The 72,089-nt window shown below is 35.9% G+C and overlaps 2 pseudogenes; one reads left to right on the forward strand and one right to left on the reverse strand.

Moving 5' to 3' along the window:
- Positions 1–23,990: 23,990 nt before the first annotated feature.
- LOC149575819 (pyruvate decarboxylase 1-like) lies at positions 23,991–46,165 on the reverse strand (annotated as a pseudogene).
- A 5,186-nt stretch (positions 46,166–51,351) lies between these two features.
- On the forward strand, positions 51,352–57,094 carry LOC149575820 (protein CTR9 homolog; annotated as a pseudogene).
- Positions 57,095–72,089: the final 14,995 nt, after the last annotated feature.

Below are 72,089 nucleotides of genomic sequence, written 5' to 3' on the forward strand. Positions count from 1 at the left end.
AAAATAAGTACAAAAGACACAAGAACTTATCCTGGAAAAACACTTCAACCTAAAGGGAAAAATCCAACCACACCAGAAAAAGATCTCTTTTATTGATATAAAAATTGTTCAAGTATAATGTTTTATTTTACACACACACACACACACACACACACACACACACACACATACACACACACACACACACACACACACACACACACACACACACACACACATACACACACACACACACACACACACACACACACACACACACACACACACACACACAATTGAGGGACTCTTGATACGACAACCAAAGGCCTTGGTGAACCAAGGGTTGATCAATAGTAGATGGTCTTCTAGAATTCTCTAAAAAGGTATCAACGTAACATTGCGACTGTGTTTCACTTTGATTATGTCCATAAATATTAGTCAATGGTGTGGCATCATACATATCGTGCAAGTATTCCTCAGCAACAGGGCAATGGCAGTCCATGGAAATTAAAATTCTAATGTCACGGCACTGACAAGAATTAAATTCGTTCTTTATCTCTTATTGTGTTTTAGCTTTTTTTTCAACTGGAAAAAAAACCTAGGAAATTGGTTACTGACCAATAAGAAAATAGAAATTTGATTGTTAAAATTGAATTTAAAAATATACATCTAAAAACTTTAGCTTTTAACATTTTGTTTCTGTAGGGGGTCTAATGAAAGCATTACTAATAAAAAATTGGTGGTTAGAATGCTCACTATGGACTTTAAAATGCACATAGAAACATTAAGAGAAGATAAGGATTAAGAAAGAATTCCTTTTAACACTCTAGTCATTTAGGGTTCGTTTGGTTGCAGGAATATAAAAATGGGAATAGGAATACTTATTCTCGAATAGAAAATGGGTTTACGTATTCCTATTCTTGTTTGGTTCACCCATAATTTGATGCAGAATTCATGGACTCAAAAATTTATATTTTCTAAAATTTAAAAAAAAAATGGAATAGGAATACATATTCCTATTCCACCTATTTAGGTGGAATAGAAAATCCCCAACTTGGACCAAAATTGGAATAGGTATTTCAATTTTATTCCTATTCCAATTCTGATTTGGTGCATCTAAATAGAGAATTCAAAAATTTAAGAATATACATATGCCTATTCCACTTGTATTCCCATTGCCAAACGGGCCCTTAGGTTATTTATTAAATTGATCCATAAGAATCTCAAATTGAAATTAGCATGATAACATCATATTTTATTTTTTATAGTGTCATTATAAGGAGCAACTTCAAAACCATTGGTCTCTTGAAAGAGTGCTTTAAAAACTAAAATATCAATATGATTACTTACATCTCATATATATACGTGTTTAATAGGGATTAGTAGATAAATCTGATATACAATGATACAACTTTTATTCTCATGTCATATAGTCAACAATATACAACTTACATATGACACAAATTATCCAAATAAAGATATAAAATCATTGTAATTAACCTCCACCAACCCACATGACTATCACAAGCCAAAGAGTAAGAACATGGCTCAAGCACTTTTTGGCTTACTTGCAAAGCTTATACTACTCTAAAATTCTTCCTACTCAAAGAATTTGTAATGAAAACAATAGATAAGATAGAAAACCAATCAACTTTAAATATATTTGCATACATTTGTACGATGAATCTGCAACACTCTAGTATAAAAATACAACAAATAAACATATCAATATAATTTTCTAAGCCACATTAATCTATTATGAGAATATAGCTTTGACCAAAGCTTATGAATATTTCAATTGATTTTAAAAAGAGGATTAACCTTCACGCTTGTCGTATTCGACATCTATTATTATGATACTATTTGCATTCATTTTCTATCAATTTAAAGAGTACCAGTGGAAAAGAGTACCACTGGAAGAACATTCTTTCTTGCCTCTTGACTAGTTGTTTGGGTTAGCAAGAAATAAGATTTGTAAAACTTTCTACAACTAAAATAGAATATATTTTAGCATCCTTATGTTGTATACAAGTATTATGAATAAATGAGGCGTTAAAGAATATTAGGATCAATTTTTTTCCTATCAATTCCAATAATGTGTAATAATACAAGTGTTATTTGTATTTCATGAAACTTTGTGATTAGTCAATAGGCTTTTAATGTGGGATTGCCCTTGTACATTTTGATCGAAAAATTGGTCTCACGTCGTGAAACTACTTTTAAAACCACAAAACACCTTTAAAAAACTTGTAAAATCATTTTGTAGTGGTCGAAAATCTATTTACATTAAGAAAACAATGTTCAACACTATATATTTTTTATTTTATTTGGAAAAAAATTTCTTATCTATTTTTTAATGAGTAAAATAATTATTACTAATTATTTTTTATTAATCAATTTGAATTATTTTTAAAAAATAATAACATTATATAATATAATTGCAAAATAGGTAAAATTAATTGTATAAAACCTAAAAATTATACTTTTTTGAATAAAAAAGATATGCTTTTTTTTGGATAAATTTTAGTCTAACAATTGTGATATTGCTATCAGGATTTAACTGTGTGATTTTTGAGTCAAACTCATTGACCAATGTTTCATGAGTAGTGATTCAACATGAATCCATCTCTCATGAGAATAAATGGAACGCTTAGCACTCATTGAGTTTGACTCAAAAATCACACAGTTAAATCCTGATAGCAATATCACAATTTGACTTGCTGTGGAAATTATCTCCTACTTATAGTATAACAAGTTTATTTCTTCTTTAATTTAATTGGTAATAAATAAATTTAATTAATATAATTATTTTGGGGACCCTACTCTTTTAAAGGGTTGTCCCATAGTTTAGATTAGGGCCCCTATATATTCTATGGGCCCCACCCTAACATATAATAGGGGAGTGCCCATGAGGAAGAAAGTGAATAAATAAATTTAATTAAAATAATTATTACAATTTTTTTATTAATTTAAAAATAATTCTTGATAACAAAGCTTCATTAATATATATTAAAAAATAATTACAAAAGAGTAGGGATCAGTAAGTTTGGTTTGTTGAAGAATGACTGAGCTTCACATGATGGGGGAACACGTAAATTCGATTGCTATTAATCAAGATCTGATGGAGAAATTTGCCTTAGTCTTCCCATAATTCAAAGTTTTCTTCAATTGATCCCTCACTCCCACATTAGATAGCATATCTGGTATCAAGTTGGCTTCTCTTCAAACATGAGAGACCTTGAAGTCCTCAAACTTTGATAAGATGAGTCAAATTTGCTCAATGTGTTTGTTTAGGTGTCAAACATCCAACCTTCCTTTGGCAATCCCATTGACAATGATTAGAGAGTCACCTGCTAGGTGCAACTTTCTAGCATTCAATTTGACTCTCATCAACGTAGCTTCAATGACCTCTAGGCACTCAGCTTGATTATTTGTCCCATCCTTAATCCTTCTTGAGACCATGCCAATCCTAGAGGGGCCAAGGTTGCCTTTAGATGCCTCGTTAAAGTTTATTTTGATCCAACCCCTATTTGGGGGGGGACCAAGGAGGGGTCAAAAGTGAGGAACCAAAATGAACTCTAAGAAGCCCATTAACAAGCCTTAAAACCGTAATATTTTTTAGTGAATAAAATAAAATATATATAAATGTACAATAATAACATTTTAATTTTTTTATTAATACTATCTTCAAAATTTTACATAGTAAATTTATGATTACTTTTAATATTTAAAATTAAATAAATACTTTCTCTAAATTTTTATTCTTATAAAAAAATAACTATCATCTATTTAATTAATTTAAACAAACTTAGTATACTAAAGTAAAGATTTTTTTATCAAAAACTAAATAAATATTTTCTCAATATTTTGTCATCACAGTGTATTTAATTTATTTTAAAAATTTAACATAATAAATTTATTAATAGAAAAAGTATGTTGTAGTTTTTAACTTTATCTTTTTTATTGATTAGTTTGAAAATTAAAATAAACAATAATATTGTAAGAATAGATAAAATTAATTGTATAAAATTTAAAACTTACGTTTTTTGAAAAAAAAAGATATTTATTAATCAAATAAAGTATTAAAATTACAAAATATTATATTTGCAAAAAAAATCTCATTCTTATTAAAAAAAAAATCCTTGACTGAATAAAATAGAAAAAATCAATAATATATTCACATTTTAAAAAATAAATTACAATAATATTTGAAGAACTTTATATACTAAATTCAAGATTACCTTTTACATGAACAATTAAATAAATGGTTTATGAATATGTTATTTTCATAAAAAATAACTATGATCTATTTAATTAATTTAAATAAATTTAATATTTAATATTTTTATATTAAAAATTGAATAAATATTTTCTCAATATACATTTTTCCCTATTTGTTAATAAATAACATAATTTAAATAAAGTAACGTTTTTATTAAATAAAAATATCAAAATAAAAATAAACAATAATAAGATATTTAAATCTCTAGAATATTAAATATAATAGATTTGCATTATTTGAAAAAATAAATTTTAATTCTAATTTTACTAATAAAACTAAAAATATTTTCTTTTCTCCTTTTTTAATAATTAGAATAAATAATATAAGACTCGTAAATCTTTAAAATAATAAATAGAACGAGTAATCTTCTATTTTTAAAATTATTTTAAAATTGAAAAACTATTTATAAATCTTGTCATGTGTTGAACTTCTGCCTATATATATAGGTTTCAAATAATTACAAATTTGAGAAGAGATGTATTGAAAGGTATTTGACATATTTGTATGAATGAAGTTCAAATTAGATTTTTAATTGTTAGTATTTTGGTAGTTGTCTATTTTATAGTGTTAAATATCAATTGTTCATTTAGTATACTGATTACAACTAAAATAGAACAACTGTTGCAAGCACTAATATTCAAGATTGGTGAGTTTTTGTTTCAAGGCCCTTTGAATAGACCCAGGGTATTTTGTCAAAGACAACTTGTCACCTGTAATATCTACCTGTGTTTTAGATTGTAATAATTTTTTGGTTTATTGTGTGATATGATTTTAGGTTTAACTTAGTCCTCTGAAGAATCTTGCAATTATTTTGAATTCAATTTTAGTTAGCAATTATTACATGAATGGTTGATTTCTTTTGGGTGTACTAACCTTTACTTTCCTTGCTTTTTAGACCTTTTGATCATGATTTGACTTTGTATGCAGATTGTTTCATTAGCATCTTTATGACTGATATCAAAATTAGATTGTAAGAGACACTTGATTTATTTGAACTAACTTCGATGAGAATTATTTTTTCGCAAATGAGAGCCTTTAAGCAGTGTTACTTTGATTTTTCTCTTCTTATTGCATATGTAGTTTTGCAATTATGCGGAGAGATCTTGACAGTTGGTCATCAAAATATTCTCCATACCTCCTTTGGGATGAAGGGAAGTTCTAAGTCTGAGATTGGATAGAAACATGTAGGAAGGGTTCACTTGTGATTCTAAAAATATTGAACCATCAAGCGAGCAACTACAAAACTGAAAGGACGCTTGGGGTTATGCTCTAAATCAATTAATTTTTAACTGAATAGTTTGTCACTTCCAATCATCAGGTTTCTTATAAACAAAGTAAAGACTGTTGAAGCTTTAAAAGGAGAACCACTCTTGCCTCATTACAACCATGACAAATGGCAAGGGAGACAAGAAGGGTTCTTCTTAGAGGCATTCTTCAATGTCACAACGAAGGAGAATGGACTTGATGCTCCCTATAAATTTGAGAAGCAAGATAGTGCATGGTGGTTTTCCTTGGAATTTTCACCAATACAACAATTTGAGATACCTTTCCTTTTTTTGTTTCTTGAGTTATTGGGTCCATCTATCATGACAAGAATTTGTGGTAGAGTGACCTATCTTTTGGGCAACTTTGTTTTTCATGCCATGACTATAGGAGCCAAGAAAGTTCTTTGATTAAGGCAAATGATGGACACAGTAGGAATTACCTGGACAATCGGTTCAATTTCACACAATTGGGCCTATAGGTAGTTAAGTTAAAACATGTACAAAATTACTTATCGACTATTCTCTTGCACCTCCTATGGTGCAAGTGCTAGTGTACTACAAAACATAGTATATTGACATTAGATATCACATTCTCATAGAGAAGTTTGAGGTAAGAGATGTTTGATTGGAGTATGTACCTATAAAGGATAAAAAAGTGAAAATATTTGCCAAACCCTATAGTTCTGATGTCCCTACCCCCTACTACGACCCTTTGTGCAAAGATACATTTGAGTATCTTTAGGAAACGTTAGGCATTTTAACCTTTTGTGGTACTCACTAATGAGAATCAGTATGTGCATCTATCCAATAATTTTTTTAGTTCAAATATTTCTAGATCAGTACTGGGGAGCTTCCTCGCAAGGGGAGCTGAGTCTAACAGTAAGGGGGAGTAGTTTGTTTCTACTAGTCTTGGCCCTTCATCATTGTTGTCAAAGGGGGAGAGTTTCGAAATTTTTGTTGGAGAGCTTCAAATGCTATCTAATCCATGTTTTCTATCCAAAAACATGCTTTTTGTAACAAAAAAAAAGGTATTTCAACCACAATAAGATAATTACTAACATTGGACTCATAGAAGTTTAGGCATGTTTGTAAGTATTTATGTATGTACTTATATATGGGTGAAAATAAACAAATAAAAACACATGCATACAAATATGTGCTACCATCTCAAATGAACATCCTAAGATAGTGAAGTCATGTCTGTAAACAAGTATGGTTTTGTGTTGTAGGCACATAAGTTCTCAAAAAGAGCTTGAAAAGATCATTCTTATCAGTCAATTCCATTTAACATACAGGTAATAAAATTAGATTTACAAAAATGCAAGAATTTCATAAATTTTGTGGAAAATAAATACAAATAACAAAGCATCAACTCTATATTTTTCTAAATGATGAGCACATTTACTAGTGTGTGTGTGCGCGCGCGCGCCCATGTGTGTGTGTGATTTTAGATGAACAACCTAAATTAATGATTTCATGCTCATAAACAAATCTGATTTCATGCTACATGCATATAAGATCTAAGAAAGAGATTGAAAAGATCATTCTCAACCCAATTACAAAGATGCCTGAGTTCATATTTTTCATGGAAAATAAATGCAAACAATAGACTTTGAGCACATTTATTGAATGTTAATATTTTTTCAAGAAACAATGATAAACAACAATAAATAAAAGAAGAACAAAATAAGTATAAAAGACACAAGAACTTATCTTAGAAAAACCCTTCAACCTAAAGGGAAAAATCCAGCCACACTAGAAAAAGATCTATTTTATTGATATAAAAATTGTTCAAGTACAATGTTTTACTTTAGGGTAAGTGCATAAAGTTGTGGTGCCAAAAGGGGGTATAAGTGGACACCTTTTTCTTGAAATCTACAAATTTTGAACTTCAACAAGAATTTGAAGATAGTTACGCTCAAAATTTTAAGATATGAAAAAAAAAAGTCATAGTCCTTTAAATCTAGTTTCTAAACTACTAATTTTTTTTCAAAATGGTTTAGTTTTAGGTCCTCAAAAAAGGGGGCCACAAAAAGTGGTACTGTTTATTCCAAAAAAATATAACACAGTACAAAGTGTGGCACCCCTAAAATTTTAACTTTTTTTTTGAAATTCTTTAATCGCTCTAGTCAAAAGTTACTTAACACTATGTAGTTTATCCCAAATTTTTCGGGTAATTTAATAATGTGTATTTTTTTTTTAAATAATTTTTTTAACAAGACACATTCCAAAAATGTGAAATATCTGTGTGCTTCCCCTAGAAATAATTAAAAACTAATCTAAAATCAAATTTTTTTTTTTTCAAAGTGTGTAGAATGGAGTCTAGTTTCTAAAAAACTAAGTTGTTGCAAAATTCGATGAATGAGCTAAAATCTATAGCCCAATTAGTACATGGTGGTTTTTGACAAAAAATGAACATACATTCAAAAGAAATTATAGATGAAAGGTTTGAAATAGTTCAAATTAAAAATAAATTATATGGTTAGATAGCTAACACAGAGACCTATAATGCTATGTAACTTGATCTTATCGATACCCAACCACGAGGAATCTTAAAGGGGAGCACACAAGAAAAACTAATCATTTTTGGTATGTTTTCTAGAAAACACGTCTCAGACCTATTCATAAACTCCAAACTTTTGGGTTGGATCTCCAAGGAAAAACCAAGCCTTAGGCTTGGGTTTAAATAAGCTTTCAATAGTGCGTGCACCCTATAGCGCACACATGCTATAGTGCGCACGCGCTATCTAAAACATAATTTTTCAGTAGCGCATGCATGCTATAGTGCACATCCACTATTAAGACCTAAATTACATAAGAGAACTAGGTGGGGAGGGGGATAAGGGAATGGCCATGTGTGTGTGAGAGAGAGATAGAGAGAAAGTAGGGGATGGGAGAGGGGAGAGAGAAAGTGAGAAAGAGTAGGGGTGGCAAAGAGAGTATAGGATGGGAGAGAGAGTAGGGGTGGAAAAGAGAGAGTGTGGGATGGGGGAAAGAGATTGAAAGTAGGGGATGGGAGAGAGAGGAAGTGTGAGAGAGAGTACAGGTTGGGAGAGAAGGATTAAGAGTAGTAGATGGGGGAGAGAGAGAGTAGGCGATGGGAGACAGAGTGGGAGAGGAAGAGTGAGAGAGAGGAGGATGTGAGTGCATGTGTGTGAAAGAGAGAGAGTATGGAATGGGAGAGGGGGAAGACAAAGTAGCTTGAGAGAGAGAGTAGGGGATGGAAGAGAGAGTAGGTGATGGGAGAGGGAGTGGGAGAGGGAGAGAAAGGGGGGATAGAAATGTGTGTAAGAGAGAAAGAGAGAGAGAGTGGGGGATAGGAGAGAGAGTGAAAATGTAAGAGAGAGTAGAGAGGGGAGAGAGAGAGAGAGAGAGAGAGAGAGAGAGAGAGAGAGAGAGAGAGAGAGAGAGAGTAGGCAGTGGGAGAGGGAGTGAGAGAAAAAGTAGGGGATGGAAGAGGAGAGAGGGGGGATGGGTGTGTGTGTTTGTGAAAGAGAGAGAGAGTATAGAATGAGAGAAGGGAGAGAGAGATAGAGAGAGTAGGCAATGGCAGAGGGATGGGAGAGGGAGGGAGAGAGTGAGAGAGAGAGAGATAGTAGGCGGTGGGAGAGGGAGTGGGAGGGAGAGAGAGGTGGAATGGAAGTGTGTAAGAGAGATAGAGTAGGGGACGGGAGAGAGTAGGTAGTGGGATAGGGACTCCGAGAGAGAGAGAGGGGGGGAATGGGAATGTGTACTTATTTATAAGAGAGATACAGTAAGGGATGGGAGAGAGTGTGACAGTTTGAGAGAAAGTAGGAGGTGGTAGAGAGAGCTCATATGGGATGGGGGCGAGAGAGAGAGAGAGAGAGAGAGAGTAGGGGATGGAAGAGAGTGTGAGAGAGAGTAGGGGATGGAAGAGAGAGAGTGAGAGTAGGGGATTGAAGAGATAAAGTAGAGAGGGAGAGAGAGTACTTGAGAGAGAGAGATAGTAGGCGGTGCAAGAGGGAGTGGGAGAGGGAGAGAGAGGGGGGATGGGAGTGTGTGACAAATCTAGAGAGTAGGGAATGGGAGAGGAGAGAGGGAGGGAGGATGTGAGTGTGCATGTAAGAGAGATAGAGTAGGGGATGGGAGAGAGTGTGAGAGAGAGTAGGTGGTGGCAAAGAGAGCTCGTACAGGATGGGAGAGAGAGAGAGAGTGAGATTACGGGATGGGAGAGCATGAGAGAGAGTAGGGTATGGGAGAGAGAGAGTGATAGTAAGGGATGGGAGAGAGAGAGAGAGAGAGTAGAGAGGATGAAAGAGAACTTGAGAGAGAGAGATAGTAGGTGGTAGGAGAGGGAGTGGGAGAGGGAGAGGGAGAGAGATAGGGGGGATGGGAGTGTGTGTGAAAAATGTAGAGATTAGGGGATGGGAGAGAAGAAGAGTGGGGGGATAAGAGTGTGTGTATCTCTGAAAGAGAGAGAGTAGGGGATGTGAGAGAGTGTGAGAGTAGGGGGTGGTAGAGAGAGAGTACGACGATGGGGGACATAAATTAGGTGGCGGGAGAGGGAAAGAGAGAGGGGGGATGGGAGTGTGTGTGTGTGTGAGAGAGAGACAGAGTAGGGGATGGGAGAGAGTGTGAGTGTGAGAGAGTAGGGGATGGGAGAGGAGAGAGAGAGCAGGGGATGGGGTAGAGAAAGTAGGTGGTGGGAGAGGGAGAGAGAGAGGGGGGATGGGAGTGTGTGTGTGAGAGAGACATAGTAGGGGATGGAAGAGAGTGTGAGTATGAGAGAGTAGGGGATGAGAGAGGAGAGAGAGAGCAGGGGATGGGGGAGAGAAAGTAGGCGGTGGGAGAGGGGGAGAGAGAGGGGGAATGGGAGTGTGTATGTAAGAGAGATAGAGTAGGGAATGGGAGAGAGTGTGAGAGTGAGTAGGTGGTGGTAGAGAGAGCTCGTACAAGATGGGAGAGAGAGAGATAGTAGGCAGTAGGAGAGGGAGAGGGAGAGGGAGAGAGATAGGGGGAATGGGAATGTGTGTAAGAGAGACAAAGTAGGGGATGGGAGAGGAGAGAGAGAGTAGGTGGTAGGAGAGGGAGAGGGAGAGAGATAGGGGTGATAAGAGTGTGTGTGAGAGATCTAAAGAGTCGGGGATGGGAGAGGAGAGAGGGTGAGAGAGTAGGTGGTGGGAGAGGGAGAGTGAGAGAGACTAAAGGATGGGAGAGGGGAGAGAGAGTAGGGAGGATGGGGAGTGATGTGATTTCACATAGTGCATACACACTATAGTGTGTATGCGCTATAGTGCGTACACACTATCTCAAATCACCTAAAAACGGTAAAAAACCAACTTTGGGGCCCATTTCATCCATTTCTTGCTTTTGATCTGTTATGCACTTTGTTATTCTGACAGAAATCACGGGTTTCAACATAGCAAACACCATTTCAACACTTTTGGAAGTTAGCAAACACCAAATTCAATCATTGGATACGTGATTTGAAGACTTTTTGAATATTCCTTGTATAGAAAAGGTTAGTGCAATCCATTTTAAATATTGTTTGTCAATATATAGATACAAATTTGATTATAATTTGACATGTTATTTAATATATAATGAATTCATTGAAAATTGTATGTTTGAATGAAATGTTATTTCGAAATGGTTAAAAATTTGACAAGTCGTTTGATATATATTGTGCATTCATTCAAATAATTATAATTTTTATATGTAATTGAATAATTTGTAATTTACACATTTTAAGTAATTTGGATGTTTGAATAATTTGACATGTAGAAATCATCATCATGCCAAGGAAGAAACTAAAGATTAAAACAAATGAAGATAGGGAGAGAGATTTGGCAATTAGAAGAGATAAACTGAAATTACTACGTGAACAAAGAAAATTACAAAGCAATAATGAAGAATTGACTTTCGAAGAGGATCAAGAACCACTAGTACAAAAAAACAAAGAGGAAGAATTAGAAAGACAAAGAGAACGAATGAGATTGTTACACTCAAGAAGATAATTGAATTGTGAAGCTACACCATCCTCCAATGTTGGAGTCATATCATCTGCTACACCATCTTCCAATGTTGAAGGCATATCATCCTCTCATGTAGAAGAGACACTGATTTGTAGATCCGACGATATACCCACTCCATCATGCCATGTTGAAAGCACAACATCAACACATCAAGTAGGTGATATTCCATCTTTTACATCTTATTACCAAGGCACATCATCTTCGGTTCAAGGTACGCAATACACTCAACCTTATATTGATGTTCAAAATGTTGAGAGAATTGAAAAGATTAGAACACCTTCTAGAATTCATTTTAGAAGACCAAAATATTTGATTGATATTGATACTAACATTTTGAAATCAATGCTTGACAAGATTAGCAAGCGTACTTGTCAAAGAAAAGTTAATAGTATGTGGAGATTATTTTTTGAAGAATTAAATATTACAGGTCAATGCCAATTATTTTTTGAAATGATGAGAAATTTAAAATTTAGGCCTATCATGAAGATTTTTGGGCTAAGAACAATGGATGATTCAAATGAAAGAAATATTGTAAAGAATTTAATGAGTGCTTATGACAAAGTGGGTTCTAAATCACACACCAAAGATAGTAATATCACAAGACAAGTACTCACATCGATAATAGTAAGTAGCCAAATGAAGAAAGCTTGACTCATGAGAAAGACAAGCAAAATATTAAAAATTGGTAGAGGTACTCTAAGGAGAGCCATGCTAAGGCGTGAGAGATTAGAAGATCCAAAAAAAAATGAGTTATGGACATTTAGTGGTAGATTACCACGAAAGGATAAAGAAATCAGTGAAGCCTTGAAATCATTGATTGAAGATTTATGGAAAAATAATACACGTGTTTCTCCTAATCAAAGAGATGTTGTAAGAAGGAGGATTGGTAGCCGAAATTGCGAGCCACATGCGAAACATTTTTTGGACTCAACTCAGACACAATTTTTTGCAAAATTTATTGGTATGTATCCTCAAATTCGAATAAGTCAAAGAATTTTTGAGATGGGTAAAATTTTTTATGTGAAGATAAATCACACACACACAACTTGTTGTTGAAGGATACATATTGAATTTTCTAACCATTTTGATGTTTTTAGGCATATATGCGTAGTTTTACATTCTTAGTTTGTTTTTTAAGATTGTGACATAAAAGAGCCACCAATATCTTCAAGGGAATTCATATCCAACATTTTATGTGAAATAGGGGACAACCAAAAATTTTACAAGACATCATGTTTGGATGGTATGTGCTTATTTTGTGGTTCTTTGCAACTTTTATCAACTTGTCAACATATGGATAGTATGCATGCAATTGGAAATGAAATAGTAGATTATAAAAAATTCAAGACAGTGACACATGCTCTAAAAGATGGGAAACATGGTAAAAGATGTGATCTAGTCATTGAAAAGATTCCAGTGTATGAGTTCATGAAGATTTTTCGTGAAAAGATTATTTACAAGTATGCAAGGCATACCCGTAGAGCTCGATGGTTGGATTTGCAATTCAAGTTGTGCAAGGATATGTTTCCATTGGATACCATTGTTTTGGTTGTAGATTTTGCAGAGAACTACACACTACAACCACAAAATGAGGTGCAAACAAAGTATTATACATCTCAACAGGTTTCCATATTTGTTCACATAACATTCATGCATTCACCTACAAGTACAGAGGATGATAGGAAGATTTTGAGGGAGTACCATTTTTACATCAGCGATGATCGATCACATTCTACAGAGTTCATACATGGTTGTTTTCAACTATTTTATGGAGATTTGGCTAACAGGGGCATATCATATCATTAGCACATTATTTGGTCAAACAATTGTGCATCTCAATTCAAGAATGCACGAATGTTCTATTGGTTGAGCAGGATGCACAGGTTGTGTAGAATTCAATATATGTAAAATTTCACAGAGGCTGGTCATGGCAAGGGAGAGCACAATGGTGCAGGCACATGCATTAAAAGAGCCTTGGCTCGTGAAGAACTAAAGTGCAAAGATGGAGCAAAATTGATAGATGCAAAATCCATCGTCCAATGGTGTAACGCTACAATGGGTCCAGGTAAGGAAGGTGAGTCTACAGTTCGTAAATTTTTTTGGTTGATAGATAATACTAACATTGCACTATATCAAGATTGTTGCACACTAACAAGATCTAGTGAGTTACACTCTTTTAAAAGCTCTAATGCAGGTTCATGGAGTATCCACACACGAAAAATGGCATGCTATTGTCCATCATGTGCAAAAAAAAATTGGGATGACTGTGAGTCAACTGAATGGGTGGACAGATGGGATATACAGGTGTTGGATCCAATTGACACCTATCGTCCCCCACAAGCACTAGAAATGGTAGAGATGGATTCGTCTATTGACTTTGACCACTTGTCAAATCTAGTGCAACCTGGTAATATATATATTTATATATCTTTGTAATTTCAATGTGTAACTTTATAACTTTTACCCAAGTATTTTCTAAATTAATGACTACATTTTGTACATTTGTCACTGTAGGCCATGTTTTTTCTATTATTGCACCTGAAGACAATGAAGAAGGGACAGATTATTATTTGTGTCATTGTGTTGAAGCCAAACAAAAATTGGATCACTCGGTTATAGATGGTGAAGGTTTAGAGTACCATGTGGGTGCGGTGGTTGTAATAGGCACATGGCTTAGACGATATCCTATGAAGAATTCTAACTTTTGGTTATTCAAGGATTGGAAAATAGAGAGGAAGATTCTTCATTATTCAAACCTTTTTGTCGCATCAAATGTCCACTTGATAAAATATGGTGAAAAACCACATAATAAGATTCTTTGGAAAGTTCGCAAGTCAGACCATGAGGCAATTCTTGAGACATTAAAATGTCGAGCAGATCCAGTTGGCTCATTCGATTGAATAGGGAGAGAGGGAGAGAGATAAAAAGTGATCAATTGGATCCAAATACAATGTTAAAACCTCTTCCCCAAGACTATCACATGACTAAGGTGGACTGTATTGTTATGATGTGTAAGTGATGAGTTTTAGTTTTTATTTGTTTAGAATCTAGATACATTATTTGAATTTATATTAGATTCTTTAATAGGACCCATTTTTTTAATCTTATCTTAGATTTTTTACTATGCTAATTCTTCATTTGTAGGTCACCAAAGAAGAGGGCTAATAAATTTGATGCACAAGTGATAAAGGGTGAGATGCCAAAATCATCTGCAAAATGGTATTATCAATTTACATCCTCAATAATTATTAGTGTTCTTTGTTCAAGTACCATTGTATGCTGATCATCTTATGCCTGGAATTGCAGAGGATCACAATCATCAAAAAGTAAGAAGGAAAATAGGTCTCTATATGATGATAATGGGGCAGTGACAGATATAGTTCTCTCTAAGGATTCCAATTTGTTGGACTTTGACTCATTATTATCATAAAGTTGAAATGTTGGAAAGGGTTAATAGTTGATTATGAATATTCATCCCATGTGTGTTAATCTTAGTGGATTAATCTTATCTTAGATTTTTTACTGTGCTAATTCTTCATTTGCAGGTCACCAAAGAAGAGGGCTAATAAAGTTGACGCACAAGTGATAAAGGGTAAGATGCCAAAATCATCTGCAAAATGGTATTATCAATTCACATCTTCAATATTTATTAGTGTGCTTTGTTCAAGTACCATTTTATGCTAATCATCTTATGCCTGGAATTGCAGAGGATCACCATCATCAAAAAGTAAGAAGGAAAATAGGTTGTTCAAGTGACATATTCAATGAGGTTGTTTTGTACAATGTAATGATTGAGTTGAAGTGATTTATGAATTAATGGTTCTTTGTACACTATAGTTTTTAGCATAGACTTCCTAGAATAATTTTTTTACTATGCATTGAATGACAAATAGAAATTTCAATCTGCATATAATATGATCCTCTAGTTTTGTTATAGCATGTGCATACATTATCCCTCAATATCAAACATGGAAGGCTATTATCTACTATATTTAGAATTGCTCTAGCAGTTCATACACATGTTAATAATAACTTATTTCCAAACCCAATTGAATTCAACCCGCAATATGGTTAAATTATGTCAATACTAAGGTTTGTAGCATTAATTGGTCACATTCCTAATATTGACACACAACTGAATTGGGACCAACAATTCCTCACAGGTTTACACCAGCAAACATATTTTAATGGAGATGTATATTAGAAGATTCAACACAATGGTGATGCATCTGGGTCATAGCTTTCATGAAGAGTTTGACATAGTTTAAAATAGTTATAAGTACATACTTCTGGGAAGTCACATTCTAATGACTTGAAATAGATTTACAATGCTCAGAACTTCCATTTGTTTAAAGTAGAGCACAATCATATAGAACTAGATTCCAATCAATTCCTATAGATGCTATTCAATTCAGGATAGTCACCTCATAGTCATCTATCTTTTAATAAAATCATCACTACTTACATGTGATGCTCTATACGGCCTATTGTGTGGTGACCATTCCAAATATAAATTGTTCACCATTTTATATGAAACTAAACTATCATTGGAAACTAGATGAATTCTTGTCATTCACAACTTATCTTGACTCTTATATTGTGCTCTAAAAATTAATAGCTTTGGTTTCATTTTTTTTGTTTTCCCCTTATAAAAATCAACATTTATCCTTTAGTCTCTAAAATTAGTTAAACATAAGGATCTGAACCAAGCTATGTGCTCTAACTTCTTGACCCTCTTCTTAATCTTCCTTTCACCTTGATCATTTAATTGACACTTAATTGATGTGTTCCCTACCCTTCCTATAAACATCCATGTTCCTCTACCTAAACAAAATCTTCCTCCAACTCTATAGCCTCCTCTTTGATAAGAAAAAAAGGTTCATTACCCTTGTCATTTCTTCCTTGTCCTATTCCTATATTATTGGTTTTTCTTCCCCTTCCTCTGTTTGCATTTCCTCTACCACCTTCTTGTCTCTCTTTCTTCCTATTGACCATATCTTATGCACTTATAGCCAATTGGAAACTATCTCTAAGCATCTTAGGAAAAATCAAGGTAATCCCATTTTGCAAGTTTTATATGAGCCCATTAATCTATACCTTGCAACATTTTCATCTTTATGCTCTAATCCACCTCTTATGCTCAACTTGTAAAATTCCTCTATGTAGGTCATCAAACCCATCTCCTTTTCTTTCAAGTTATTCCTTATCCTCTATTTTTGGATTGTATTATTTTATGGAAGAGGCACATCCTTCACCATTTGGTCATGTTTGTTCCACCCTTACAAAACCTCTTTTCCATTACACTACTCCACCATGTCAATGTTGTACCTCTTAGCTATGTTTTGTATAGCTTTACCTTATTTTACTTCACTTATATCTCCATAATTATAATAGTTCTCTTGGGAATCTATCAAACCCAAAACCTCTTCACTATCTATCTTGCCATGATAGATATGGAAATCAATTATTGTCTTTCTTCTACCACATTGAAATATCTTCAACAATCTTATCATCCATCTTTCTTCAAGATCTAAGTCCCCTCCATCCTCTCCATGAGGATTCTCAAGTGCTTAAGCATCACTTTCTTGTTCTTCATGCACATCCCTCGTAGGAATCCTTTCCAAAGCTTCCAAGATTTCCAAGATGGTTGCATTTTACTTGCTTACTTGTCTCAATTCTCTTTACCTTATTGCATCTTAGTCTCTTTGTTTCCTCAACTCTCTATCCATTATTTTAGTAGGTTATATCAGCTCTTGTATCTCCTTCTATATTATTTTTTTGGAGGCATCTTCTCAATATAACAATCTACAACACAAGTAACTAATTTTGCACCCCTCAATAGAACTACTAGATTTTATACCAATGATTTGAGGAGTCAAACTAGATCCCCAAGAAGTAATAAAAATTCAGCAAATGACTTGTTTCAAGAATAGATTCAAACCATTAAACTAAATACCTACCCTTCTCCACAAGGGTCCCTCCAAATGTTCAAATTGCGTTACCAAATTTATTGGTTTGTCCCAAGTCTTTCTAAGGTCTTCAAATATCTCAATTAGGTTGTTCCAATAGTCTAAATGCATATCTTTAATAGGTTTATTCAAAAACCCCTTACTTGGACATTATCTAGGCTTGATCTTAGTATCGCTATGAATCAGGTAATTCCTTATTTTCACCAATTTCTCCCAAACCCCATACAAGTAAATTATAGTTACAAATACTACTATTGGAGTATGAAAACATATAGCAATCTCATTTGTAGTTCCTTTGGACCAACTATTTGATCCAACACTATGGATTCAACAAAATAGGCCTAATTACCCTTCACTTACAAAGAAACTCTCAATATTTCTAACCCAAGGCCCTCTACGGGCTATGGTAATATTCTATCATGATCTAAAACAACATATTTTAATGCCTATCTACCTAGCCATGGGCATTTGATAGGCTAACTACCAAACCCCCAGTCTTATGCCCTCAAAACTAGGGCTTTCTCAAAGTGCCTTCTCCAACCACTTCCAAATTCAAACAAAGGTTAATTAACCTTACATGACATATTATAAAGGAAAATATCACCTACAAACCAACAATTTCCATTTTGAAGAAAGAAAGCATTTCCCCTTTATCTCTAGTCATCTTAGTTTCTTGCACCAAAATCACATCCTATTTATGCTACCAAACCACATTCCGCAAAATATCCTTCTTATGAGGAGCATTCAATCCTCTAATATTCTATGATATGATATTCCTTTATAACTTTTGTTACAACTCTCCTAGATGGTGAATTGTCTCCCATTTACTATATCAACTTTACTTGCCAATTCTCTTATTTCTTTATTATTCTTCCTACCCAAACAATAATTCTTACCTTCCACATTAGCTTTGTACTTTTTCTTTGTAACCATGTTAAAAAGGGGCTAGTAGTTGAGAACTTCTTCTTCCTACTATTGACTTCTACCCATTGGCTTTGAGCTTTGTTGGTGCAGGAGCACCTAGGAAATATGCCAAGTTTCCTAAATCATTTTTGGCTTGTAGTGGTCTTGGTCAGACCACATGAATAAGGGCTATGTGATAAAGCCCCAAGTGTGTGAGTTGTGTTTGTAAATAGGTTTTTGTTGTGTTTGAGTTCCCAAGTTGCTTCTATGTTGGCAAAATTGCTTAAATTGCTTGTTAGAGCCTAGAATGGTCAAACATTGACCAAGACCCCAGGAGGATGGGAAAGATGGAAAAAATGTTAAAAGTTGTAATTACATGGAAATAGGTTCATTTAACCATGTTTGAGGTCATGGAGCCATTAAATGCACAATAGTGCAAAAGTTGCACTTGGCAACTTTGCAAGTTTACAAAGTTGCTTGACAACATTAACAAAAAGTGCTAAATCTTTATAAGGGCTTCAAGAATCAGTTGGAAACCTATGAGATTTGTTTATTCACGTGGGTAAGAGGTATTTAAGACCAATCCAAGTCAGTTTGAGGGTTGGCACATGCTTTTATACAAATTTTGGCATTGGAATGAAGAGCAAACTAAGTATTTTGATGACAGTTTTCTGATTTCACCCTTCATCCACACCTTTAATGGATTGATATAGTTGTTTTTTTCATGTGGTTTGATAGTTTATGGAATGTAGATGCTTTGGTAAAGATTAGGATTTTTTTTGATCAGTTTCTTTACTAGTTTGAAAAATCTTTTTAAAGTTGCCAGTTCGCTGGTCTGTACAAAGCAATCAACAAAGAAACCTCTATAACTTGAATTAAAATGGTGGAACCATGATGGCCTTTTGGAATCAAGTAATAGACTGTATAAACAATGTAAATATGTATTTTGGTTTTGTTTTGCAAAGTTTTTTTTTTTTTTTCCAAGAGGCCCTAGGCGAGTTTGCATACTCGGCTAGGCAATGAAATCAACAAATAAGTGTTTGAAAGGAGCATAGAATATAGCCAAGAATGCACTCTTGGAAGCCAGTTGTGAAGAATGGTGCAATGAGAGCACTAGGGAGACCCCATGGTGAAATAGAGTTTTGAGTTGATTGGTGAGGATTAGTGTAATAAGGGAATAGAGAGAAGATTCCCTTGGAATAGGGTATAGGAGAAATACCCTAAGAGGCTAGGAGAAAGCCTAGAGTGAGTTCTAGTAGTTGAGGCTAGAACCTTGTTCAAGATCATTTGTCCTCCAACTCCAAACTATTTCCAATACCAAACTGAAACTGATTTTCTAGAACAATCAAAACTGACAACACCAGAAGGCTAGATTACCATGCACCATGCACCTAGTACATACCAACTATTATAAAGACTCAAAACTGGCTATTTCAGTCTACCAACTAGGCCTAGTTTAAGGCCATTTACAAAGCAACTCACAATCCCTTGACTTTTGGAACTCCGGTGACCCAAAACAGTCTTAAGAGATGACTCAAATGCAAGGATTCTTTTATTTTTTTGGTCTCATGATCAACTTTACAATGGTTTTTACAAAACCCTCCTTTCTAGCCCCTTTACCCTAGGGCTTTCTAGAAATCTTACTTTGCAACGTTTCTAGAATCCCAAAATGGTTCAAACACCTTCACTTTGGTTATATTAGATGACTTCCAATGTAAAATGAAACTCCTGTTTAGAGAAAACACTAAATCCACCTTTGGAGCAATCAATTTCGACTACCCAAACTTGTCTCCCACACGTGGGAATGAGGTTTTAACCTCATTTAGACTTTCAAAACCAAATGAAACCTCCCTTTGGACCCTTTACATGACTTGATTAAGCCCATTTTGGCAATTTTACAAAATATTGCACTTTTAGTGCCTTTTACATCTTTTAGAGGCTTCAATAGCCTTATTACATTATTTAATACCTTTATAGGTCTTTTCTATCCACCCCTAACCTAGGATCAATCCTGATGCAGAGGATAGGGTGATGGACCCAAGTAACAACCCAAAATGAGAAAATTTGTAACAATGTGCCAAGTGACCCTTCTAGGTCCTGATGGGAAAATCCTACAAACAGTCAACTCTAAGATGTTTTTAGGATTTAATAGGTTTTTTCTACTCTATCTAGCATGTTCCCATCAACACCTTTCAGTTTCCATACCCTCCAAGCCAAAATGCATAATTCACCCAAATGTTGTCAATGCAAAAATTGCAAAGTTGCATTAGGAACTTTTACAACAATTTAGCAACTTTTAGGAAATAACCATAAAACTATCTATATTCCTATATTCCTTTGAGGTTTTACTGTTGCCGAACCTTTTCTAAGTCATAGAATTGGAATCAAGTGAAAAATGTAAAAATTGCACTTTTTGTGCAAAGTTGCATTGTTGAAAGTTGTAAAAGTTGCTCAAATTTACAACTTAGTGGAAAAAAGGTCATGGGATCGAACTGTCTGCTCTATTAGCTCTGGGTGGCCGGGTAAATCCTATCCTCAACCTTTTCATGTCCCCTTCAATGCTCAAACATTCTCGGGCACGCCGAACCGGAATGTCCCCAAGGGTCACTAAATCTCACAGGGTTGTGATCTTTGATGGGGCATATCTCGAAGTTCGTGTGAGGTATGGATGCAATTCTAGTTCCCACAGGACCATGTTGCAGAGACCTACAATAACCTCTCTCACTTTTTGGAGATCACATTTCATTTTCATTTTACAATGCCATCTCGGGTGATGCTAAAACTTGTAGTGTTGGCTAGTACAAAGTTGCCAACTGCCAAATCTCTCTCACCTTTCATCGTGGGATCGAACTATCTACTCTATTAGCTCCAAGTAGCCGAGTAAACCCTATCCTCAACTTCGTCATGTCCCTTTTAGTGCTCGAACATTCTCGAGCACGCTGAACCAAAATGTCCCCAAGGGTCACTAAATCCCACAGGGCTGCGATCTTTGACGGGGCATATCTCGGAGCTTGTGTGAGGTATGGATGTGATTCTAGTTCCTACAGGACTATGTTGTAGAGACCTACAATAACCTCTCTCTCTTTTTGGAGATCACATTCTGTTTTTATTTTACAATGCCATCTCGGGTGATGCTGAAACTTGCAGTGTTGGCTAGTACAAAGTTGCCAACTGTCAAATCTCTCTCACCTTTCGTCATGGGATCGAATTGTCTGATCTGTTAGCTCTAGGTGGCCAAGTAGAAACTATCCTCAACCTTGTCATGTCCCCTTCAACACTCGAACATTCTCGAGCACACCGAATCGGAATGTCCCCAAGGGTCACTAAATCACTAGTAAATTTAGGCTTGAATTTCAACGCAAAAAGGTCAAAATTTCAACAAGAGTAGGTCGATAAGGTGACCAAGCTTGCTGTCGATATTTTTTGGTTAATTTTTTGCCACATACATTTCACGTCAAAATTTTGACTACATAAAGGTTGACTTACCGACACGAATTTTGTCACTTTCCCTGGTCCAAGTTGAAGTGATATTACCTCATTTGCCAGTGGTGCTCGTTAAAATTTTGATGTAAACCTTCATATTGGTGCATCAAAATTGCGATGAATCCAATTCACATTTCTCCTCCGGTGGCATACACGCGATGCCAAAGTGGACCAATTTTGCATCGAAATTTCAACCAAAATATTGCATTTTCGTCGAAATTGTGACGAAAGTGCTTTACATTTTTCCGCCGATGCCATACTCGCGACACCAAAGTGAACCAGTTTTGCATCAAAATTTTGACCAAAATATTGCATTTGTGTCAAAATTGAGACGAAGACATGTAGAAATTTCGATGAGCTATCCCATTTATTGTAAAAGCTTTGCTCTCATAGGAGCCTTCTAAACTGCACAAAACTTGATTCTAAAGCATAATTGCTCGGTGCATGAGAGTCAGGGTATCATGCACATTTCTAACTCCACATCATTGTTTTGTTTGTCACATGATTTATTTCATACAAAACAATGGAAAGGAGGAAGAAATGTGCACGATATCCTGAGTCTCCACCGAGCAATTATGCTTTACAACTCAAATTTTGTGTAGTTTAAAAGGCTCCTATGAGAGCAAAGCCTTTGCAATAATTGGCACAGCACCTCTAAATTTTGGTTCATGCAGGGAAGAATAAAATTAGGAAAGAATTATTTATCAGGAATGAAAGCCAATAATTTCATCTATTTTTCAAACAGATAAACGTGACAAAAAAACTTACAGTCTCAATCACATCATCATAAGAGCACATATATAACTATAACTATGTCTAAAACCAACATAATTTACAAATATCCACAATTCAAATATTATCCTTTGATGTTTTCTTTAATACAAAGTTTTAAGTCAACTATGTTATCGCCTTGGATGTAATACCAAACTATCATTAGGCTAAAGACTACAACAAGATTTACGATTTACAAATGCAAGGAGAACTACCCAACCAAAGTAGAAAATGACATGAAAAGTTAACAATCTATCAACTAACAATCTAGATGAAATATTTCTAGCAATTGAACTGTACATTATAGAAACAAAAAATTGCCTTAAAATTGACGCCTCACTAGTTGTTCATTTGCATCCATAATGGCTTCACAAAAGTTGAAAGCTTACGATTTGTCAACAACACAAAAGGCACTTGTAGTTCAGCTGCATCAATAAAACTAAAGTAATTCAATTGCACGGTGAGGGCAAGAGACTGTCAATATCAATTGTGGAGTTGCAGATAGGTAAGCGATAAACATAAAAAAGTAGTACAAGATTTTAATAGCAATTGTGTTTATTTTATTGTTTTACTGGATGAAAAATTTAGTGCTAATGTGTGTCATTTGTCTTGTTAGGTGTGTTGATATTTGATTCAGTTTAGTTTGGATCACTTTTCAGTTTATTATTCTTGCATATAGTTATTGCATTTTGTTGCAACTAGAAAGAAAGATTTAGTAAAATAATTGAACCTTTCATAAAATGATGAATTACATGGATCCTTTAGAAACTCAATAATTGCAATTAAATAGCTGAAACTTGGACATCATGTATCATTCAGGGATTGCAAATGGATTTATAAATTATTCTAAAATATTGTGTTTGTAGAAAAACACAAGAAAAGATGTGCAGTCAATAACTTAATAAAACTAATTTAAGTGCAAGTACTATGCAACCATTGAGAAATCCAAGCATGCTTAAGGGTTGAGGGTAGTAGGGAGGAATTATGTACGTAGTTAATAGTAGTACAACATAGACTGGTTATGAGGGGCACTATGTTATACAAAGTTCTACGTTATGGGCACTTTGTGGAATAAGCAATGACAAAGAATTAGGGCATCATTTAAGTATTCTAGGTGGTACTGCAAAATTGCTAAAAATTTTGCCACATGGTCTGGAGAGAGAAAGAAATTCCACATCCTTCAATCTAACCTTAGTTCTCTTTTGAAACTCTGAGTGGATTTGTGTGTTAAAGCTTTGCTAGCATTGATTGTAATAGCAAGAATGGATATTCAAAGACTATTCCAATGAAGGGAGAGATACAAATGGTTTTGGGGAGTATCAATGAAGATAGAATACAAGCCTTACGATCCTCTCAAGGTGATGGGATTGGACCTTAAACTCATCCTGTACAATGCTTGAGCATATCCCAGTGTAGCTCCAACAGACCAACCAATTGATCCATATTGCATCTGAAACTCATACCTACAAAATCAACATTAGAATGAATCATTCAACATTGACACAAGCCTTAAGAAAAATAATGTCACAAATTACCGAATCTTCAAACTAAACCTGATAACCAATTCCAAATAGGGGCATAAATAATTCCAATAAATTGTAGGAACTATTTCAGCGCAAATTTGTGACTTATAGGTAACAAGCTAGTTAGTTAGACAAATCATGTATTATAATTTTATGAACTTTGTTGTTCAAAATTTTGTTGTTCAATAGTTTCTTGGTTAGATCAACATTTTAAATCATACAATATGATCCATCATCAAAATAAATGAGTCAGAAATTTAATTATATAAACTTTTGCAAGTGATTTTGCATTACCTGCATTTCTCTGGGAGTTTAAGCTTCTGGAAGTTGAACCAAGAGTCACCAGTTTCTTCAATGACAACTATCTCATTTGATAGCATGGCCTACAAATAAGAAGTTTTCATGTCCCCTTTTTAGCGGCAAAAACTTTACAGGGGATTTGCCTATCATCGACTCTCATAGGCAAATGATTATGGGAAGAGGGTCATTTTTGTCTTCTGAAAATTACAATTTTGCTCTCGAAGAATAATAATTGAGTAAGTGGGGCCTACTCGTCCTAATATTAAATTAAGGTTGTACTCTAACTTTATAAAGTTATTTATTTAATTTTATAAAGTTTTACATCATAAAAGATGATTCCGGAAAACTTCCAGAAACTTCTCAGCGAAGTGAATAAATAGAGGACATAGGGCTCCCATTTGGAACAAGCGATTTATGAACTTGATTTCTATTCCGTTTGGAGCAATTTGTTGCCATTTGGTCTGCAAATTCTCAGACTATCTTTGGGAACGATAACTCCCATAGATAAGCGATTTTGAGGGTGTGAAATATCATCCGAATTATTGCGAATTTGGAAGTGATATCACAGTCACTTCATCTGGACAAAGTTCTGCGGTCTAAGATCAATTCCTGATCATTAAGATATCATATAGAAGGTGTCAGCTATTGCAGGTTTGGAGGAATTAACGGGAGCACAACTCGGATCAATCACCCCTTCAGATAGGGCCGAAAATCATCATCCAGATTTACCCGTCCTCAAACAGTTCCAATTTCGAGCATAGGAAAAAGGGTGTTTGTTATCAGCCGAGATAAGGAAGCATCGGATTGCTATGGGTCTGGCTTACCGACTCAGTTTGCACGAGATTGGGCAACCTCCGGTGTAAGAATCATAATAACTCAGGGAGGCGGATCGCGTGGAAGAATAACAGATCTAAAACCCGCCTTACCTTCCAACAACACCATTGTATGGAGACGATATTAAATCGTGGGCCACAGCGGACGGACTCAGAGTGAACCTTCGGACCCAAGGAATGATATTCCAGCACGATCGGCAGTTTATTTAGCGCCATTACATTGGAAGTAAATAATCGCAAGTCTTGGTCAATTCGTGGGACAAAGTATAGCTCGTCGCAGGAGACAATTTATCTCTGAAAATTCGCAACCTGGCTAAAACGACTGTGAAAATCGAGCATTAACATTTGGAACGGAGGCATAGTAGATTATCATGATTGGAGGTAGCGTTTTTAATAAACAAATTTGATAAACTCTTGAAACAGCGAACTCAGGTTTAAAAATATTGTTTAGTTATCTATACTTTCTATATTCTGTTGTTCAGTTTATGAATCATGAATTTTGTTGCAAAATGATCCTTCGTTGAGTATTGCTGGTAAATTTATTTATGCATTTCGCTGGAGATTACCCAATCTAAAGATTTCATGATCAGTATTTGGAAAAATTGTCCCAATACAATATTGTTTTTGTGTAACCCATATAGTAGGAGTTATTTTAGTGGTATCAGAGTTTGTCAACGAAGTGTTTGAAGTAATGTCTAACCCTTAAAATTTGAGTTTTTTTGGTGTTAAAAGAGGCAATAACCTGTCGGGTTATTTCAGTGCTAAGAATCATAATAACTCAGGGAGGCGGATCACGTGGAAGAATAACAGATCTAAAACCCACCTTACCTTCCAACAACGCCATTGTATGGAGACGATATTAAATCGTGGGCCACAGCGGACGGACTCAGAGCGAACCTTCGGACCCAAGGAATGATATTCCAGCGCGATCGGCAGTTTATTTAGCGCCATTACATTGGAAGTAAATAATCGCAAGTCTTGGTCAATTCGTGGGACAAAGTATAGCTCTTTGCAAGAGACAATTTATCTCTGAAAATTTGCAACCTGGCTAAAACGACTGCAGAAATCGAGCATTAACATTTGGAACGGAGGCATAGTAGATTATCATGATTGGAGGTAGCGTTTTTAATAAACAAATTTGATAAACTCTTGAAACAGCGAACTCAGGTTTAAAAATATTGTTTAGTTATCTATACTTTCTATATTCTGTTGTTCAGTTTATGAATCATGAATTTTGTTGCAAAATGATCCTTTGTTGAGTATTGCTGGTAAATTTATTTATGCATTTCGCTGGAGATTACCCAATCTGAAGATTTCATGATCAGTATTTGGAAAAATTGTCCCAATCCAATATTGTTTTTGTGTAACCCATATAGTAGGAGTTATTTTAGTGGTATCAGAGTTTGTCAACGAAGTGTTTGACGTAATGTCTAACCCTTAAAATTTGAGTTTTTTTGGTGTTAAAAGAGGCAATAACCTGTCGGGTTATTTCAGTGGTATCAGAGTAGTAGTCCTGCCATCCTGATTGGGTAGGAGTATTTTTTATGCAACCATATTCTCAGTATTATATTCGCAAGAGAACCATATTTAAGGGCGGAGATATGGGTGAAAGACAAACACAGAGTCCACCAAGATTTCCCAGAGTCGATGATGATGAAACCAGAGAGTTTTACAGAATCATGACTACCGGACAACAAGAAATAGCTCAGACACTACAGGCTTTGACTACCATAATGGAAAGAGTTGTTCAGCCCAGGATTTAGGATCAAGGAAGAGGCACATCTGATCACGATGATAGAAGTGTGGCAGGATCACAAGGTGCTCCTAGGCGCAGATCATGGACAACAAATAGGCCTACTCGTCCCACCTTCCTAAGGGAAGAGGCTCAGGAGATGGGAGAAGACGATGTACTAGAAGATTTCCAGGATGATCTCAGGACTGCTACTGCAGAATGGCAGGCATTACCCCCGCATGTGCGTGAACTATTGAACTTTGATCGCTATTTAAACCAAAGAAGAGAACATATGAGGAGCAGCCGCCAAAATAGGAAGCCTAGAGGAGGTTATGATAGTGAGTTACAGCGAGCTGTTAGCAAACTCACTTTACCATTTTTTGATGGTAGTGGTCAGATGACAGCACAAGCTTGGATTCATAAGTTGGACACCTTTCTAGCGTTAAGGCCTATGTCAGAAATAGATGCCATCAGGTATGCCACCTTGCATCTGGAAGGCACAGCTCATGATTGGTGGTCACATGGAATGGTTACTTTGCAGCACAATCAGGTAACATTGTACCAGGACTTTGTGGATAGATTGGTTGAACGTTTTGATAAGAAGGATCCAGAAATTTATTTTCGCAACCTTGCTCAGTTAAGACAGTTTGGCAATTTAGAGGTTTATATTACTGAATTTCAAAGGTTGTCAGTCATGGTACCAAATGTGTCGGAAAGGAGGTTAGTTATCTTATTTACAGAAGGATTGTCTGAACCTCTCAAGGGATGGATTAAGGCATTTGACCCGCCAACATTGCAGGAAGCCATGAGGAAAGCATGGAGTATGGAGCTTACAACACCCTCTAGCAGGTTCACTTCCAGGAGTACTACCTCTTTCAGAGACAATAAGAAGTTTGATAAGAATAAAGGGAAGAGCATTGAAACCAAAGGAAAATCTACTACACCCCTGAATGCAGAAGCATTAAACGACTTGCGCAGGAAGAAGTTATGCTTCTATTGCAAAGGTCCATATAAGAAGGATCATGATTGTCCTTTGAGACCCAAAGGAAAAGCCAATAGGGTTATGTGGGCATATTATGAAGGATCAGATTTCGACAATGCAACAAAAGAGGATGATCACAGTAGTTCAGAGTCTAAGGAAGAAACAGGGAATTCAGAGCAAAAAGAGGAACCTGAATTGCATCTACAGCAAGGGCGTTTGTCTAGCATTCAGCAGGAAGGATCTTTTAGATTACGTGGTGTTCTAGCAGGACAGAAGGTAATCACATTGGTTGATACAGGAGCTACACATAATTTCATCGATGCACGATTGGTCGAGCGCCGTGGTATTAAAATAGAAGAATTTGAAGGTCTTTGAGTACAGGTTGCTGATGGTTACACTCTTAAGTGTAACAGGATGGTTAGAGACATGCCTTTACGCCTAAATAATTATGAGTTCAAGGAAGATTACCATGTGGTCAATATGGGCGACTTGGATATCATTTTGGGAATTACATGGTTATGTTTATTAGGTGAGGTCACTTTTCGACTCCAGGACATGGAGATCAAGTTTGAAGTGAATGGCAAACAACATGTGTTGAGAGCTATGCAGAATAGTGACATCCGAACAATTTCTCTCAGACGATTAGAAAGATTAGTCAGACATGAGGAAATTGAATGGGCAACCATGTGTACTCTCATGCCTATACAAGAGGAACAACAAAAAACAAAATATCATCCTGACATACGAACATTGAGAGAAAAATATAGTAAGGTATTTAGTGATATCCCACCTGGTACACCACCTGATAGAGGGATTGAGCACATCATCGAACTAGAAGGTGCTAAACCAATCATGATCACTCCATATAGGCATCCAAAAAGGCTCAAAGATGAAATAGAAAAAACTATCAAGGAGCTTCTGGCGATGGGACACATTAGACCTAGTAAGTCTCCTTTTGCTTCTTCTGTAGTCTTGGTTAAAAAGAAAGATGGTTCGTTGCGGATGTGTATAGATTACAGGATGCTGAATAAAAAAACCATTAAGAATAGATATCCTATTCCACGGATTGATGAGCTAATAGATGAACTGCATGGGGCATGCTACTTTAGTAAGATTGATTTGAGATCAGGTTACCACCAGATTAGAGTCAGAGAACAGAACATTGAGAAGACTGCATTCAGGTGTCACTGTGGGCATTTTGAGTTTGTAGTAATGCCATTCGGATTGACCAATGCACCAGCTACTTTCCAGTCCACCATGAATAAGGTCTTCCATCATCAGCTGAGAAAATTCGTGTTGGTATTCTTTGATGATATCTTGGTATACAGTCGAACATGGCATGAGCACATGGCGCATTTAGAAATAGTATTGAAGACCTTGCAAGAAGAGTCCTTGTATGCCAAAGAGTCCAAATGCAACTTGGGAATGATTGAGTTGTTATACTTAGGTCATATTATCAACAAAGAAGGAGTACGGATGGATCCTGATAAGATTCGTGCTATTGTGGAGTGGCCTACTCCTAAGAACCTAACTCAGTTAAGAGGATTCCTTGGTTTATGTGGCTTCTACCGCAGATTTGTTTGCGGATATTCACGACACGTGGCTCCTATAATAGATTTGCTTAAAAAGGGAGCTTTCGTTTGGACAGCAAAGGCACAGGCTTGTTTTGACAGATTCAAGGAGATCATGACTTCATGTCCGGTACTAGCATTGCCTGATTTCTCAAAACCATTTGAACTTCAATGTGATGCCTCAAGAGATGGTATTGGGGCTGTTTTGATGCAGGATAAACACCCAATTGCTTATGAAAGCAGGAAACTTCGTGGGTTAGAGAAAACATTCAGCATTTACGACAAGGAGATGTTAGCCATCATGCATGCATTAGCTAAGTTCAGACAGTACTTAATAGGTGGTAAGTTTTGTATAAAAACTGACCACAACAGTTTAAGACATTTCCTTGGACAGAGGGATCTCAATGATAGACAGCAGAAATGGGTCAGTAAGTTACAGGCATATGACTTTGATATATCTTATGTTAAGGGCACACAGAATGTGGTAGTGGATGCCTTGTCATGCAGACCACATCTTAGTTCGATGATTGAGATCTCTGAGGATTGGAAGCATTTGATTATTGTAGAATATGCTAGAGGCTCATGGGCATCTGGGATAATTGACGGGACAATTGTTGATACCAGGTATACACTTGTGGATGAGTTGATTGTTTACAAGAATAGGATATTTGTAGTCCCAAGATCGAAGGTGAAGCAATTTATTATGCGGGCTCTTCATGACTCACCTATAGCTGGTCACCCCGGATACTTTAAAACTTATAGACAGGTCCGAGAATGGTTTACATGGAAAGGACTCAAGAAGGATGTTTTGCAGTATGTTCGTGAGTGTTCTATTTGTCAACAGAATAAACAGGAGCACACCTTTCCAGCAGGACTTCTACAGCCACTTCCCATTCCGTGTCAAAAGTGGGAATGCATATCCATGGATTTCATTACCGGGTTGCCCAAGGCTCAGGGTTGTGATTGCATTTATGTGGTGGTAGATAGACTAACGAAATATGCTCATTTCTTTCCCATCACCACTACTTATACCGCAGTTCAGGTAGCCGAGGTATTCTTCAGAGAGGTTTTCAGGTTACATGGGATACCCCGTAGTGTTGTCAGTGATAGGGATAGTAGATTCTTGAGTCAATTTTGGCGAGAGGTGTTCCGATTATTTGGCACTGAAATCACACCCAGTACTAGTTATCATCCGCAAACCGATGGACAGACAGAGATAGTAAACAAATGGGTGGAAGGCTACTTGAGGAATTACGTGGCTGATCAGCAGAAGGCTTGGGTAAGATGGATTTATCTGTGTGAGTATTGCTATAACACCACTTTCCACATGTCTATCCAGATGACACCTTTTCGAGCATTATATGGCTATGATACACCCAGTTTCATTGACTTATTGATGGGTGATGTTCGGGTTCCACGTGCTGGGGATTTGATGCAAGAAAGTAAAGATATTATTAGCTCTCTACGTGATAACATAGCTCGGGCATAGAATCAGTATAAGTAGTATGCAGATCAAAAGAGGACAGAGAGGAGCTTTGAGGTGGGCGACATGGTTTACTTAATGCTTCAGCCATTTCGACAATCTACTCTCAAAAAGAGTGGGTCAGAAAAGCTTAAGCCTAGGTATTATGGACCTTTCAGGATCACCAGGCGAATAGGGGAATTGGCTTATGAACTTGAGCTACCAGCAGATAGCAAAGTATATAATGTGTTTCATGTATCACGCCTCAAAAAGGCGTTGGGACAGAATGTGATACCTTCTGCAGTATTACCGCCTTTGGATGATGAAGGGAAATTGATCCTAGTACCAGAATTCATTTTAGAAAGCAGAGAAAAACAGCTCCGCAGAAGAGTAATCAGAGAATATTTGGTTAAATGGAAGGATCTACCAGTCGAAGATGCTACTTGGGAGAATGAGACAATTTTGCAGCATCCAGCTTTGAGATTGCTTGAGGGCAAGCAATTTCAGGAAGGGCGGACTGTCATGTCCCCTTTTTAGCGGCAAAAAATTTACAGGGGATTTGCCTATCATCGACTCTCGTAGGCAAATGATTATGGGAAGAGGGTCATTTTTGTCTTCCGAAAATTACAATTTTGCTCTCGATGAATAATAATTGAGTAAGTGGGGCCTACTCATCCTAATATTAAATTAAGGTTGTACTCTAACTTTATAAAGTTATTTATTTAATTTTATAAAGTTTTACATCATAAAAGATGATTCCGGAAAACTTCCAGAAACTTCTCAGCGAAGTGAATAAATAGAGGACATAGGGCTCCCATTTGGAACAAGCGATTTATGAACTTGATTTCTATTATGTTTGGAGCAATTTGTTGCCATTTGGTCTGCAAATTCTCAGACTATCTTTGGGAACGATAACTCCCATAGATAAGCGATTTTGAGGGTGTGAAATATCATCCGAATTATTGCGAATTTGGAAGTGATATCACAGTCACTTCATCTGGACAAAGTTCTGTGGTCTAAGATCAATTCATGATCATTAAGATATCATATAGAAGGTGTCAGCTGTTGCAGGTTTGGAGGAATTAACGGGAGCACAACTCAGATCAATCACCCCTTCAGATAGGGCCGAAAATCATCATCCAGATTTACCCGTCCTCAAACAGTTCCAATTTCGAGCATAGGAAAAAGGGTGTTTGTTATCAACCGAGATAAGGAAGCATCGGATTGCTATGGGTCTGGCTTACCGACTCAATTTGCACGGGATTGGGCAACCTTCGGTGTAAGAATCATAATAACTCAGGGAGGCGGATCGCGTGGAAGAATAACAGATCTAAAACCCGCCTTACCTTCCAACAATGCCATTGTATGGAGACGATATTAAATTGTGGGCCACAGCGGACGGACTCAGAGCGAACCTTCAGACCCAAGGAATGATATTCCAGCGCGATCGGCAGTTTATTTAGCGCCATTACATTGGAAGTAAATAATCGCAAGTCTTGGTCAATTCGTGGGACAAAGTATAGCTCGTCGCAGGAGACAATTTATCTCTGAAAGTTCTCAACCTGGCTAAAACGACTGCGGAAATCGAGCATTAACATTTGGAAACTGAGGCATAGTAGATTATCATGATTGGAGGCAGCATTTTTAATAAACAAATTTGATAAACTCTTGAAACAGCGAACTCAGATTTAAAAATATTGTTTAGTTATCTATACTTTCTATATTCTGTTGTTCAGTTTATGAATCATGAATCTTGTTGCAAAATGATCCTTCGTTGAGTATTGCTGGTAAATTTATTTATGCATTTCGCTGGAGATTACCCAATCTGAAGATTTCATGATCAGTATTTGGAAAAATTGTCCCAATCCAATATTGTTTTTGTGTAACCCATATAGTAGGAGTTATTTTAGTGGTATCAGAGTTTGTCAACGAAGTGTTTGACGTAATGTCTAACCCTTAAAATTTGAGTTTTTTTGGTGTTAAAAGAGGCAATAACCTGTCGGGTTATTTCAGAAGTGTTTACTCATTAATCTATAGGAACAACAACAAAACCAAGGATTGAAGTACCGATGAACCATAAGTCATTTTATGATATGTAGTGATTCTCAATAATTTTACTTGGATGTGTTTGAATAACAATTTGACTCTAAGAGCCTCATTTGGAGCACCTTTCAAGGGAACACCGTGAGGCACAAATATATGCTAATAATTATTGAAGGCCATTGTATTGTGCTTCAACTTCTTTGCGATGGCTTCTAAGAAGTCTTTCATTAATATACACCCAAAAGTAGGTCCATTTGTGATAGTTACTAGATTAGGCTACACAATTATAGCTTTCTCCTTCTTCAAGAGTAATGAATATCCCATTGAGTTATATTCATTAAAAATGGGCCCTGCAAATAAGTAAGCATCTACAGACTCAACTATTTCAGCACAGAATGCGGGTATCGACTACACCCCAGTAAGTTCTTATGAAATGTGGAAGAGTCTCTAAAAATTTACCCTTAGTCGATGGCATTGCGGCCACAACATAGCCTGAAGCATTTTTCAATTCCGTAAATGCATCTTTTGCTCTAACAACCCTCAGCTTTGGACCCCTAACCAACACTTTCTTAACTGTTGCATTTAGGAACTCTATAGTTGTTTCCACAGCTACTTCCAAACTTCTTGGATTTCTTAGCCTATAGTTCATGCTAGCCAAAAAAACTATTAAAAAAACAAGTTACAAGTGGCTTCAAATGCAATGAGAAATGCAAGAGTTTCATGACATACAAACCTTGCTTTTAATTTAATTAATGGATTTTGTGACCCACCAAGACCTTTCAAACATTGGAAAACTATAAGAACATGTTATGGTGAAACAAAACAAAAAGCACACTTCTAAATTCATTTTGCAAAGGGTACACAAACATTAAGAAACAATGAAAAGGAAATAAAGTTTACACATCGACCCAATGTCTTGAATGATAATTTAAACCTTACTAATGTCAAACAAAGTATTGGAAATAGTGTGTGTGGTGAACCTTGCATGCTAAAAGATATACACTAGATCAACTAAGGAAGAGTTGAATATAGTATAATGAGAAAACTAATCTGACAACATTTAAAATAATATGAATGAAAAAACCCTCAAATGTGTTTCATTGATTCTACAAATGAAAATGCTGATCAACCAAACCAAAGTAAACCTACAAACATTAAGATATTGAAAATACAAAAAAGACAGGAGGCCAAAGACTAAAAGATCTTGATCACCCCTCAAAAGAAAATTTTTAGTCAGAAACAAGAGGCCGAGATCCACAACATGAACAACTCACACATTTAATACTTAGACATGTAGGACATTGTACAAGTACAAAAATTAAAACTAATTCCAAACTAATCAAATTTCCACAGTCTATTTGAATATTATGTATGGCTTTTTGATTTTGATTGTGTATGTATTTTGTATTTTTTAATATCACTGGTTTAGATCATACTATGATCCATTTTCTAAGCATAAAAAATATGTAATATGAGAAAAAACTTGCAATCTGCAACTACAAAAATACATTTTACATATATTTATGTTCTTACATTCTGATGATGGATCAAAGAGTGAGATTCTAAATAATGATGATAAAAAAAGTAGAACCAAAACAAAAAGTCCATGTAGAAGAAACTAATTTACCTAAAAGGAAGAAAAAAGCCCACTTGGGAGTGAGCCATAATGGAATAGGCTCATCACAGAACATATGGTGTGGAATGCCAGGGAGATTATAGCTAATGCTGATATAAACTGGCTTACTCTCAATAAGCACTATAGAAATGGCATGATCAGTACCTTCACAATTTTTCTCAGTAGTTTTGGGTCATTAAATTGGATAGAAAATTGATAGTAAAATGTGAAAGAGAACACACATAATGTCACATCAAAATAAGTTTGCATCCTACACATTGTAGACACCTAAAAACCTTTAAAAAATAAAGTATTTTTATTTTCTGAAAAAATTTTGATGACATCATCATTTATTAATTAATTAATTATTTTTATGCCATTTAATCCCTTTATCTTAATTAAAAATATTTAATTAAGGAATCCCTCCCAAAAATGTTTAAATCTTATTTAAACATTATTTCCTTATTTATTAATTATTTAATTAATAAATTGACAAAAAAACCCAAAATAAATAAAAAAATTATTTTTTGCCCAAAACTTGGCCAATTCCCTTAAGACCACTAACCTCTTCCAAAATCTTCTAATCCTTCTTTAATTTTGATTAAAGGCTAATCCCATCATTTCCTACCCCTAATCCCAACTCAAAATATTTAATTAAGATTAAATATTAATCCTCATGTTTATTAAAAAAGTTTTAATAAATATCTCCTCAACCCAAACCCTTGAAATAAATAAAACTTTATTTATTTCTTAAAAATCTAATTTATCCTCATCCTAAGAAGTTCTAGACTCTTCTAGAAAGTCTTCATCCTCATCCTAGGAAGTTCTAGACTATTCTAGAAAGTCTTTATCCTCATCCAAAGTCTAGACTCTTCTAGAAGATGTCTTTAAACCTAATCCTAATCCCCTCCTAACCTTGTGACATTCTCTAAACATGGGTTAAGACTTACTAACCCAAGCCAAAGGTAACAAATATCTCCTCCTTCACCCACCCTCATTAAATTCCATCCACTTGCCTATCCCTAAGCTAATCCCCATCCTAATCCATCCTCTAATCATTTGCACAAGCCTAAGCAAGCTTAAAACCTTCCTAATCAAGCCCAAGTTGAAATTTCTCTCATCTCCTTCAAAATATTCCAACTATAAAACTTTGTGAAGCCCACTAAGCCATAAATGACTCTTCCAAGCCCTTTTATTGCTCTTACAAGCCATTATGAGGGTCTTTATGAAGATTTTATCCCTTGAGCCTCCTTTGTTGACTCATCCTTTCCCTTTCTTCCATCCTCTCACCCTGTGACATGTGTCACTCCCTGATTGGCTATAAGGAAGCACAATCCATGTGCTCTCCTCTCATGCAATCTGAGCCCTCCATGAGCTTTTTCCCATCCTTGCATCTTAGCCCTCAATCCCTCAAGCCTCTTGCCTATAAATTGGATCCTTCCCCTTTGCAAAACAACACAATCCATGAAGTAAAGTCATAATTCCATTTTAAGAAGCCATTTTACATCAAAGCCATACACTCACACCCAAATTCCAATTCCATTTGAAGCCCTTTTTGAAGCATAAAGCTTGAGCATACATCTTATCTATTTAGACAAAGCTACTCAAAAAGAGAGCTTCTCATTGAGAGAGCCCATTAATGGCTCATATTCTCAATTGAGAGTTCATCTTAGTCTATCTTGAAGTTTGTGAATTTTGTTTAGTTTGTAGAAGCTTTATTTAAATTTGGTTTCTATTAGCATACTAACATTGCTCATATACATTTTGGCACGCCCGGTGGGACCCTGCATGGGTCATCTTTATTAACTTTTTTAGTCAAGTTTTGTATGTCATTTGCTAATTTTGGCTAATTTTTCTTGTTTTTGTGATTGGTAGGATTGTATAAATTGGTTTTGTAGGTCCACATGAGCATGAAGAAGACAAAGGAACTCATAGTCTATTTCATAGTATTTGCAGATTTTTCAAGCTTATAGGTGGACAAAGCACTTAGAATTCTTCTTCCTTTTCTTGTCTATATTCTTCTTATTCCATCTACTTCTTCTTCTTCTTCTTGTGGGAGATCTTGGCCATTTTTTTTTTTAAGGAAGCAAAATCATACACACTTCTTTTTAGTGCTTAAAATGAACCCCTAAATCATACTTAAATCCATTAAAAACTAAAAATTTACCAAAAAAAAAAAAAGCCTTTTAACAAGTAAAACTAAACCAATCCAATCATTTGCATCCTTGCAACATCAAGATTTTAGATGCATTCATGCAAAGTTAGGAACACTTAATTTTTGGAAATTTAAAAAGAACTTCAAGTTTCCATTTCAAAAGGTTCAAAATCAACACTAAGTGCACACTAAAATCTAAATCAAACTCAAAGCATCAATCAAGGATAAAATGAACCTCATTTGCAAATATTTTAAAGTTCTTTTAAAAATATCATGAAAACTAAGAGTCCTAAATGGTTGCCAAAAATTGTCCTAAAAGCTTTGTTATTTGTTCCAAACAAATGTCTTGTTGCAAAATCTTGAATGTTTCTTAGGTTTTTCATGCATCAAAACAATCTAGGAATATCATTTTTGGGATTAAAATATGCAAACTAGAACACAAAATCTTGAATGAAAACCAAAGTCCAAAGATTCATTTTCACTTTTGAGTCCAAAACAATCTTGAATGATCTAAGGTTAAAACAAAGCACTTCAAAGTTCTTAAAACAACACACAAAATCTCAATCTTGAATGTTCAAAGGAAAAAATTTGAATGTTTAATCACTTGTCTTTGAATGCATGTTGCTAAACACACTATTGAATGCCATGGATTAAAATCAAATTTTCCTTGAATGCATGATTAAAACAACAAATCCAATCTTGAATGCCAAGGATCAATTAACCATTGGAATATCAAACACTTCATTTGGAACTTTTAAAATTGAACAAAACAAATCTCTTTTCCACATGCAATTTAGGCAAAGTTTGATTTTTGGACATTTAAGAAACTTCGTTAAGTTAAATACAAATTTGCAAAAATAAATTTGAGTAGTTCTTTGGACCCACCTCTTTTCTAATCACCCATCAATTCAACCATTGGTTGCAATCTCAGCACCATCTATGGGGATGGGTCTACTTGAAAAAGGTGTTAAATGTTCCACAATCTAACTCACTCACTTGGTCTTTGAACGTTTGCTTTAACTTTATCAAAATTCTTAAGTGACCAAAACTCTAGATTAAATCGATCACACTTCAAGTTTGGGCACTAAAATTGAACAACTATTGACGTGGAGGGCCTCCGGGCACGTGCTTGAAATCAAATCTCACACATCTTTGTTTTGGGCTTAAAAACAAAATCACACCAACTCTTGAATGCCTTAAAGAAAATTAATCGATACTTGACGTGGAGGGCCTCTGGGCGCGCGGGTTTACTTTTTTGTTGACCCTAACTCTTCTTCTTGTATTCATTCTTTGCTCAATTTTTCTTTGTTGGCGCATTTCAAAGTTGGAATTGAACATTGTCTCTTAAACATGAGTGCTTGCAAAGTCTAGATCAACACACATAAGAGTCAGTTGGTAAAAAGAACAAGCATGTTTTTTTAGCCCAAGGTCATCCAAGTCTTCTCTCCCCTTGTCGTCTTTCGAGGCCATCTTGGGTAAGATTAGGATCCAAAACCTTGTTTTTTTTTAGGAGGCCTTCTTGGGAATTTCATCATCCCTTGGATGACCTCAACTCCAGCGTTCCGACGGAGTATAAGAACCGGGAGGTGAATCGAAAGACACCTCTCTTGGGATCAAGATTTTGTCACTCAAGCTAAGCCTCAAAGAACTTTATACCCTTGAGAAGTGAAAGAGGAGAAGTGGATTACCATTCCTCTCGGCTGTGTGACATTTTTTGGTTTCATTGATGGACTTGGGCCTCACGTACCTTGCGTATATCGAGGACTCCCTAGCTAAACCAAATTTCATCCTTGTAGAAAGCTTCCTAGTATGTTAGTGTGTTTGATGTGCTTGCTCCAAATTTCTGTCTGCTTGTTTGTTCATAGCTTTTGAATGAATTTTTGCCAACTTTGGTCAAAATCCCAGAAAAGCAAAAATCATCCCAGCGCAAGGCATACTTAGCGTAGTCAATGCCTCATTAGAAGATCATCCAAGCTCCCTTGCCGCAAACGAATCTATCTAGTTCCTTGCTTTAGAAAAATCCCAAATCCAAAGTCTCTCCAAATCATCCCCCCCAACCAGCTAGCAACCCAATCCAAAATCACACCCAAGCCTTTAGAGAGTTGTTGTCATTCTGCTAGAATTTGCTATCCAATCAATCCGACCAAATCACCAGCCTCACCAAGGTTATCCCTTTGACAGAGCTTTGTCTAGGGTAATCTAGCTTTGTCACTTGTTATCCCTCATCACCTTGAGCTAAAGGTTGGGATCCACAAGTGGTCAATCTCGTGTCATGCCCATAGGATCATTAGTCTATCCTTAAGTTGACCCAATCTCCACCAATCCGGTGCATAGGAAAGAAAAACTCTCACTTTTTGACAGCATGCCCTTGAAGTCTTCCATCCACAGGAAAGCTAAAAATCTCCAGCCAATCCTCCTTATGTCTGTCATACAGCTTTGAATCTCCCTAGGAAATCCTTCATCAGCCAATCCAAAATTTGCGCTTAATCCAAATCCAACCATGAGCTTCCGTGTTCATCCATATGTAAGACCCCATCCCCATCTGACTCATCATCAAAACATGAAATCCCAAACCTATCATGATGTGTTCGGTCATATTGTCCTTGCTCCCGCCACCTCCTATTCCAATGATGATGAAAATCTTGTTGACTATGACGGGTATATTGAAAGCCTTAGAAACATTCCCCCAAGCATCCCACAAAATCCATGCATTCTTCCAAACTATCTAGTCATGCCATCTGATATCCCAACTTCTCCTCCATCACCCAATCAACCAAGCTTCCAATCTTCCACCCCCATCACACTAGCTATTCCTGTCAATCCACCTCCACCTTCGACACACGTGTCTCCAAAGAATCTCCTAGAGGAAATACAAGAAAAGTCGCCTCCAGCAGTCGATAAGCCATGTCATCTAATCCAACCATGTGAAGTAGTCAGTAATGAAGCTTCCCATCTATAATATCACCTCCATCTCCCATAGCTATCATCCCCATACCATCCATCAAATTTCTTAAAATCCTTTCACTTCCCACAAGCATCAAAATCCCACCATCTGTCAAAACCCTCCAAATCCTATCCACATCACCTCCACGCATTTCCCAAATCTCCCATAATGACCCTTATGCATCCATCTTCTACTCACCCATCTCCACTACTGAATCTACCATCTATCCATCTGCTGCCTTTGAAGAGTCCATCCCTTCACCTCCTATCGCACCATCCACTCCAAACCAATCCTATCAAGATCCTGCCCAAAAGCATGTTGACATCCCCCAAAGCATAAATGAAGATATCATTGTACCATGTCTTCAATCCATAGTGCAGTCACCATCCCCTCCATCTCAAAAACCTCAAGCCATACCTCCTCTACTGCAGGATATCTTTTCATCCCATCAACTAAATCAAGATCCTATCCTACCATCTCCTCCACTCCATGCTTCCATACTACCACCTATCCAAGCTATTTCACCATCTATAATATACCCTCTTGGTTCACTTACATTCATCCCTAGTGGCCTCCTCTCAGCAGAAGAATTAAGAATAGTATCTCCCTATTGTAGTACATTTGATAAAGCACTTCCACCATTTTATGCAAGCAAAAAGTATCCTCAGCTAGTTCAAATGCTCAATCGATGGCATTATCAAGGTCAAGGTTTAGGACCACAAGAGCAAGGAATCAGAAAGCCTATTATTGCACAAAAAAATCTAGGATTTCATGGTCTTGGATATGTATCCAAAGGCTCACCATCTAAAGGTGTTGGTACACCACACCCCCAAACCAAGCCTATCTCCAAACCCCCCATGCCAGCCTCCCATCACTCCTTCAAGAAATCTTATGTCATCCCCCCTCCACCCTCTTTGAAAACTAAAACAACCTACCATATCCCCCCTTCATCCGCTAAATCCATTTTGGGTCCCTATGTCCCAAAATCTACCATCCTCCATCCTCCTATCAACCATCATTCAAATCCTATTCCCTCCATTCCTATGCAAGATCATCAAAGGCACATATCAAGGCACATCATCCATCATCATCCCCCTACACGCTCTCCCATATCCTCTCCATCTCACAAAGCTTCTCCTAACCATCTTCCCAAAGCTTACCACAACAATGTGAATGCCAACTTCAAAATGCATAAATCTAAAAATCCACATCCTAGGCAATCATATGTCTATTCTAAAAGACATACTCCAAAAAGGAAAAATCCAATCAAAGAATGCAAAATAATGCAAACGCCTATGAAAAGAAAATCCAAAACCATGTGGATCCCAAAGAAAAAAGTTGAAACCCAATGCATAATGACATCCACCATTGCTAATCCTCCATCCAGTGCCTCACGTCCCCCATCTCCTAACTCCATCTTGGGTGCCTATATCCCCAAGCACGCTTCCACAAAACCTCCATCACGTCGGCATCTACCATCTATCCCCCATATGCTCTTTTCACACCCATCCCAACATGTGCCAATGTTGCTCTTGCAAGCATCCCCATCTCATGCTCCTTTCCAACCTTTTCATCCCTCCATCTCCTACCATCAATCCCATCTAATCCAATCTATTGCATAAATCACACATCCGGTGTACCAACAGCTAGCAAAAAAATTGAACATTCTAACAGCTAGTGAAAAATCCCAAAAAAGCCAAAATAGTTGAAGAAAGCCAAAATCATTCCAGCTAAGTCCAAAGTCAAAAATTCAAAAAAGAAAAGAAAAATAAAGTGTCCACTGGTGAAAACTTGGCAATTCAAGCGCCTTGGACAAGTACCATGATGAAAACTTGGCAAACAAGCATCATGCGTAATCTCACCATCCCCAGCTTAGCCTATCACCCTCATGCTTTTGGTCATCTCTTGTCATCCAGCTCCATCTTCCAATCTATCCACCTATCCTCCACCCTCCATCTTCCATCTCACACCATCCACTTATCTCTTGTAGCTTCAGCCAACCATCCCAGCTATCATCCATCTCCCTAGCCCCTTTAGTTTTTTCCATCCTAGCTTCAATCCTATCACATCCATCATAAGACCTCCTTTCGCATGTTATCTTCTGATTGGGGGCACTATATTTCTTGGAGATCTTGTCTTGTCCATCCTCCCTTGTCATTGGTATCTAGCTCTAGGCTATCCTCATGCAAACCCAATGTCATCTCTTTATATCCATCATAATCCTAGCTATCTACCATCCTATCCAGCCATCTCATCCTGCTCCTCTAGCTATCCTTGGTCACAAAATATCTCATCATCATAGGATGCATCCTGCCAAATCCATAGCTTTCACTATCACCCCACCCTTAGCTTTCACATCTTGCACAACATCAAACCATCCCGCTATCCTATCATCCTGAGCTTTTGCCTGCTTGTAACTATCTTGGTTAGCTTCAGCTTGTAAATATCTTGGTCCATCAGCTTGTACATCCTCTTTATCTTAGTACCATTGTATCTATCCAGCTTTTGTGTCAATTCCTCCTTGATCAGCATCTTTCACACATCGCACATCTTGGTTAGCTATTCAAATGCATCCTTTAGCTAGATCTCCTATCACCAAAGTGTTATCCTTCTTAGTTCAGCTTGCCAGACGCATCACTCACCCAGATCCATTAGCTTAGGTGCTCTTCGATAGATCCTTGTAGGATATAGCTTTCCTCATGTCTGATCTTGGTCTGTTAGTACCTCGTCCTACCCATCTCATTGGCAAACGGTTCTCTTTTGGATTTTCACTTTCTTTTGATTTGGAATCTTCCCTTTTGGGTCTTGAAGTATCTTTTCCAAGCAATCTGTTTGTTCCCTCCTCAAAGTTGCCACGATCTTTCATATCATGGTATGCTGCGAATGGGGCACTCTAAGCGTACGGTCTTGATCAAGTCTTTTGTTTGTTTTTCTTTTCTACTTGTGGGTTATCCAGTGTCGGTTCCACTCTGATTCTTTCGAGATTCATGTGTGATGCTGGGGCAATCCTTGCATGTTTGTTTTGAGTTAGTTCGTCAGTCCTCTGGATAGTTGGTGAAAAGGCCTTGCTGTTCTTGGTAACCTTGGAAATTAACCAACAGTCTTATAGCAAATCTAGTGCTCAACTACATGGTGGTACTTCTCTTTGAAGTATCCCCCTGCTCAAAAAAGCTTCAATGGTTTTCCTTCATCTCTATTATCCCCCATACATATCCAACATCTGTCTCTCCTAACCCAGCTTATGCATCAGTATCTCTTTGAATCACTCCTCACCTTTAGCTTTAGGGATCCACAATCCTAGTCTTAGGGATCCACCAATCCAAATCAATCCACCAAGCCTCATCTTTCGAGATCCACAATCCTAGTCCTAGGGATCTCCGAAACCCATCTTCCGCCAATCTAACTCTTTGAAATCTTGTTGCATCAGCTTTATAGTCCCCTCATCCATCTCCCCATCCTAGATTCCTTTTATAGCGCTCCGCTCCTTCATCCTCTGCAATCCCTGAGATCTTAAGCTTGCTTCCTCTTGTGCCTCTAATTCTCCCTTTATCATTCTCTCATAGTGAGAGTTTGAGCTAACTAAACCTCTTCTCTTAAGCCAATCTGAGTCTTCTTGCTCATCTCGGATTCTTGTACTTTTCAAGAAGTCGTCGAGCCTCACTTTCTCTCCCCACCGCCTTGGGCATCTTATTTTCTTATCTTTGATGCCATGCCACTTGCGGCATCATATCAAAGAGGGGCAAAATGCAGACACCTAAAAAGTTTTAAAAAATAAAGTATTTTTATTTTTTGAAAAATTCTTGATGACATCATCATTTATTAATTAATTTATTTATTTTTATGCCATTTAATCCCTTTATCTTAATTAAAAATATTTAATTAAGGAATCCCTCCCAAAAATGTTTAAATCTTATTTAAACATTATTTCTTTATTTATTAATTATTTAATTAATAAATTGACCAAAAAACTCAAAATAAATAAAAAATTTATTTTTTGCCCAAAACTTGGCCAATTCCCTTAAGACCACTAACCTCTTCCAAAATCTTCTAATCCTTCTTTAATTTTGATTAAAGGCTAATCCCATCATTTCCTACCCCTAATCCCAACTCAAAATATTTAATTAAGATTAAATATTAATCCTCATGTTTATTAAAAAAGTTTTAATAAATATCTCCTCAACCCAAACCCTTGAAATAAATAAAAATTTATTTATTTCCTAAAAATCTAATTTATCCTCATCCTAAGAAGTTCTAGACTCTTCTAGAAAGTCTTCATCCTCATCCTAGGAAGTTCTAGACTATTCTAGAAAGTCTTTATCCTCATCCAAAGTCTAGACTCTTCTAGAAGATGTCTTTAAACCTAATCCTAATCCTCTCCTAACCTTGTCACATTCTCTAAACATGGGTTAAGACTTACTAACCCAAGCCAAAGTTAACAAATATCTCCTCCTTCACCCACCCTCATTAAATGTCATCCACTTGCTTATCCCTAAGCTAATCCTAAACCATCCTAATCCATCCTCTAATCATTTGCACAAGCCTAAGCAAGCTTAAAACCTTCCTAATCAAGCCCAAGTCAAAATTTCTCTCATCTCCTTCAAAATATGCCAACCATAAAATTTTATGAAGCCCACTAGGCCATAAATGACTCTTCCAAGCCCTTTTATTGCTCTTACAAGCCATTATGAGGGTCTTTATGAAGATTTTATCCCTTGAGCTTCCTTTGTTGACTCATCCTTCCCCTTTCCTCCATCCTCTCACCCTGTGACATGTGTCACTCCCTGATTGGCTATAAGGAAGCACAATCCATGTGCTCTCCTCTCATGCAATCTGAGCCCTCCATGAGCTTTTTCCCATCCTTGCATCTTAGCCCTCAATCCCTCAAGCCTCTTGCCTATAAATTGGATCTTTCCCCTTTGCAAAACAACACAATCCATGAAGCAAAGTCATAATGCCATTTTAAGAAGCCATTTTACATCAAAACCATACACTCACACCCAAATTCTAACTCCATTTGAAGCCCTTTTTGAAGCATAAAGCTTGAGCATACATCCTATCTATTTAGACAAAGCTACTCAACAAGAGAGCTTCTCATTGAGAGAGCCCATTAATGGCTCATATTCTCAATTGAGAGTTCATCTTAGTCTATCTTGAAGTTTATGAATTTTGTTTAGATTGTAGAAGCTTTATTTAAATTTGGTTTCTATTAGCATACTAACATTGCTCATATACACATATGAGTATGCATCAAAACTGAATTTTTACCTCCTCAATCTATCTGTATCAATAAAGAAATAAGACATTTTTGTAATACAAAATTCTTGAACCCTATTCGACTGTAATCTTTCAAACTTGCAAAATAAAACAAAAGCCATAAGAACTAAAATAAAAGGATTTATTTCTAACAAACAACCACATATGCTTTGTATATACCTTAGGACATGATACAAGCTTTTTCACAAGCAACACTAAACATTCCAATTTTTTTCTAGTCGTTTACTAGAGTGATGATAAACTATATGCAAAGTAGAAATAGTGCAGCGTAATAGATGATTAGTATCTAGAATTTTTAATACTGAAAATTATAAAGAATGTAATACTCACAAGTGTCGCTGCCTAAGAGAATGCAACCCACGTTTATCATGATCTCTATAGCATTCATTGCATTGGGAATATCCTACTTATTTGCAAACACTAGTAACACTGCATCTCGTAGTTCATCTTGCAAGAACAAGAAACTTAAATGATAAAAAATAATTCTACGGATAACATGAAAATAATTGTTAAAAGAATGAGGCCAATTTTACACATAATAACCAAAGTTGCCACCCATGAGAAAGACATGAAATCTTCTTGATCCATTTTCCAATTGTGTTTATACAATCCTAAAAATTCACTTTGATAGTTCTGAAAAATTATTGTTGGAAGGATTTTATTTGCTTCATCAAACGAGTGTATATTATAGTCTTGGCTTCTTGTATTTTTCAAGATAGTATCATTACTCATCTAGTGTTGTTCAATCTGAAAGGATGATATTGATATGTTGTTTTTCTATAATAGCCAAAACAAGGGTTTGTTAACCTTTACACAAACAAGGGATGAAAGCATAAACATAGTGCATCAACAACACAACAAAATAAACCTTTTCCTATGCAATTGGACAAAAGTCTAAGCAACACTATTGTTAGGATTGCAACAAAAGAAACCCCACTACAACCTGTCAACAAGGCCCAAGAGTGATTATTTAAGAGTCAACATTATCAGTAGAATTTTGTTCAAAACAGAAGTGGGAGCAATAACTTCAACAACATAGGCCACAAGGCTAGTGGGCATCGCACCTGAAATACGGTCTAACATCCAAAATTGTGACAAGAATGGAAGCGATAAAAGTCTAGCTCAGACCAACAGCATGAGAAGCATCAATATAATCAAAAAAAGTTTCTTCTTCATTAGAAAACAAGTCCTCAAAAGGAAAATCTAAAACAGAATCAGAAGCTCTAATTGCAAATGGTCATTTTCCATGACCCTCCATCAAGTGACAGCACCTATCCAACACAAAATGGCAATCATTAGGCATGTATCCTATAGAGATGCAATCTCTACAACAAAATGGAAAACCCTCATATTCAATGCTTCACCTGTCATCAACCATGATTGAAGTGGAGAGATCTCTATTTCAACTAGAATACAAACAGAGAATAGCCCAAAATTGTACTAGATCCATCCAATTTTAGGAACTAGCAAAGGGAATTTCCAATGGCCTCGGGCAAAACAACTCACAAAAGTGAAATGAAGATGAGGAAGAAAAACCCAAACATAACTCACATAGGTATAGCTCAATGTCACCAAACATTAGGGACTTCAAAGAATTAGTCACCCAACGGTGTAAATCTTAGAGGCACTAGAGACTCTAAGAATTTATAGACCATACTTTTGCACTGATAAAAGTTCATGTTATCACCACAAAATAGGACAAACTTTGCATAAGACTTGACAGCCCAAGCATAGCTCCTTCAACCAAAATTTGACAGACAATTATCTAGAGCATTCAGCGGGTCTAGAACCACCAACAAGAGCAAATATCCTAGCACCTAGAAGCCTAGCTTAGTGCTACACCAGGAGAGTCAAACCCCAACAAAAACCATCCAATGGATCTCTTCTGATGGGGTGTGTTACGAGTATATTAAGTTCCCCTCTTTCTCCAGAGTGGAAAACATCATGAATTTTGAGTTTAGATCTACGTTATGTAATACTGCTTTACTCATGTTTAAAGACCCTTATAGTATATTCAGAGATAATTATTATATCTACTCTATAATAAATGGCAATGTAATAACATACTAGCATCAGAGTTCATAACCCACATCAAAAGTGGTTAGTTACACAAGAAGAAGCATCGAACATGGGACATGAGAAACAAATTCAGATTGATTTGTCCTCTATTATCAGAGGATCATAGTAAGGCACAACACAAATTCTCAAATATAAATAATAGTCAACTATCATTTTACTTAGATCCCTATGAAAATGTAGCACTGAAATACAATATACATTGGAGTTAGGAATTTGGTTGACAACCAAAATCAATTGAATTGAAATAAGAAACTTCACCAAAGAATCAACTAAATATGTAATTTTAAGCATATTTTGCTACTCAAAATGTTACGACTTCTTCCTTCTTGACCTTAAACTCGTGACATTTTCTAGTTTTACAAGGGGAAACATGATCTCTCCAACTGTTAGTTTTAAATGGCTTCCACCTTAGGCGCATAGAGTCTTTGAACTAGATAGATAAAATACACAACCATACTGAAGACCATGGAAATAGAGGATAACATGGAAAATACCAAACAACAAGTTCGATGATGATGAAGACTACAGTGAAGGTAGAAGATCCCAGACATCATCAATTAATACCAAACTACCGAATGGAGTATACAAACTCGAAAAGATAAGACACACCTTACAACTAAATAAAACTCTAGAAGCTACCATCAAATGGCATGACATTGAATCATTACCAATAAATGAATACAACATAGAGAAGCTACTAGATATGGTATTTCTATTCATTTTTCAAATGAAAGAGTGCAGTAGGTATGCAACCATGACTAAGGAAAGTGCAATTTCACAGCATTTGCCATGCTGATGTTGAGATACAAACCTGTGCAATCCAATCTCCCAAGGAATAGACAGCACCACGTATCGCCATCTTTTCCAAAACAAGATTTGTCATAAAGCGATGTTAGAATAGTTACTAAAATGGTCATAAGTTATGTTGTTATAGTAAAAGAATACTTTAACTTAAGAAAAAAAACTATACAATATTAAAACATGATATTGTGCTTTAAAAACTAAAAAGGTACCTGTAACGAAGAACTTCATTTTGACTTGCTAATTGGTTGTCACTATTAACTATAAGCTTATCTTTAAAGTTTGAGCTTCACTTGGTTTCGAGAATAGTTAAATATTCTCTACTTAACAGGGCCAACCATGTGAAGGTGGAAGCTCATTTGCCCCCCCCCCCCCCCCCCCCCCAACAGCACTCTAAATTCCCTATTAACATTTAATAACATTCAATTCATCCATTTTTGAAATATAACATTCAATCATTATAATCACATGATAACATTCATTAACACATAAAATTCATAAACACACAACATTCATGAATAATTCAAAAGTAAGTCATTCTCATCAAACACCTGCTTTCTTAAACTTTTTGAATGACGAGATTTCATCTTTGGACCACAAACTGGACATGCAAATTTACCCTTTGTCTGAAGACCTACAAGATCGTGTATAATTGGATTAAATGTGTTAACTTTGACATACCAAAAAAGAGGTGTCAAGAAGAGAACATACCACAAAAATGTGTTAGCCTAGGGGCATCATGTATTGTCCATACAAGCATTGCATGAAATTGAAATTGTCTTTGTCCTATTGGTCTACAAATTTCATACATAGTAACCCCATTCCATAACACCACCAACTCGTCGATAAGAGGTTCAATATATACGTTGATATCTTTGACTTGGTACTTACCTAGTCGAATGAGCAAAAACATTACATAATTATTTTGACCATTTCATGGATTAGTAATAATAAATTAATTTAGATGACTACTAAATCAAAAAATACCTGGAATAATCAGTGTCAACATTATGTGCTCTCTCTTTATGGACAACCAAGGAGGTATGTTATTGTTGATAACAAAAACAAGCCACACTGAGTAAGTAGATCTCATCTCTCCATAAGGATATACACCGTCTGCTGCCAATGAAAGCTTGAGATTACGAGGTTCTTCTTTAAAGTGTGGCCATTTTTCCTCTATTTCCTTAAATGCCGAACCATTTGTAGGCATTCGCATAATGTCATCTTGACTTCTATTGCGTGCATGGTAATCCATAAATTGTGCCAAGCTATTGCACTTGAATAATCGTTGCAGACGTGGAATAATGGGAATATGCCAAAGAACCTTGCGAGGTACCTTTTTTGTTAATCGATCTGATTGATATCTACTGATATGACAAGTAGGGCATTATGTTGAAAATTCATGATGTTTATGATATATAATATGATCGTTCGTACATGCATCTATTGTTTGATACTCCATTCCAATATCTTTCATGATGGCAGATAATTCTCGGTACGAGCGAGGTAGAATGTTTGATGGTGGTAACAAACACTCACCTATCAACCTATGACCAAAAATATAATTTCTCAATTTAAAGAATATTAATTGCTACACGAACCCAATGTTAATTGTAAGGGAACTACAACTAAAATAATGAAAGAAGATGGCATACCTTAACATGCATGTCATTGCTACATTGGATAAACAATTCATAACCTTCGAGTTCACCAATAGCAATACAGTGGCAAGAAGAGTTATTTTGGAGCCTTCCTATAGGGACTGGTGTGCCTTCTCAAGTAAAGGTACATCAAACTCTACATCATCATCACCATCATCATCATCATCATTATCATCTTGATCATTGTGATCATTTTGATCATCGTGATCTTCATCATCCTAATCTTCTTCCATGGTATCATTACCTTCTACTTCAATATTCACACCTCTATGTTCCCTCGTTTGGAAATCCGCATTCTCCAAATTGTCATGGTCCATAACATGAAACTCAGGGATGTTGACCTATATGAAAATGATGACCTTATATTAACGATGACCATGATGTCATCATCAAATCATGTCTTATGTAATTTATAAACTATTAAAATACATACCAATGGGCGATACTCGTTTCCCCCTTCAATGTGACCATGTTGCCTACAATGTTGCTTAGCTGTTGTGATTAGATATCTTCAAGTCTTTAAGCCCTTACACATTTTGCAAGGACAATAACATTTTCCATCACCTTTTCTTTTTAAGTTAGACCACAATCTAGCAATTGTCTCCCTATTTTTTTGTGCGTTGATATCGTCAGACATGGTCTTTCTTGAATGTAATGACTCGTTGGTGGAAGAAGGATGATTTGTTTGCAACCTGCAGATGGAGTAGAAAGAGGAAGACACATATAAAAAGGAGTTAGTTCTCTAAACCAAGTAGGAGTTAGGACATGCTGGAGTGGGGTCAGCCCAAGATATTTTCGAATCTTGAAGAACCTGGTAAAGGGTATTTGGAAAGGTGAAAATAAACAAGTATTTTTATAGCTACAAAGGAGGAATCGAGAGCATTATAAATAATGAAGAAGAAACTTAAATCCATACAACTTCACCTCTATTTACAATTTGACCTTTTTGCAAGTGAAATATGACAATATACAAAATTTCCAATCACATTTTCACTTTAAAAAGAACACCAAATATACCTTTGCTACAATATCTTCTTCAAATTCTTCGCTATCAGATTCTTTAGAACTGCAAGCTCTTATGCAGAAAAAAGATGAGATGTACTAAGTAATTTTTGATGGGAAATATTTAAACAAATCAACTATCAAAGAAACAATTTATGAAATTCAGTTGCTTTATTATGTACTAAAGACTTGGCAAGATGTTCCCAAGTCTATCTATAGAATGCCTATCTGCATGGTTGTTTGCAAATAGTCTAGTATGGTGCCGCTTTTGAACAACAACAAATGTCACTGGGGCTGGTAATTTGGCTCAAGAGATGCACAAGCCTGTTGACACCACATAATTTTTGGTTCATCATATAGCATTCAACTATCTTCTTTAACAAAATCCAAAGAGAATACAAACAAACTAATGAGCCGTGTCTATCTCGATTGAATAGCAAGTACTATAGTGAGTATTAGGAAACTGACCTTGTGAATAGCATCCAGTTCATAAAGTATTAGGAAAGTGACCTTGCTAATTAGTTTAACATAGATTTGTGAACAAAAAATTCATAATAAAAATCTGATTTTTTTCCACACTTGTTCAAACCATATAATGAAATGACAAAAAATGAATTGTATACAAAGACCATATTGTAGGCTATCCAAGTTGAAAGTGAATAGATGACCTTTATGGGGTGCTTTACCAAGTGGAGCAAGTATGTGAGAGCTTGAAGATGGGGTTAAATGAAATTGGGAGATCTTAAAAGTTCTCTCTCAAATTTTGAAATGGTTCTGGAGGTTCACCCTGAGAACTGTGAGAGCTTGAAAGCTGTAGGCCATATATATGCTCAACAAGGGCAGGGAGAGAAGGCTTTGGAAATTCTAAGAAAGAAAACTCGCATAGATCCACGTGATGCTCATTCCTTTATTAAAATGGGTGAGTTATTGATATCATCAGACCCTAGTGCAGCCTTAGATTCTCTTAACACAACAAAGTCTCTTCTGAAGAAGAGCAGAGAAGATGTACCCATTGAATTGTTAAACAACATTGGGGTTCTTCATTTTGAGCGTGATGAACTAGAGTTAGCTCAGCAAAATTTCATGGAGGCATTAGGAAATGGCGTTTGGGTTGAATTCATCAATAAAAGCCCCAGTATCAATTCTGAAGTTTTTCCTATGTGTTTAAAGGATATGGAATTCTTCCATTGACTAGAAGAAGAAGGTGTTTCACTTGAGTTGTCATGGGATAAAGTGACAACACTATTTAAATTGAGTTGCTTTTTAAATACTATTTAAATATAATTTAAAATATGAATTTATCCATGAAAAATCCAATGAATAGGTGCTCCTGCATCATAGACGGAGATGTTGATGCAAGGTATGATGTTACTGACTTCCCTCTTAGCACCCTAGTCCACCAACTCATACATGAAACCATGGGACAAAAAAGAAAAAATGTTGGATTTAAAAGCTTTTCCAATCAGTTATTAGTAGTATGAACGAGGTCTGCATGTCAAATTTGAATGAAGCCCTAAGATTCATTCAAAGCCCCCACACCAATATCGGCATGGAGGCTTCGAGTGAAGCCCCTTGGGACCTTCATTCAAAGATTTGGCTTCATTTGAAGCCCCTAAAATTTAGCTTCCCCACTTTCCATCCGATTTCTTCATTATGGAAAGTGGGAACCATTATTGTGGCCCTACCTAGGAACAAAATTTTATCACCTAATTTTCCTTTTGTTGACTTCATGATCTTTCTATGAAGCAAATAAAATAATAACTAACATTTTCTATGTTTCAAACTTCTATGTTGACTAAAAAGCATCTGCTAAAATAACTTTATTTGACAAATTCCATTAAAAAATTATAACCTTTTTCAACCTAGACTTATATTAGACATTTTATAAGTTACACTAGATTAACATGTTTAAAAGTAACTACACATATCTAAATGTGTGCACTACATAAGTGTGCGATAAAAATATATATGTATATTTCAATCTATCTTGACATATGTTCATAATCACTCGTATGAAAAAGAATGTATTCAAATACTTCAAGCTCATCTTTGTCATTTGGCTCCCCAAAACTGTGCATCCAAGTAACAAAATATTATAGAAAGTCAAGTATTCAAACTATTTGCTATATGTTACAAGAGAATGATAGATCGTTCATTGTTGAATATATAAAATATTTCATATACCACAAAATAACTATTTTATAAATGAAAACTTTCATACATGGGATCAAGCATTCTGGTTGTTTGAAAGTCTACTGGACATTGTGAGCTTGCATAAAAAATATCACAATAGTCCTTGAATGCTTGAATGTTCTTTTTTCACCTAAAAGTAGTGGTGAATATAGAAATAATGAGACATTTTATTTAATCTACTATATGGATTTGAAGCAAACAAAATTAATATAGCAACTCAATGCAAAGGAAAATCAATATATTTAATTTAAAATAGTCTAAATGTGTTCATACAAAAACTATAAATGATTATCCCTATTTAATTGATCTTTATATATTCCTAGTTTTTCAGCTAATGACCAGCCAAATGAAGCCCATAAAGACAACAAGACACAATTTATACTCAAATTAGCATTTTAGAATATTATGAGTGAACCACTTTTCTTTCTTTGTAGCCTATTTTACCTTGGAAATAGGATACCAAATCATGTTGTTATCCTTGATTTATAATCTTATCCTAGTTGATATTTTCTAACAAAAAATTCAATAATCTATTTAGATAACTTGTCTTTTATAGTGTTAACCATTCTCCAAAAATACATTTTTTTTTTCTAAAAACATCTTCGAACTCAATGGAAAGCTCATGATTCAACTACCTCTTGTCTCCTATTGAGGTATTTTGGGAATGATATAATAAATAATTCATTCCATCCTACATTGGTAATACTTCTTATTTGGTGAATACATCATTTCATCAAAAAGACTCTTTGTGTGGTGAACCTTTAGTATTTTACCTATATAGTAGATAGATCAAAAGCAACAGCATATTTAAATAAACTAAATATCTCTAGAAACATATATGTATATATGTAATAATGTAAATCAAATCAATCTGGAATATTTTCAAGATATAAGTTAAATTCTCATGGATCATTTAGAAGTCATATGTCACAAAAATCTTCAAGTGGGTTACAATTTCTTATTTTTGAAAAATAAATCAAATATTGAATAAATTTGAACCTAAGATTTATTTAAAATAATTTTAAGATATATATTCAATAAAAAAAAAAGATAATAGAACTATATCATTGAACATAAGAGGAACAAAATTTCATCACTTGATTTTCCTTTTGTTGACTTCAAAATCTTTCTATGAAACAAATAAAAAACAAATAACATTTTCTATGTTTCAAACTTCTATATTGACTACAAAACATCTTCTCAAATAACTTTATTTGGTGAATTCAATTTAAAAGATTAGAACCATTTTCAACATAAACTTATACTAGATTTTCAACAATTTTCAAACTTCTATTTTGACTACAAAAGATCTCTTGGAATATAGATCATCCATTGTTGAATATGTAAAAGATTTCATATACCATACTATTTAATCTTGCCAGGCTGTTTGAACAACTACATGACACTGAAAAAGCAAATCTTTTGTATAGGCTAATATTGTTCAAGTTTCCTAATTATGTGGATGCATATCTACGACTTGCAGCCATGGCCCAAGCTCGAAATGAGATCCAACTAAGCCTAGAATTGATTGGGGAGGCACTTAAGGTGGATAAAACCTCAGTAAATGCAATTACCATGCTTGGTAACCTGGAACTGAAAACAGATGACTGGCTTAAAGCAAAAGAAACAATTAAAACTGCACAAAATGTATCAGATGGTAAGGATGCTTATGCTGACATTTCTCTTGGAAACTGGAATTATTTTGTAGCTTCACGCAATGAGAAGAAGGATCCAGATGTGGAGGGAATACATCTTGATAAGGATAGGGAACTGTATTGTAAAGTGTTGGCTCAGAGACCTGGAAATGTCTATGCTACAAATGGGGCAGGCATTGTGCTAGCTGAAAGGGGTCATTTTGATATTGTAAAGGAAATTTTCACACAGGTTCAAGAAGCTGCAGCAGGAAACATCTTTGTTCAGATGCCTGATGTGTGGGTAAATCTAGCACATGTTTACTTTGCACAAGGACAGTTTGGGCTTGCAGTGAAAATGTATCAAAATTGTTTGAGGAAATTCTATTTTGGCATTGACACTCAAATTTTATTATATTTAGCTCGATCACATTATGAAGCAGAGTGGCAAGATTGTAAAAGAATAAAATCATCAATATTATAAATTTCAATAATAATAAAATCATCAATATCAAAATGCACCTCATCCTATTATGTAAAATGATGTGGGTGGCTCTCCTAGAATTTCATATTTTGCATGTGATCTATTGGGTAGTTGACTGTACCAATTTATTCTTTATAAAATATATAAATATCCTTATTAGGAAATCATATTTCCAATATTAAATAAAAATGACATAATACTTCCACTATTAAATCAAAATGACATACAAATAGCTACAAATAATAACTATTATTTTTCCCATTATCCTTGAGCAGTAATAAAAAATTACTTCAAATTATATGAGAACTCTATGAGGGTGGAATGTACGGTCTCTACAGCAACTGAGAACTTTGGACGGTTTGGTCTGCACTAAGTCATATTCATAGTGGAACAAGAATGTCCATGACATATGAAAGAAATCTAGTTTTGGAAAATATACTTTATGTGGCTCCATATGGGATGCATTGCGTGCAATTACTCAAGGATGTCATAGAAAACAAGAAAGGAACATAATGTTTGAAGATAACTCGAGAATTATATCATTTGAGTTAAAATGATAGTGAATCATCTGATTATAAGGGAAGAGCAATTAATATTACAAAGGCACTGAATTAATTAACAAACATCTACAATTTTATCTTATTAAAGAGTTAGCATTTGGTAGTATGAATAAGACAAAAGACGAATAGGGAAAATGGGGTATATATATATATGGGGTAATGTACTCACTATCATGGTCAAATATTAGTTATGCTGCAATATGGTAAATCATCAGATCTAATATGGTCACCTTAAAAAAAATCTTAGAAACATAATATTTGTGCAAGGTAAACTCTGAACTAATGGTTATTATATCCAATACTAAAGAACATGCATGATTATTACATCAAATAGTTCTATCTATGAATAATGATAGGGATATTTTAAATGCCATTACATGAACACTTGAATATTCCTGTTAAACCTAAATCAATCTTAAATGACAACAATTTTATCTTTGTCAAATCTATATAAGACTTTGATGATAGAAATATAATCTTTGTCAGCAAGGTATATAATATTCCCATTGTTGGAGAAATTTCTAGAAAAAATAGTAGGATGTTTACTACATGGAAAGACTATAAAATCCTTGAATTGGCTTTGATGAACCAAATATTATAAGGGTCTTTCCCCTTAGATGAAATAGATAAATTGACCAGTAAGAGGCAAGCATAAAGATGAGTTCAAAGTTATTGAAGATTCCATAATCCCCATTTGGTGCTACAGAATTAGGACCCATCTAAAAAAATAGATAGATAATTAAAGGTGTTGTAGAGACTTGTACAATAATCAAGCATTTTAAAGCTAAGTGCAAATATCTCTGAAGTGGAAGAGAGAAATCACATCCTCTATGTCAAGGAATGAACTAGACCCCATCAGTTTCATAATAGGGGTTGAAAAAAAGTACTTTCTTAGCATCTTGAGTGAAACCACAAAAATCACAATTCGTAAGTGTTGCTTTGCCCACATGATTTTGATTAACTCACAATATCATCTACATCCCATCTCAAAAGACTGTGCAAAGAGGGTCGCTTGAAAGATGCGTTACACATTTTGTTTACTCTAAATAACACTTGTGTAGACTCTTCTACATATATTCATCTATTATAGGCTTGCATTGACAAGAAAGCCCTTGTAGAGGGTAAGAAAATCCATTCTCATATCAATGACAAGGGACCTTTATTTTCCAGAAACACATTTTTACAAAATGTGATTATCAACATGTATGAAAAGTGTGGAAGTTTAGTGAATGCTTGAATTTTTTTGAATTCACAGTTGAACCTGACGTATTCTCTTAGAATGTTATAATTTCAACTTATAGAAAACATGGGTTTCCTAAAGAGGCATTCACCCTGTTTTACCAAATGCAGAGAACAATTGTCCAGCATGATCTCTTCACCTTCTCACAACTCTCCCTGTACGTTCCTGTATGGGTTCTCTAAAACATGGTTTGCAGATCCACAACATATTACTTAGATGTGGATTTCAATCTAATGTTGTTGCGATGATTACCCTAATGGACATGTATGTGAAATGTGGAAGCATGCACAATGCGCATGAAGTATTTGAAGAAATGCCTCAAAGAGATGTGGTAGCGTGGAATGTGATTATTGCTTGCTGAAAATGAGGGTTTTAGTAAATTTTTGAATCAAACGCACCCGTTAATCTGTAGCAGACGTGCCCTTGTATTAAGTCTTGAGCATTTATCATGATTTTGTGTTTTTGAATTCCATTTGTTGCATTCTGATTTTGTGGTTCCAATTAAATTTTTTTTTGCTAACACAGTTGATGGATAGGTATCCAATAACACCATCCTAATTTAGTACCAAGGGTTGCAAAACCCCTTAGAATAATAGGGATCTACTGTTTCACATGCAATGGTCGACCCGGAACCAACAGAGGTAAAGGCACCACCAGAAGCATTTGAACTGGTCACAGCTTATGGTCAGTCTGCTGAAACACGGGGTCAAAAGGGAGACACTCTTCTGGATCATAGAAAAAAGGTTGCTTCCAATATATTTAATAGTAAGATGTCTTGGCCAAAGAAAATTCATTTTGGGGCCAAGCCCAATAAGTTTCAAAGCTTTTGAGTAAATCTTGTTTGAGGTTTCAAGCAAATGGGGATTAAATGAACACATGATTAATGGATTCTTCAGGCTTTTCACATTAAATGCACATGTTATCAAGAGAAAATCTTCTCCAATTTAGATTGTTAACTTTAATGATTTTACCTTGGCAAGTGGTTAACCCTTGAAAATTCGATGGAGACTGGACTCGCAGCCCCTCGCGCCAATGTTGCTGGAAGTGAAGGAAGTGGTGGGATGGAGACCGGACTTGCAGCCCCTCATGCCAATGTTGCAATGTTTTGATGGAGACCGGACTCGCAGCTTCCCTCGCACCAAATGAAATGTTACATTTTTTCCCTTTTTTTTTTGTTTTATGCTGCGGTGTGTGTCGCAATTTCGACAAAATAATTTGTCGCAATTGCAACCAACATGGGCATGTTATTAAAAAAAAGAAAAAATTACTTTATAACGCGACCAACCAACCCATTTAAAAAACTTGATCGCAATTTTTGGTCGCAATTTAGGGTTAAATGCACTAGTGAATTCCATAGGGCTGCGATCTTTGACGGGGCATATCTCGGAGTTTGTGTGAGGTATGGATGTGATTCTAGTTCCTATAGGATTGTGTTGCAGAGACCTACAATAACCTCTCTCTCTTTTTGGAGATCACGTTCCATTTTCATTTTACAATGCCATCTCGGGTGATGCTGAAACTTGTAGTGTTGGCTAGTACAAAGTTGCCAACTGTCAAATCTCTCTTACCTTTCGTCATGGGATTGAACTGTCTGCTCCATTAGCTTTGGGTGGCTAGGTAAACCCTATCCTCAACCTCGTCATGTCCCCTTCAGCGCTTGAACATTCTCGGGCACGCCGAACCGAAATGTCCCCAAGGGTCACTAAATCCCATAGGGCTGTGATCTTTGACGGGGCATATCTCAGAGCTCGTGTGAAGTATGGATGTGATTCTAGTTCCTACAGGACTATGTTGCAAAGACCTACAATAACCTCTCTCTCTTTTTGGAGATCACATTCCATTTTCATTTTACAATGCCATCTCGAGTGATGCTGAAACTTGCAGTGTTGGCTAGTACAAAGTTGCCAACTGCCAAATCTCTCTCACCTTTCATCGTGGGATCAAACTGTCTACTCTGTTAGCTCTGGGTGGTCAGGTAAACCCTATCCTCAACCTTTTCATGTCCCCTTTAGCGCTCAAACATTCTCGGGCACGTCGAACCAGAATGTCCCCAAGGGTCACTAAATCCCACAAGGCTGCGATCTTTGACGGGGCATATCTCGGAGCTCGTGTGAGGTATGGATGCGATTCTAGTTCCTACAAGATTTTTTTGCAGAGACCTACAATAACCTCTCTCACTTTTTGGAGATCAAATTTTGTTTTCATTTTACAATGCCATCTCAGGTGATGCTGAAACTTGCAGTGTTGGCTAGTACAAAGTTGCCAACTGCCAAATCTCTCTCACCTTTCGTCGTGGGATCGAACTGTCTCCTCCGTTAGCTCTGAATGGCTGGGTAAACCCTATCCTTAACCTCATCATGTCCCCTTTAGCGCTTGAACATTATCGGGCACGCCGAACCAGAATGTCCCCAAGGGTCACTAAATCCCACAGGGCTACGATCTTTGACGAGGCATATCTCGGAGCTCGTGTAAGGTATGGATGTGATTTCAGTTCCTACAAGACCGTGTTGTAGAGACCTACAATAACCTCTCTCTCTTTTTAGAGATCACATTTTGTTTTCATTTTACAATGCCATCTCGGGTGATGCTGAAACTTGCAGTGTTGGCTAGTACAAAGTTGCCAACTGCCAAATCTCTCTCACCTTTCGTCGTGGGATTGAATTGTATACTCTGTTAGCTCCGAGTGGCTGGGTAAACCCTATCCTCAACCTATTAAACAAATATTTGTAGACCACTATTAAGTCTATCTCTCTAATGACTTGTCGAATGTCTTTTGTTACATGAAAATGATCACTAATTGAACCATTGATAATTACAAAAAATCTTGCACCCTCTAAAAAAGACATATTCCATTTACATCATTTCTAAACAAAACCAAATTTTATCATAACTTTGTGCAAGAAATCCCTTTGAAGCCTATCATGAGCTTTCATCATAGTCAGGTTAATGACACATGATGGAAGGGATTTTTTTCAATGGAATGCAATACTTCATGAAAAACTAATGCACCATCCGTAGTTTCTCTTCCAAAAATAAACCCCCTTCTATTTAGAAACAATCAAAGGGGGAATATACCTTCAATTTTCTCATCCCGAGATAGAATGCCATTGAAATCCCCAAGCACAATAAATTTATCATCTTTAATGCTAGAAATAGCCTAAGAATAGGAATCCAAAAGTTCTGTCTTATCATCACATGTAGAAGTAGGGCCATATATATTGAGCACTCTGAATGACATACCAAAATTAGTAACAACTACTTGCCACTAGTTAGGAAAAGATTGAATATATAGCAGTGCAAGATTTATGGTTCCAAAGAATACATGAACCACCTGAAGCACGTACAACATGAACATGAAATGAGTTCCACTTAGTCAACTTTGCAATAATAGAAGAATATGATTATTGAGACAATTTTGTTTTTTGAAGCAAAATTACATCAGCACCACCCGCATCAAGTTAGATTAGAGAGCAGATCTTTTATTTGACATTTCACGAAAGGTCCCTCATTCTTCTAAGGAGTGCCTTTTGCACTCCTTTTCCTTTTTCTATCTATCAAATCTTTATCTAGAGTAGCTTGAATACCAAGGTCAATTTTCTCCTTAATCTTTTAAGCATTAGGTTTTCTTTGTTGTCTCTTACAAGTAGACACTTGAATTGAATCAGGCATGGGAGTTTGATGTGGAGAATAGCTTTGCAAAGGATCAAAATTCTTCTTAGAGTCCTTATTCGCAAAATAGGACTTACTAATAGGCACCTTATGCACAACCAAGTTAGAATTAGTTAAATCCTTATAGAAATTATCAACTATTATAGGACTGTAATGAATAAAAGGAAACATTATTGGGGTTACATGGATTAGTAACTATCACTATTCCCTTAAATAATAATGAACACTGTTGTATACACATAGCCAAAACTAAAAAAAATTGTTGTTTCAAATGTTGTTATAGGGACACTAGCTAAATAGCCTAATATTTGCACAACAAAAAGTGGGTAAAGTAAGACAAACCTTTAATTGATGAGAAAAATAAGAAATCTAAGGAGGAGATGGCTTTAGTGCAACCAATTATATCACCAAGTACAAGATCAATCACATTACAAGACAAGAAAAAGATGAAAAAGAGTAGAAGAGATTAGGTAATATTAGATGAAGCTATCATACTTTCAATCTATGATCATACAAAATTGGATTATGATGCTATGATAAATTGTGGAGAATTGTGAAGGGAAAAGATGCAAAAGAGAAAGATAGGAAGTGAAGTACAAACATGTATTATAAGATGTAAAGGACATCTTATTACAAATTGTTCTAGATGCACTAGCCAATGACAAACCTCCAATGATTGATCAATTAAGTTTACTTGTAAAATAGGTAAATGCACCTGATGTTGATGTTAATGAAAATTTGATGCAATTAGAAGAGAAAAGAATAGAGAAGAAGATTATGGAGAAACTAAATGAGTCCATTACTGCTCAACAAGTTGAACTTGGTGGTATTACAACCGAGCTAGAAAATATTCTTAAGGCGATAATCCACCTACTCCAATAGTTATGTGATTTACAACATTTGACACAATATATTTTAAAGAAAGTTGAAAAATATTGATGAGGATTTAAAGAATAGTGTTTCTAAGTTAACTGAGGTATCTTAGTTAATCCAAGTTGATTTAAGTAAAGACATGGACAAGATGAGAAGACAAAGTCTTGAATTTCAAGCACTCTTGATACCTTACTTGGAACTCATACAAAAGAATGTTAATAAGGTTAGATAACTTATTCTTACTCCTAAAATGTCTATTATTTAACATGTGATTGAACTTTGAATGGAGATACATCCACAACACTTGGCATTGGATGGCCACTTGGTAAATATTAAGTCTATCTCTCTAATATTTGTAGACCACTATTTTGTTGGATAGATTAATTTCAAACTACTGATTTCTTTAATGGAGTTCCTAATAAATCTCAAGGTTCTCATTTAGGTGACCAATTGCTAGGAGGTCCACGAATATTGCCTGATAAGGTCTATTGCCAATCAATATTGTATCAAAAATTCAAACTAATTAGGTATTGAATTAAACTTGATAAACAAATGATAGAGAAGGAAAACTTTAAACATGAACAAGATCATAAATCATATGACGATGACATATTGCAAATGATTAACTTATGCTTAAACAATGATAAAGTTTATTGTTAATCAATATTCTATCAAATTTTTTAATAGATTAGCTATTGAATTTAATTTCATACATGAACAAACATATCATATCATATGTTGTATATGAACAAACATATCATATATTAACCAATAATGTCATAAGTCGAATAATGTCATACATCAAATATAGAATGTCATATACATCAAATGTGTATCGAATATGTCCATTGATGCATATATATATATATATATATATATATATATATATATATATATATATATATATATATATATATATATATATATATATATATATATATATATATATATATATATATATATATATATATATATATATATATATATGTCTAGATCAACTACATGTTTTCCTTCCCACGAGGGGAAAGAAACAAGTCTTTCGACGTCCTTTGCCGTCGTGTGGAGGGAGACGGTGGAGATGACAGGGCCCTCCTGACACGCTCACTCGACCTCTTGTTGAGGCTCTTCTCCAGCTCCAATTGATACAAAGAAAGTAGATATGAATCAATATTTATTATACGTTGAAATCAAATATATGTACACACAAAATCAATTATTTTCTTACCGCCAACAAATAGTCACTCTGTAAGTTCACCTCAAATGCTCGTGGACGATCAAGCGTGACGAGACCCTACAACAATTCAATAAATATAATCACTTATAAATACACATATCACCAACAAAAATAATATACCCAAGTAAATATCACCAAAGTCATCTTATACCCACCAATTCCAACCATTTTGATTGTGGGTCCAAGATATTTAGAGCGTGTGAAATTTGATCTAACAACTTATTTTTGGGTTTAGAGAGAAAATACATGTCATAAATGGTAAGATAAGGTCCAATAAATGAAAGGAATTATTTGATTGAAGTTGAAATAGAGAAGAACACTTATAGATAAGGGTAACCTTGAGTTTTTAAAGAAAATGAATCAATATAGGACTTAAATAATAATTTGAAGGTCCAATGAGTTTTAGGAGAGTGTGAAATCAATGTAGGAACCCATAATGTATATTAAAATGGGGTTAAAATTAATACCAAATAAGTGTTCTTACTTTTTCAAATGATACATGTAGTCCCCACTTTATTGGAAGCATGTGTCCACCTCATGCACACAATAAAGTAGAAGAAAAAAAGAGAAAGAGGTAAAGATTTTGGGAAAACTACAAGGAGATTAAATATCACCAAGCTGAAGCACAAAAGCTCCCAAACCAAGAATATTAACTATTACATTCATTTGCAAGGATACATAAAAGAACAACAAAATCCTAAAGCTTACTAAGATTCCAAGTCAACTAGTTGAAGAGACCTCACTCAAGAAAATGTCTCAATCTCAAGCATCGTGTTGAAAAAGCTATAGCAAAAGCTCAAGTGGTCACTTGAGAAAAGAAAGAGCAAAAATAAAAGATAAGAAAATACTCAATGATTTATCCCACTAGCATAGCTATAAGAGTATGAAAAGAAGAGAGAAGGGCCATGAATCCAAAAGTCTAGTAAGTTATCTTATCCAAGTTTATTTTGTATGAGAGGAGGAGGAGGAGGAGGAGGAGAATGAAAGAATGTAGAATTTTGTTATGCTAGTTCCATTCATCCCAAAGAAATAGTGAAGGAGAGTTGATGGTGTTGATTCCAAAAACTATAGTTTCTTTGAATCCTAAGGATATGCCTAGTTCTATTATCAAGTTCAACATTTGACTTTGTCCTATGAATAATATTAGTTTAAAACACAAATTCTCCTACACTTATGACTCTACTAGATCAAGGTGAGTATATTTAATCACCAATTATATCTTTAAACTTGACTATTATTTATAGAAAACATATAACTTCCATCTTGTAGGTCCTACTCCTAGTTGCAATCAACTTGGAATACAACTAATCTTCTATTCCTATCTTTACTTTTAATTTCATTATCTCCTACTCTTAGTCCTCATACCTTTATTTGATTTTCCTACTTCTTCTCTACTTCTAACTTCAATATGTACTCCTAGTTCTTCTTTATCTAATTCTTTTACTGCCACTTCTACCTTCATTCCTAGTTTTTGAATTAAAAGTAGCCAAAACTAGGGGGCTGACCCTTTAACAACAAACTGACCTACTATCAGTAGATAACCATTAAACAAAACTACCCCTTACCACTTAGTAAAACAAAAACAAGGTTTCGATCCATAATTAAAAGAGTATCAGTAGGCCTAACATACATACTGCTTGTGTAAAAACCATAAAAGCTATAGTAATACATAAACAAAGGTTAACATTAAAAATTTTGAGATTAACTATTATAAACAACAACTAAAACAAAGAAAATTCTTTCATACCTCCGTCAGTGGCTGTGAGCTAGCCACAGCTGTGGCCACTCCACTATCAACAAACTGTCGTAGATGAGGAGGTGTGTCCGACATCATGAGCTGCATGTCATACAATACACGTTACATCTAAAAAAAAACATAAAATAAATATAATCAAATGAATTAAATTAACATGAAACAACTGTACCTGTGTGAAGCTCGTATGATGTCTATGCTCCGAGTCTGTGGTAAAGGTTAAGGGTCCTGTGGAGAACTGATGCACATGCATAATTTTTTTTGTCAATCATTAATATGATTACGTAATAAATATATGTATTAATTAAAATGATTAAATCGATACATACCTCAGGACTCGTGGAAGGGACCAAAAATGGGCCTGGAGGATCGCTGCTAGGCCTAGCAACACACTGACCCTGAATTTTGAACAATGTCAATAGATGCTAATTAATTAATCATTCACTATACATATGAAATGTGATCAAAATAGTAAATTATAATTGTAATTTACATGTGTGTCAATGCCAAATGTGTCGTTCAGGAACTGATCGGTGACAAGCCCATCATCTGCACCATCTCCAACATGAGTGCCAAATGTGCATAGGGATCTGCATGAAGTGCACATGTGACCACGATGCACAAAAGGCTCCCCCTCAACTAATGGGCTTGTGGAATGGATGAGGGTCTGCGTCAAAGCATTAATGGTCCCTAGAGTGCTGGCCTCTACATTTTCCTTCACAACTGAAGGAATAGTCACATGCTCGCACTGTGGCTTGACCACAGGTGCCCTAACTACATTAGGGTCACGACGTGCTCTCGACCTCTCAAATGATGACCCCCCACCTCTACCCTGAGAGTCTAATATATCAAAACAATTGGGGATCTCCCCAAGGACAAAATTACAATATAATTTCTTCAAAAAATACATGGGGACATCGTGATTGTTGCAAGGAGGGGCATCAAAAACCATCCACCATCTATCCCAAAAATTATTTCTAATAGTATCGTGCATGCACCAATGGATGGGGAATAGTTTAGTACCCTCTCTAACAGTATTTTGCTCACTGGGTTTTCTAAATAATGCACATATACTACCTTTTGGTATTTTTTTTTTTTTAACATCTTCATATGACAATTTATTTGCATAAAATCTTTTTTGTTCATCCCTCCTAACTTGCCAAATATCTAACTGACCATTAACTGAGGCTATCTGGGTGTTAATGGATTCGAGGGATGATGCCAATTGAGCCCTCATTGGATTGGTTTGTCCGGATTCTTTCAACCAAGCAATGAGTCTTTCTAATTCAATTTTGCCTCTCACTATTTCATTTATTATATTTTCTCGTGTGCCTGCAGAGGTCTTGCAATTGGTTCGGGTTGTGGAATTTGTTGTTCTTCTTGAGGAGGGTTTTGGTTTTGAGGTTCTTGAGGGTTTTGACGTTCTTGTGGATTTTTCGGTTGATTATGGACATTTCCTAATTAAAAATTAATTGAAATCCAAATAAATAAACAAATCTAAATGAAATTTGTAAAAACCCTACAAAACAATATAAAAAACCTACAAAACAATATGAAACACATATCAAACAATGCAAAGTTAGGTTTGTATCACTTACGACATCGTCGTGGGTGCGCTTGTGGTCTTGAATTTCGACGACGAGGAGGCATTTTGGCAAATGGTGTTGAAAATGCTATGTTTCCAACTTGTGTACGCACTGCTCACTGTAGGAGTAGAAGAAAATACTGATGAAAATGATGGGTTGCGGGTCTACAGCCCATCATATACACTTTTTTTGTTTTGGTAATAGCGCGTGCACGCTATTTAAAATAGGGAAAAAAAAACTACTTGTCACCTTTTTGGCACCACAAGTCGGTGCATTGACCCTTTATACCAATGTATCCACACACACACACACACACATTTGAGAGACTCTTGATACCACAACCGAAGGTCTCTTCATATTTCTTTACATCTCTCATGTCTCTTCATATAATAAAATGTGGCACCTAGCACAAATTGAGTGTTACATTTTGTTCACTTAATATGACAAAAATAGCATCATAAATATCTTTTCCAGCTATTCACGCAACATAGAGATAGTGTCCTGATTTCTACATACAACAAAATCAAAGATATAGATCTCTATCACAGTTACAATCTTCAACACTCCCTCTTAGCAAGAAGAAAACTTTTGTATAAAAGGCACACATAGTTGCATTCAAAGATGTCAAAAAAAAAATCCTAATCACATATATTCTCATTAAAACATCATTATCTCAACATAACATTATTACTATAGCTATTTCATAAGAGAGTAGATTAAGTTATGAAGTCACACGATTGACTTCCACAATGCATACTTGCAGGGGTAGATCAAGGGCTTTCACCTCATACTTCGCCTAAAGAATAATACATTTTCATCATGCCTACTCATAGAGGGTGGATCGATATGTATTCTCATTAAAACATTGTTATCTCAACATAACATTATTACCATAGCTATTTCATAAGAGATTAGATTAAGTTATGAAGTCACACACATGACTTCCACAATGCATACTCATAGAGGGTGAATCAAGGGCTTTCACCTTATACTTCACCTAGAGAATAATACATTTTTGTCATGCCTACTCATAGAGGGTGGATCGAGGGCTTTCACCTTAGACTTCTCCTAGAGAAGAATGCATTTCCACCATGCCTACTCGTAGAGGGTGGAACAAGGGGTTTCACCTCTAACTTCTCTCATAAAGAAGAAATCATTAAAGCACATAAATAAAATATGAATGCTAAGATTCCCTCCCAAGAGGGGCAACCAACTCACAGTCTGAATATCACAATAAATAGACTAACTTCAATGATTGATCAAGCAAAGAGCTTTTGCATTCTCCCTTTGTCACACATCTCCGTCTGAATCTGAATAGACTCCCTTTGAATATGATTTCATGTATATGGTCTTCCTCTTTTAATAAAGATATGTATCATCAATTCAGTCTCATGATTGCAAGAAATGCCCCCAAGTAATCTCTTGTCATCTCATTCCATCTTCATTTGTTTTGCATCCAAGAGAGATTAATAATAACCCATACAAATCAACCTATCACAAAGAGATATAGAGATCAGTGATAAAAAAAAACACTATTATCTATGCTATATAACTAAAATTTGTAATCAATATTCAAGATATAATAATAGAATACTTATCTCTTTGAAGTCAAGAACTTGGCTCTACAACAAAACATTTTCATGCTGAAAGATTATGTATTCTTGGTTAAATTGAATATGAATGACCTTATTCCTACTTATATTGTAAACTACACAACTTGGGAAGATGCGCCTGTTGTTATACGAGCCTTCACTCAACACCCCAACGCTAGGCACTACTCTATTCTAGAGCATTGAGTTTGTATGTTGCTTTATTCATGCTCTTCATCTCCCTCTATGACAAATTTTTCTATGACTTTACAATGACAATACTCTCGAATAACCACTTTAACAACGCCACACCAAGTCAGAATTTTGACCAATAACTCAATGAGCGAATATAAATATCTACAATGAGTATATTTAGAACTGACATGATATAGAAGATACAAAAGTAATCCTCCTCAATAGAAATTATATTCATGAAATAATTGTCAAGATATCTTAAGACATGAAGAGATACATCGACTTCCAAAAACTTTACTTCCTTTAATATCCTCTACACATGATCATTCTAAGATCATAATAACATCAGACTAAGTACATAAATATCAACATTATCAGGAGACCCATTTCTAGACCCCTTAGACGCATCTCGAGAACTAGTACTCATCTCCCGTCTCAAAAGTGTCTTTGGAGACTTAGTGGGTGCTTAAAGTTTAGGCAATGACGTCTCCCAATATTTCCTGCAATCTCCTATTGAAAAATCAAAGTCTCCATGTTGAAAAATGTTTAAAATGAAAATTGATTTCTAATTTTTGTTTTTTTGTTTGTATATCAACATTTTTCATTGAACTATCAGTATTTTTGCATTTCAATATGTAGTGTGACTTTTAAAATTTAACAAAGTGTCATTTTTTTTTTTTGCAAAAAGAGGGGTAAAAATTTATTAAGACAGAAAGAAATACAACAAGGAGAGCTCAACAAGGAGCTCGATCCTGAGCAACAAGATCATCAAATTCTTGCACCATCTCAAAGGACAGTTGCCTCCTATCCCTAATATTCCAACCCGGATCATGACTAGATGCCCATTTGGCTAAACAATCAGCAGTTCTATTCCATTCATGAGGAATATACGTGAACCTAATGAACTGAAAAGAGGAAGAGAAGAAAAGAATCTTCTTAACAACAGTGGCCAGCTGCCAACTAACATCCTCAAGCTCTTGCGAAGAAAGTAGGTTCACCACCACCTGGGAATCAGACTCACAGATAATCTTACTCCATCCTCGCAAGCAACACTATTCCATAGCATATAAAATAGCCTGAGCTTCCATGAGATTGTTAGTATAATCACCCTTATGAACTGAGAAGAAAAATTTAACATCCCCAGAACTACAACGAGCCACTCTGCCAATACCAGCCGGACTAGGATTCCCACGGGAAGAACCATCAGTGTTAATTTTTAGAACTCCATAGGGAGGAGGAGTCCAGTGCCCATCCCGGTTAACCTGACCCTTCCTCTGATGGTGAAGCTGCCTGGACATAGAAGGAAACCTATGAGCTGTAGCCCCATCCTGTAGATGAAAATTGAGGCGATTACAGATAGCAAGATCAACCGGATCCATACCCCCATCAAGCTCACACTTCACAAGAATAGTTTCCTGAAGAGAATGTGATATTTTCCACCAAAGATGAAAAACACCAAGTCGAACATCTTGGAATATGCGCCGATTCCTCTCCAACCAAATATGCTAAAGCATGAAAGATGGGCCAGCAATCCAAGCAGCATGGAGAAAAGAAGACTTGGAGGGAGCAATACCCAAGCGAGCCCAAAACTCAGGCAAAGAGGAAGCATGCCGACAAGAGCAACCCCAAGCGCTCCACCAAAGGTGCCATATCTAAGTAGAATAGGAGCAATGGAAGAACAGATGGGAGATAGACTCCTCTCCATTACCACACAAAACACAATAAGAGGGGCCCTGAAATCCACATTTACAAAGATTATCCTAGGTAAGACAACGGTTGTGAGCCACTAGCCACATGAAAAAATTGCACTTGGACCAAGAAACTTTATTCCAAACTTGCTTCCACCAAGGGACCTCGGCATCCCCAAATAATTGTCTAGTTATCTCCTGATACCCAGTAGAGACATGATATTTACCAGACAAGGTACCGCCCCAAGCCAAAACATCTGGACCAAGCAAAGAAGAACACTCTCTAGAGGCTAGAATTTGAGAAAGCTCCTGATGATCCATGTCTGTACCTCCAGGAGGCCAATCAAAAGAATGCTGCCATCTGTAACCAACAATAGGTCCCAATTAATAAGGAGTCTTGTAATGAGCCACTTTATCCCATCCAGCGGCAAGAAAAGAGTCACAAAGAGGCTGAAGATGAGGGTATATGGATAAAATGGAAGGGAATCCATCCCAAGCATCAAACCAAAACAAAGCTTGAGAACCTCCTTTACATATCCAAAATAGACCCCTCTTTACCAACATCACACCTGTCTTCAAAGTATGCCAAACCATTGAGCCATGGCCTTCAAGAGGAAGTGCAGAAATAGAGCAAGGATTAGCACCATGAAAATATTTATGAGTGATAATACGAGCCCAAAGTTGATGTTGTCCAGAGCACCATCGCTAATAAAGTTTAGCAGCCAAAGCTTGACTACTCAATAGAGCAGATCGAAGACCAAGACCACCCTCCTTTTTAGGCCTACAAACAATTGCCCAATTAACTAGGCTCCATTTAGTACTACGCAAATTACCACTCCAAAGGAATTGTCGAGAACCATGCTTCGATAAGTAGCAAGAGCTTGGATAACAACTTGAAGAAGAGTAACCCGGGTAGCAGTAGAAAGCCATCTATGAGTCCAATGATTTACCTTATCCTGAAGCTTGGTAATCAAATTTTGCTAGAAGAGACGTGGCTGCCTGGAAACAACAATAGGGATGCCAAGATAAGTCAAAGGAAGTGATCCTATCTGAAACCTTAGGATACCAACAATCTTGTGCTGAATAGAATCAGGAGTGTTAAAAAAGTAAATGAAAGATTTGTGCTCATTAACTTTCTGGCCTGAAGCTGCCAAATAAACGTCCAAAGCATGTCGAAAGGCTTCAGCTTCCTTGATCCTAGCAAGACCAACAAGAGCAAAATCATCAACAAATTGAAGATGGGAAAGAGAAGGTAAGCCATTACCCCACCGCCAGCCTTGAATAGAATTCTGGGACACCTGATGCTTAATGAATCTGCCCAAGCCTTCAGCCATGATGATGAATAGATATGGGGAGAGAGGGTCACCCTGGCGGAGGCCTCTAGAAGCACCAAATAGTTGAGAAGGTTGACCATTAATAAGAACTGAAAAAGAGGCAGAAGTAACACAACTCATAATCCAACTCACCCAGTCAGAGCTAAATCCAAAAGAAAGAAGAATACTCCTTAGGAAGCTCCATTTAACTCTATCGTAGGCCTTAGCCATATCCAGCTTAACAAACATGGCTCTCTCCCTAGAAGTAGCCATAGAGTGAATAGCCTCAGTAGCAATAACCACCCCATCCAAAATTTGTCTGCCAGCAACAAAACCACCTTGTTCTTCTGAGATAATAATGGGAAGCCACCTTTTCAATCTCTCAGCAATCAACTTAGTAATAACTTTGTAAACCACATTACATAAGGCAATTGGTCTAAAACACTCCAATTGATTAGCACCCTCTCTCTTAGGAATAAGAGTCAAGAATGTAGAGTTCAAAGCTCGAAGCATCTACTTGCTAGCATAGGATTCTTTAATCACCACCAACAAATCATGATTAATGATGTCCCAAAATTCCTGAAAGAATTCAACTGGAAAGACATCATGACCAGGAGCCTTCCCCTTAGGCATGCCAAAGACCACCTCCTCCAGCTCTTCCAGAGAAATAGGACGCATGAGATAATCATTCATTTCTTGAGTGATAAGGGAAGGAATACAGGACAAAATAAGATTTTCTTCATTATCAGCAGGAGGAGAGTCCTCAGAGAAGAGGGTAGAGAAGTACCAAGTAGCCTCCTGGAACAAAGCTGGCAAGGAATTCAGTTGGATACCTTGAGAATTAACCAAAGAAGAGATAGTGCTCTGATTCCGACGAGATTGCACTGTTTTATGAAAAAAGGCAGTGTTACGATCACCTTCCTGGAGCCAATCAACTCTAGCCTTTTGCTTCCAAAAAAATTCCTCTCGAAGTTCCCATTCTTCTAGAGCTCTAGAAGCAAGGGATTCAGCCTTGCCAAGAGCCTCTGAGAAACCTCGATCTCTAATCTCCCTTGTGATGACATCAAGATCTTCTTGAGCAAGCCTTTTCATAAAGTGAAGGTTCCCAAAGCAATCCCTATTCCATATCTTGAGCTGCCTTTTAACATATTGAAGCCTTTTAGAAAATGAGAACATTGCAGTACCATATGCAGGAGCACCATCTTTCCACCAACAGAAAACACAATCCTGAAGAGAGGAGTCCCGAAGCCACATCAACTGGAACTTAAAAGGAGGATGCTTCGGAACATAAGCGCCTATAGCGGAAAATTTGATTGGCCAATGATCTGAACCCCTCCAATCAAGGATTTCTGAAGAGATAGTAAGGGTGCCACTAACCCAAAAGCAAGAAACAAGAAATCTATCCAGATGTTTTGAGATAGCAGCAAGACCAGTCCTGCGATTATTCCAGGTATAG

The sequence above is a fragment of the Cupressus sempervirens genome, chromosome 2 (assembly GCF_028749045.1).
Source record: "Cupressus sempervirens isolate cs-2001-9-10 chromosome 2, ASM2874904v1, whole genome shotgun sequence".
NCBI lineage: Eukaryota > Viridiplantae > Streptophyta > Pinopsida > Cupressales > Cupressaceae > Cupressus > Cupressus sempervirens.